This window comes from Mustela putorius, unplaced genomic scaffold (genome assembly GCF_011764305.1).
Source record: "Mustela putorius furo isolate JIRA1106 unplaced genomic scaffold, ASM1176430v1.1 tig00001472_pilon_pilon_pilon, whole genome shotgun sequence".
Classification (NCBI taxonomy): Eukaryota; Metazoa; Chordata; class Mammalia; order Carnivora; family Mustelidae; genus Mustela; species Mustela putorius.
This window is the reverse complement of record NW_025421756.1, coordinates 63,324-135,412: the sequence shown is the minus strand read 5'-3', so window position 1 is coordinate 135,412 and position 72,089 is coordinate 63,324. Positions and strand designations below refer to the sequence as shown.

At 42.0% G+C, this 72,089-nt stretch overlaps 2 protein-coding genes across 4 annotated transcripts; both read right to left on the bottom strand.

Moving 5' to 3' along the window:
• Window positions 1-16,720: 16,720 nt before the first annotated feature.
• AMER1 (APC membrane recruitment protein 1) lies at window positions 16,721-37,300 on the bottom strand. Of its 2 annotated transcripts, none has more exons than XM_004781251.3 (2): window positions 37,069-37,300; window positions 16,721-24,888 (listed from the first exon to the last, which is right to left on the bottom strand). In XM_004781251.3, the coding sequence occupies exon 2, from the start codon at window positions 24,790-24,792 to the stop codon at window positions 21,388-21,390; it is 3,405 nt and encodes a 1,134-aa protein (XP_004781308.2). In that variant the 5' UTR covers window positions 24,793-24,888; window positions 37,069-37,300; the 3' UTR covers window positions 16,721-21,387. The 2 variants fall into 2 exon arrangements, with proteins under 2 accessions (XP_004781308.2, XP_012905817.2); XM_013050363.2 differs by lacking the exon at window positions 37,069-37,300 and adding an exon at window positions 36,910-37,040.
• Window positions 37,301-51,451: 14,151 nt separating this feature from the next.
• On the bottom strand, window positions 51,452-58,124 carry ASB12 (ankyrin repeat and SOCS box containing 12). 2 transcript variants are annotated; one of them, XM_004781248.2, is made up of 3 exons: window positions 57,975-58,124; window positions 52,116-52,965; window positions 51,452-51,710 (listed from the first exon to the last, which is right to left on the bottom strand). In XM_004781248.2, exons 2-3 carry the CDS (start codon window positions 52,939-52,941, stop codon window positions 51,577-51,579), a joined length of 960 nt encoding a protein of 319 aa, XP_004781305.1. In that variant the 5' UTR covers window positions 52,942-52,965; window positions 57,975-58,124; the 3' UTR covers window positions 51,452-51,576. The 2 variants fall into 2 exon arrangements, with proteins under 2 accessions (XP_004781305.1, XP_004781303.1); XM_004781246.2 differs by lacking the exon at window positions 57,975-58,124 and having other exon boundaries at window positions 52,116-54,091.
• Window positions 58,125-72,089: the final 13,965 nt, after the last annotated feature.

Below are 72,089 nucleotides of genomic sequence, written 5' to 3'. Positions count from 1 at the left end.
CTCCACCAGAAAGGATGAATACCCAACTTTTGTAGCAGCATGGATGGGACTGGAAGAGATTATGTTGAGTGAAATAAGTCAAGCAGAGAGAGCCAATTATCATATGGTTTCACTTATTTGTGGAGCATAAGAAATAACATGGAGGACATGGGGAAATGGAGAGGAGAAGGGAGCTGGGGGAAACTGGAGAGGAAGATGAACCATGAGAGAGTATGGACTCTGAAAAACACCCTGAAGGTTTTGAAGGGGCAGGGGGTGAAAGGTTGGGGAAGTCTGGTGGTGGGTATTGTGAAGGGTACGTATTGCATGGAACACTGGGTGTTGTAGATTTAAACAATGAATTCTGGTACACTGAAAAAAAATTTTCTAAAAAGGCAAGACCTATCTATACACTGTGTATAAGAGACTTATTATAAAGACACTTCCAGACTGAAAGAGGGGAGTGGAGAACAATTTATCACCCCTATATACCTCAAAAGAAAGCTGGGGTTGGAATCCTCATATCAGACTAGTCAGATTTTAAGGCAAAGACTGTAGTAAGAGATGTGGACAGACACTCCATCATCTTCAAAGGGTCTATTCAACAAGAAAATCTAACAATGGTAAATATCTATGCCACCAACATGGGAGCAACAATTTACATAAATCAACTAATAAGCAAAATAAAGAATCCTACAGAACACTTGAGGAAGAAATTCAGGAAGACACAAAGAGGTAGAAAAACCGTCCATGTCTGGTTTTGGGATCAAGGTGATGTTGGCTTCATAAAAAGAGTTTGGAAGTTTTCCTTCCATTTCTATTTTTTGGAACAGTTTCAGGAGAATAGGAATTAGTTCTTCTTTAAATGTTTGGTAGAATTCCCCCAGGAAGCCATCTGGCCCTGGGCTTTTGTTTGTTTGGAGATGTTTAATGACTGTTTCAATCTCCTTACTGGTTATGGGTCTGTTCAGGCTTTCTATTTCTTTCTGTTTCAGTTGTGGTAGTTTATATGTTACTAGGAATGCATCCATTTCTTCCAGATTGTCAAATTTGTTGGCGTAGAATTGCTCATAGTATGTTCTTATAATAGTGTGTATTTCTTTGGTGTTAGTTGTGATCTCTCCTCTTTCATTCTTGATTTTATTTATTTGGGTCCTTTCTCTTTTCTTTTTGATAAGTCTGGCCAGGGGTTTATCAATTTTATTAATTCTTTCAAAGAACCAGCTCCTAGTTTCGTTGATGTGTTCTATTGTTTTTTGGTTTCTATTTCATTGATTTCTGCTCTGATCTTTATGATTTCTCTTCTCCTGCTGGGCTTAGGGTTTCTTTCTCGTTCTTTCTCCCGCTCCTTTAGGTGTAGGGTTAGGTTGTGTACCGGAACCTTTCTTCAACAAAGCAGGAAAGAATGTCCAATGGAAAAAAGACAGCCTCTTCAATAAGTGGTGTTGGGAAAATTGGACAGCCACATGCAGAAAAATGAAATTGGACCATTTCCTTACAACACACATGAAAATAGACTCAAAATGGATGAAGGACCTCAATGTGAGAAAGGATTCCATCAAAATCCTTGAGGAGAACACAGGCAGCAACCTGTTCGACCTCAGCTGCAGCAATATCTTCCTAGGAACATCGCCAAAGGTAAGGGAAGCAAGGGCAAAAATGAACTATTGGCATTTCATCAAGATCAAAAGCTTTTGCACAGCAAAGGAAACAGTTAACAAAATCAAAAGACAACTGACAGAATGGGAGAAGATATTAGCAAACGACATATCAGATAAAGGACTAGTGTCCAAAATCTATAAAGAACTTAGCAAACTCAATACCCAAAGAACAAATAATCCAATCAAGAAATGGGCAGAGGACATGAACAGACATTTCTGCAAGGAAGACATCCAGATGGCCAACAGACACATGAAAACGTGCTCCGTATCACTCGGCATCAGGGAAATACAAATCAAAACCACAATGAGATATCACCTCAAACCAGTCAGAATGGCTAAAATAAACAAGTCAGGAAATGACAGATGCTGGCGAGGATGCGGAGAAAGGGGAACCCTCCTACACTGTTGGTGGGAATGCAAGCTGGTGCAAACTCTCTGGAAAACAGCATGGAGGTTCCTCAAAATGTTGAAAATAGAACTGGCCTATGACCCAGCAATTGCACTACTGGGTATTTATCCTAAAGATACAAACGTAGTGATCCAAAGGGGCACGTGCACCTGAATGTTTATAGCAGCAATGTCCACAATAGCCAAACTATGGAAAGAACCTAGATGTCCATCAACAGATGAATGGATAAAGAAGAAGTGGTATATATACACAATGGAATACTATGCAGCCATCAAAAGAAATGAAATCTTGCCATTTGTGACAACATGGATGGAACTAGAGTGTATCATGCTTAGTGAAATAAGTCAAGCAGAGAAAGACAACTACCATATGATCTCCCTGATATGAGGAAGTGGTAATGCAACATGGGGGCTTAAGTGGGTAGTAGAAGAATCAATCAAACAAGATGGGATTGGGAGGGAGACAAACCATAAGTGACTCTTAATCTCACAAAACAAACTGAGGGGTGCTGGGGAGAGGGGGGTTGGGAGAAGGGGGGTGGGGTTATGGACATTGGGGAGGGTATGTGCTTTGGTGAGTGCTGTGAAGTGTAAACCTGGTGATTCACTGACATGTACCCCTGGGGATAAAAAATATATGTTTATAAAAAATTAAAAAAGAAACACTTTATAAATCTAAAAAAAAAAAAGAAAAGAAAAGAAAAACCGCCCATGCTCATGCATTGGAAGAATAAACGTTGTGAAAATATCTATACTTCCCAGAGACAGAAATCCATCAAAATCCTAAAAACGAACGTAGGCATCAAACTCTTCTACCTCAGCCACAGCAACTTCTTGTAAGGCATGACTCTAAAGGCAAGGGAAACAAAAGAAAAAATGAAGTATTGGGACTTCATCAACATAAAAAGCTTTTGCACAGAAAAGGAAACAGTCAACAAAACTAAAAGGTAGCTTTGGAATCAGAGGAGGTATTTTCAAAACATTACAGATAAAAGGATGGATTCCAAGGTCTATAAAAAACTTCTCAAACTCAACACCCAAAACACATAATCCAGTCAAGAAATCTTCAGAAGACATGAACAGACTCTCCTCCAAAGAAGACATACAAATGGCTACAAAAACACATTAAAAAATGTCCCACATCACTTGCTATCAGGGAAATACAAATCAAAGCCACACTGAGATACCACACTCCACTAGTTAGAATGGCAAAAATTAACAAGACAAGGAACAACAACTGCTGGTGAGGATGTGGAGAAAGAGGAGCCCTCTTACACTGTTGGTGGGAATGTAAGCTTATACAATCACTTCGGAAAACAGTATGGAGGTTCCTCAAGATTTTAAAAATAGAGTTACCCTACAGCCCAACAATTGCACTACTAGGTATTTACCCCAAGGTACAGATGTGGACTGAAGGGGCACATGCACTCCAATTTTCATAGCAGCAATGTCCACAATAGCCAAACTGTGGAAGGAGCCAAGACACCCTTCAACAGATAAATGGATAAAGAAGATGTGGTCCATATATACAATGGAATATTATTCAGCCATCAGGAAGGACGAAGACCCACCATTCACACTGACATGGGTGGAAAGGATTATGCTAAGTGAAATAAGTCAGTGAGAGAAAGACAATTATCATATGATTTCACTCATATGTGAAATATCAGGAATGGTGCTAAGGATCATAGGGAATAAGGAGGAAAAACTTCAAAGAAATCATAGAGGGAGAAAATCCATGAGACACTCTTGACTCTGGGAAACAAACTGAGGGTTGTGGAAAGGGATGTACGTGGGTGGAAGGTATAAGTGTGTGATGGGCATTAAGGAAGGTATGTGTTGTTATGAGCAGTGGGTGTTATAAGCAACTACTAAATCATAGTACATTACATGAAACACTAATGATGTATTACATGTTGGCTAATTGAATTTAAAGAAAAAATGAAAAAAGTAAGAGGTTGTGTATATGTACAATGCAATATTATTCAATAATCAAAAAAAAAGAAATATTGCCACTTGCAACAATGTGCATGGAGCTAGAGAGTTTTATGCTACTTGAAATAAGTCCATCAGAGCAAGTCAAATGCCATATTAGTTCATTATCTGTGGAATTTAAGAAACAAAGCAGATGAGCACAGGAGGGAAAAGAGAGAGGTAAACCATCAAACAGACTCTTAACAATAGAGAACCAACTGAGAGTTACTGGAGGGGAAGTACAAGAGGGAATGGGTTAAATAGGTGATGTACATTAAGAAGTACAGTTTTTATGATGAGCATTGAGTGTATGTATGTAGGCAAGTGATGAATCACTAAATTTTATACCTGAAACTAATATTACACTGTAAATTAACTAACTGGAATTTATTTTTATTAACTAACAGGAATTTAAATAAAACTTGAAAAAAACAATTAATTGACAAATAATGTAATGATGTTTCTAGACTCTCAATTGTGCCCCATTCACTTATATGTATATTCTTAAGCCAGTGCCACACAGTCTTGATTAGTGTAACTTTGTAGTAAGATTTGAACATGGGAATACATTTTCTCCAAATTTGTCATTATCTTTCAATATCATCTTGGCTATTCTGAGTCCCTTACATTTTTTAAAATGAATTTTAAGATTACCTTTCAATTTCTTAAAGAATCCAGCTGAGATTTTAATAGAGACTGTATTCAACTTTTAAGTCATCTGAGGAAGTCTGTTTTTTTCCTATATTAGTATACTGACTTCATCTCTCTTTATTACGTGCATGATATATATTTTTCCACCTTTTAACTTAACTAAGTTATGTATTTGAATCTAAATTTTGTCTCTTACACACAACATATGCATCACATTGTGTTTATCAAGTCTGTCAGTATTACTTTTAATTGCAAAGAGTTTAATCCATTTACTTTTAATATAATTATGGAAAAGGTAGACTATCTGCCTGTCTTTCCCTATTTTGTACCATATGTCTCATGCCTTTGTTCTTCCATTGCTGTGTTTTTTTAGTTAAATGATATTTTCTTGTGTACCATTTTAACTTCCTTGTAAATTCTTTTCCTACAAGTTTTATTTTTATTTTCTTAGAGTGTTCCCCAATGATTAGAAATATCATCTTAATATGTAACAATCAAAATATTGTAAATACCAATTGTATTTTAATAGCATATTAGAGTTTTGCTTCTATATCTTCATCTTCCCTCCAAAATTACATTTTTATACATTATGGGACCATCAACATAGGTTTATTCTTATTGTTTTATGCAGTCATATTTTAAATGCAATAGAAATAAACATGAGTTACAAACAAAAATAAATTTATACTGTCTTTAATATTTACCCATGTGAATATAAAACTCCAGAATTTCTATTAGTTTCTTTTTAAAATTTTTATCTGTATTTCTTTAATTTAGGTCTTCAGATAGTTTTCTTTAGCTCTTTGAACACATTTAAAATAATGGATTTACAGTATTTGATGAGTACTGAGTGTTATACGCAAATAACGAATCACTAAACATTATATAAAAATAATGGTGTATGGGGCACCTGCGTGTCTCAGTGGGTTAGGCCCCTACCTTCAGCTCAGGTAATGATCTCAGGGTCCTGGGATCGAGCCCCGCATCCGGCTCTCTGCTCAATGTGGAGCCTGCTTCGTCCTCTCTCTCTCTGCCTGCCTCTCGGCCTACTTGTGATCTCTGTCTGCCAAATAAATTAATAACATCTTTTTAAAAAAAGACAGCTGTTAACCTTGTGATTTGCTTGTATATGATCAGATATTTTTCTTTTGCTTTTTTCAAGAGTCTTTGTCTTTATTTTTGGAGGTTTGATTACAATATGTTTAGCCTTTTTGAAAACTTATTATACATGAGTTTCATTGATCCCTTGGATGTACAGATTAATGTTTTTATCAAAACTGACAATTTCAGCTATTATATTTTTAAAATATTCTTTCATTTAAAAAAAATTTCTTTCCTTTCCTTTCTTTTTGCTTCTGAGACTCCAATTATGTGTACCCTTGATGGTGTCGCACAGACCTCTTTATTCTTCATTCTTTTTTCTTCCTGTTCCTCAGATTGGACAACCCCGATGATCTGTCTCCAAGTTTATTCTCTCTTCTGCCAATTCAAATCTTCCATTGAGCACCACTAATAAATTTTTCATTTCAGTTATGTAACTTTTCAACTCCAGGATTTTTATTTGGTTCTTTATTAAACTTTCATTTTCTTTATCAATACTCTACTTAGTGAAACATTGTTCTAATACATTTTTTTGATTCCTTGAAAATACTTAAAATAGCTTATTTTAACTCTGCCTAATAAACCCAAAGTTCTTCCTCATGGACAATTTCTATTGAACACTTTTTTTCTGCATATAGATCATACTTGGGGTTTTTTTGTTATTTTTTTGTTCTATTTTTTGATTTTTTTGCATGTATAATAATAATTTTTTTGTCCAAAAAGAATGGCCTTTTAACTAATATAATGTGGCAACTCTGGAAATGAGATTTTCCTTCTTTCACAGGGTTTGTTGTTGTTGTTTTTAACTGACTTTCCTCAACTAACTTCTTTGACATACCTGGCCATTGAAGACGCTGCATGGCTTGCTTAATGGTCAGCTAATTATTGGATAGAAAGTTCCTTAAATGCCTGAAACTATTTTGTTTTCCAGCTGTTGCCAAGGATCTCAGTGTATATGGAGGGGGCCATCAACACTAGGCAGGCAGTTTTCAATTCTTCCTTATTTTCATGTTCTTGTGAAAAGCCTTAAAGTCAGCCAAAAGTGAGAGATTAAGGCATTTTAATGTCTTTCCACTCAAATAAAGAATATAGCATAAATAAATGAAACATAAAACAAACAAAATAAAGGAAATCAACAGAACAAAAAGGTTGTTCCTTGAAAATTTCAAAAAAAATTAGCAAAACTTTACCTCAAGTGACTAAGAAAAATAAAAAGAGAAAACTCAAATTACTAAAATTAAGAATAAAAGAAAGGATATGAATGCCAATTTTACAGAAATAAAAAGAATTATAAGTCAATACTATGTACAATTATAAGCCAAAAAATTAGATGACCTAAATGAAATGGACAAATTTCCATGAAGACACACAGTACTGAAAGTTACTCAAGAAAAAATATCCAGTGGAAAAAGACAGTGTCTTCAATAAATGGTGCTGGGAAAATTGGACAACTATGTATAGAAGACTGAAACTTGACCATTCTCTTACACCATACATAAAGATAAGCTCAAAATGGATAAAAGACCTCAATGTGAGGCAGGAATCTATCAAAACCCTAAAGGAGACATAGGCTGTAACCTCTTCGACATTGGCCACAGCAACTTCTTTCAAGACATGTCTCCAAAGGCAAAGGAAACAAAAGTGAAAATGAACTTTTGGGACTTCATCAAGATCAAAAGCTTCTGCACAGCAAAGGAAATAGTCAATAAAACAAAGAGGCAACCCACAGAATGGAAGAAGATATTTCCAGTGACACTACAGACAAAGGGTTGATATTCAAGATCTATAAAGAACTCCTCAAACTCAAACATGGAGGACATTAGGAGAAGGAAAGGAAAAGTGAATTGGGGGAAATTGGAGGGGAGACGAACCATGAGAGACTGTGAACTCTGAGAAACAAACTGAGGGTTTTGGAGGGGAGGGTGCATAGGTTTAGGTGAGCCTGATGGAGAGTTCTAAGGAGGGCACATATAGCATGGAGCATTGGGAGTGTTGCATAAACAATGAATCTTGGAACACTGAAAAAGTAAAATAAAACTTAAAAAATAGAAAATCTTAATAGACATTTAAAGAAATTGAATTAATAACCTAAAATCTTATAACAAAGGAAACCTAGAATGATACAACTTTCTTAGTGAGTTCTACCAAAAGTTTGAAGAAGGATTAACATCAGTCCTTCAAAAACTCTTCCAATATTACTAGGATATAAAACTTAGATAAAGATATCTCAAGAAAATACAAATACAGATGAATTTCTCTTATGAAAATAAACACAAAAATTCTCATCAAAATACTAGCAAGCAAAATCTAGCAGCCCATGAAAAGGTTTAGACATCATGACAAAAGTGGAATTTATTCTAGAAATGAGGTTAGTCTAACATACAAAAATCAGTTGATGCAATACACTATATAATGAAGGACAAAAGCTATCAAATGATTATCTCAATAGACACAGAAAATATTGACAACATCATATTCAATGGCCTGCCAAGGAAACAGTTAAAGCATCTAGTGTATACAGTGGTGAGAACTGGGACTAAGAAAAGGTTGGAGCCATAAGACAGAAGGCTTTGAATGCCAGCCTGAGAAAGTTAGTCTTGATTTTGTAGACAATAGTGACTTCACAGGATGCACAGCCTGAGCAGTTGGGTGATTTTAAAAGACCATTCTGGTGGCTTCAGCAGAGAATGGAGGTGTAGAGCTCAGTGGAGTTTAGGGATGAAGTCCTGATGAAGACCATGACAGCTGAGATGTATAGGAAGGAATGGATTCAAGAGACAATAAAGAGATAGAATCAACAGAATTTGGTAACTGATTAAATGTAGATTCTGAGCAAGAGTAAATAATCAATGACAACTCCATTTAGGAGCCTGGCTGGCTGGTAATGCCATTAGCTAAAAGGCTGATTTCTTCTGGCTTCAGGAAATGGAAAAAGGCAGTATAGAATCCTCTGCATATCAAACTTTTGAGACAGGAATGCTATTATTCTTTTGACAGGCAAATTTATTTTCTCAAGGCAAAATTCCTTCTACCTTTCCTCATTGATTTTATTTCCAACTGTTATAATCATTTTCTTTTGCTCTTTTCTGGATATGCTCTAATTTCTCCCACCTTCAGAATGCAATTCCTGAGGCAGCAAACAAAAAGGTTACCCCAGAAAACTTTGTAGGAAAAAGGAGATGGCATGGGGACCAGACACTCTAGGGTCAAAAAGTCCAAGTTCTGCACCCATTTTCATTGTGAACGTTATCAATACATCAAGGGAATAAGAAAAACAAAAAGGAGTGTGAAGTTTTAATAATCAGGACAGTAGCATAAGGAGTATACACGCGTGCATGTGCGCGCGCACACACACACACACACTCACACACACAACCCCACTGTTAGATTGGGAACTCCTTTATACCTGCTACACACTGGCTGCTCCCAGTACAGGCCTGCCCCAAGCCATTTTTTCAACTTCCAGGTGAGCAGAGTCCCTCTTTAGCCTAGCCTACAACTAAGCCCAGCCCCAGAGATGCTGTTTAAAAAATATCCCAAAAATGCTTGGCTTTAAAGCTCGGCTACCCTGAAAGCATCCCTGAAAATGGGGGCCCCTGAGAAAAGAATTTGATGCGTCCTCTTTTTATACCTTGTATGCAGATAAATCTCACTTACAAACACAAAATGCTGCTGGAAACTCATAAAAGCCCACCCAGGCACCAAGAACCAGCCACTCTTATCTCCTTTCCACTCATTTGTTTGAACCCACTGTTCCTTGCTTTCCTTCTCAGTTTGCATTTGAGCGTCTCATAGCACTTTAAGGCTCCTTACATGGATAATGTGTATTTATTTATTTATTTATTTATTTATTTTCAGTGTAACAGTATTCATTGTTTTTGCGCCACACCCAGTGTTCCATGCAATAGGTGCCCTCCTTAATATCCACCACCTGGCTCCCCCAACCTCCCACCCCCCTCCCCTTCAAAACCCTCAGGGTATTTTTCAGAGTCCATAGTCTCTCATGGTTCACCTCCCCTTCCAATTTCCCTCAACTCCCTTCTCCTCTCCATCTCCCCATGTCCTCCATGGTATTTGTTATGCTCCACAAACAAGTGAAACCATATGAAAATTGACTCTCTCTGCTTGACTTATTTCACTCAGCATAATCTCTTCCAGTCCCGTCCATGTTGCTACAAAAGTTGGGTATTCATCCTTTCTGATGGATAATGGTTTTTCTTCTGATTATGCATCTCAGACCTTAACCTGCTTGTCCAGGTACAGGCTACTACAAGTATCCGGTTTCCAGGTGTTTCCAATTTCTGATAAAAGAAATACCCATTCTCTTAGAAGTTTCCATTCCCACCTCTTCTTGGGGTGAAACATTTGACCACAATCCTGGTTGCTGACAGCTTTGGCTCTTCTGGAATCCTTGTATGCAGTCACTAACAGGCAGTCACATAGCTCAATAGGAAAAGCATGATGGGGCCATATTCTTACTTCCCCAGTTGCTGAGGTGTCTATACAGGGAGACCAAGTTGACTGGATTCTCTCCACTTCAGGGTCTACACCTACTAAGAATACAAAGTGAGATTGCCTATGTACTAGGGATACAAGGCACAATGACAGCTAAGATTGTCCATCATGTGCATGGGCCAGACACTTGACAGAGAGGCTTTATACATATAATTGCTAATTCTTAAAAGGTACAAATTATTTTTCCCCATTTTACAGGAGAAGATACTGAGGATTAGAGACCATCTCACTTATCCAAGGTCACAAGCTGGTAGGTCAGGAGCCAAGAATCGAGCCCAGATCTGTTTGACTTCAAAATTCATTATACCACTCAGCCTCTAACAGATTTCCAAGAGTACTGACAAAAGTCCTGTTAACTTGTCCAAAGTGTTCACATATGACAAGTTAAAATGAATGGAATTACCTGTTATATGGTGATTTTTAAATCTCTGTTAAAGATTTTATTCCTAAAATATTGTCAGTGTTAAGAAGATATTAGAGGACATCAAGGAAGGCAATCAGCTCCTCGCCCCTCTGCCTAGGTTAGGCCACCCTTGAGAGACTGTGTCTTGTCTGGGACCCAAACTTGAAAAGGGCCACAAACACTGGTGTGTATCCAGGAGGGAGTGAGAAGGCTTGGGAGGGGGCTGAGATCCAGAACACATGAGGAAAGTTGGAAGGACCTGGAATTGTTTAGCCTGGAATGAGTGGACTCCAGGTGACATAAGACAGGTCATGTCATTATCTGCTTCCATATAATTCAGGACAAGAGCCAAAGTCTTTATAGTAGTCCACAAGGCCCTTTCCCATCTCCCCAACTCCAGCATTACCTCTGTGACCTCATCTTCCATGATGCTCTAGTCACTAATTCCATTTTATACACACTGGACTCCTGGTTTTTCCTGGTATACGTTATCTGCTCTTGCCTCAGGACTTAATTTATCTCCTCTCTCAAATGTGACCTTCTCAGTGCATCCTCTCTTGACCACTGTTTTAAATTATAACCTCCTGTCTCTCCCCCTCTATTTCTTACCACTGTACCTGTCACCATCTGACATACTATATGTTTTGTTTATTTATTTGGTTTTTTTGTCTGCCCACCCTCATGAAAAATGAGTATGTCCCATGAGGACTGGGGTTTTTATCTTTCTTGTTCACTGCTGCACACTCAACACCTAGAATAGAACCTATAATACAATAGATACTCAATGTTTGTTGAACCAAAAGCACCATCTTTGCCGTCAGATCTGGAATGGTTGTTAAAGAACAAAGAGTGAACAGCAGAAAGGATCCACGTGGTTCCAAGGTACTAAGCAGGTCAATAGCAGCTTAAAGAACACCTTAGTGGATGGCTACAAACTGGACCACTTTCTAACACCATACATAAAAATAAACTCAAAATGGATTAAAAACCTAAACACTTAAACATGAGACCTGAAAACACAAAAATCTTAGATGAGAATATAAGCAGTAATTTCTCTAACATTGACCATAACAACCTTTCTCTAGATACATCTCTTAAGGCAAAGGAAACAAAAGCAAAACTGAACTATTGGGACTATGTCAAAATAAAAAAAAAATCTTTTGCACAGAGAAGGAAATCATCAACAAAACAAAAGGCAGTCTACTGAATGGGACAGGATATTTACAAATGATATATCCAATAAGGGGTTAATACTCTAAAAATATAAAGAACTTTAACAACTCAAAACCAAAAAAAAATCCAATTAAAAAATGGGCAGAGGACATGAGTAGATTTTTTTTTTCCAAAGAAGACACATGATGGCTAACAGAAACATGAAAAGATGCTCAACATCACTCATTATCAGGGAACTGCAAACAAAACCACAATAAGATATTGCCTCAACTGTCATAATGGCTTAAACCAACAACACAAGAAATAAGTGTTGGTGAGGATATGGAGATAAAAGAACTCTCGTGCACTGTTGGTGGGAATATAAATTGGTACAGCTGCTGTTGAAACAGTATAGATGTTCCTCAAAATTTAAAAATAGAAAAACCATATGATCCAGTAATTGCATTACTAGATAGTTACTAAAAGAAAATGAAAACACTAATTTGAAAAGTTTCATGCACCTCCATATTTATTGCAGTATTATTTACAATAGCCAAGATAAGGAAGTAACCTATGTGTCACTGGGAGATAAATGGATAAAGATGCAGTATATATATATACAATGGGATATTATGCAACCTTAAAAAAAGGTGATGAGTTCTTGCCATTTGTGACAACATGGATGGACCTAGAGGGTATTATGTTAAGTGAAATAAGTCAGACTAAGACAAATACCATATGACTTTACTTACATGTGGAATCTAAAAAATAAATAAACAAACCAAAAAAACCCCAAATTAGTTTAAAAATACAAAAACAGAATCAGACCTGTAAATATAGAGAACAATGATGATGTTCCAACAATGATGGTTGCAAGAGGGAAAAGGGGTAAGAGAATGAATGGGTGAAACGGGTGAAGAGTGGGAGATAAGGCTTCCAGTTTGGAATAAATGAGGTATGGGAATAAAAGTTTCAGCATAGGGAATATAGTCAGTGATATTGGGATAGTGTTGTCTGGCAACACTTGTGAACATAGCATAACATACAAAGATGTTGAATTGCTATGTGTGCATGTGAAACTAATATAACATTGTGGGTCAACTATAATCAAATAAAGAAAAAATTGTTTAAAAAAGAAGGCATCTCTTGGGCATTAAAAATGCCCCAGGAATCTATGCTAGTGAAGGTGAGCGGGAAAAGGATAGATGGTATAGGAAGAATTTAAGCATCAAAATGGGAAGGGTAAGAAAAGGACTGTAGCTTAAGATTCTATGTTCTCCAGCCTCCTCATTTACAATAAACTGAGGCTCTGAGAAATCACCATCAGAAATTTCCATCAGTTGCCGACAGAGCAGGGACTAATATCAAAGTGTTCTGAATTTTAGAACAGTGAAATTTTTTTTTTCAATAAAGCTGTATTTTTGTGGCAGGGTGTTTTCTAGAAATATTCACATTTGTTTGTGTCTGTTGTGCTTCTATGTCCTTCCCTATTCCCCTGCACCTTGGAGGTAACCAGGCCCTTGACAGATCTCTTGCAAAAGGATTTCACAGTGCAGAAAGCAGAACCAACCTGAAGTGACCAAATCTATCATTCTCTTACAAAAGCCTGAAAATGCCATTGATTACATACTGTCATAAAGGAAAAGGAAGAGGAACCAGAAAACCCAAAGAGAAAGAAATATGATAGATCCCTATCTCTCTCAGCCTCACCTAAAAAGGAGGAGTACCTGGGCCTGGAGTAGTAGGAACTTAAGCACTGCTTGAGTGCAGATCCTTAAGGATGGGGAGGAGATGGTTCTAAGGAACCTAGAGGGAGGTAGAATTTAAGTCTCTAGGGCTCTCAGCTTTCCCTTTCCCACTGATAGCATGGAAAATGAGGGTGTTAGTGGTGATTGAAATAGGTTAGAGATTAGTTTCCTTTGGCCTAATTTCTGTGTGCCACAAGTGTCCCCTGAATTCCAGTGCCACCCTTGAAGGGGTGACTGACATGAAATTTTTTGCTTCCCCATTAGGATGGGAGAGTTTGAAGTCATAATTAAGCCACAAAACAAAGGACTATTTATTACCTACCCACATCTGAGTTTGTGGACAGAAATAGATGCCCGTTCCATTTTTGTTTTCTTGAAGAACATAACATTAATTTTAATCCAGCATTTGTGGCCAGGCAGAGCATCCACTTCCTGTAAGCAATTGGTGCTGCACAGGAGCCCTTGGGAAACCTCATCAGATGTTCCATGTTCTGGGAGAACAAATGTGCTCAAGCATCCAGAAAGAGAAAGTAGAAAAGCAGGAAAGAAACTGAAAAAGCAGAGGACAGCAGCCTTCAAGAGTCCATCAGACAGCAGTTATTCTCCCAGAGAATGAGACTATTTCCCACTGCGGCTACTAAGTGATTTACAATTAAGTACCTCTTCATGAGGCAGTGGTCCAGTTGATGGTCTGAGTGGTGGGAGGCCCTTTCTCCAGGCATCTAAGTGCTCATGTTTATTGACTCACTCTGCTATTCATCATAATTCTCAGGCCACTTATTAGCAGGATTAAGTGGGCCTACCTGGCTGGGAAAAATTCCCAGAGATCCAAGGCTGGGGGTGGGAGTGGGGGAAGGGAGTCCCTCCCAGGACTAAGGGCCTCTGATCTGGGCTTGGGGTGGGAGAGTGGGCTGGGCCCAGTGGAATAAGGAGGCATCCAGAGTTTCCTTTTAGCTTTAGGATACTCTCCCACTTTGCACAGGCTGCTGGATTCACCCTTAGCATCTCTAATGTGCAACAAACCAGAAGCTTGATTACACGTATGATAGAAAAATGCAGGAGATTTGGAGTCCACTTATCTGTCTGTGTGAACTTTGGTAAGGGTCTTAACCCTTCTGAGGTTCAGTTTTCTCATCTTAAAATGTACATAAAATGTACATAAGGTAAGGATTACACAAGATAATGCGGCTAAAGTGTCTAGTGCCTTCATATACCAAGGATATTATTCATTCAGGCCTTGAGGATTATTAGCAGTAATCCTTCTCTTCCACCACATCTTTCACCCCTACCTGACCATTCTCTTTCTCACTTTGACTTACAATGTTCTGTATGACCATGAGAAAGTCATTTCACTTTTCCATTACTCCTTTTCCACCTCTGTAAAGTGGAAATGAGATCATCTGCTCTACCCACCTGCTTCAGGAACATTGAAAAAATAAAATTAAATTTAATTAAATTTTTTAAATACATGGAAAAAAGAAAAAAAAAGATAATGGGGATGAAAAGAAGTTGCAGACTAGAAAGTGTTACCCTCAGGTCACTTGATTTTATTGGCCAGGTCTGGATTTCAGAAGCCATGCAGCCCAGCTAAAGTGTAAGAATTACCTAGAGAAAGATCATGGCCAGTAAGGCCCATAGCCCAGTAAGGTTGGGGGCAGTGGGGAGCTAGCAGTTTACCCACAACATCCTCCAAAAGATTTGTACAAAGGTATCTTATCTGTCATGTTTACTTCTGCTCTAAACAGATCCTGGGAACAAAGAGAGCCTGTTTACCATGCACACCCCAGTCCTTAAGCAGATCAGAGAACAGGACTGGAGCTGACCAAGATGGTTTCCCTGGTGATCTAAGGAAGGTCTTAGGAGGTTCCCTCCACTAACATCCCCTTTCAATATTGCAGTGGGTCACAATGAAGGCAGCCATCAGTCACAGCAGAACAGGAGGAGCTCTTACCACTTATCTTGTCCAGCAGGTACAAAGCACCAGTCATATGGGATCCACATCGCAGAAAAGATCTTCAACCCAGGCCATCTGAGTCAGAAAAGGGTGGGGAGTGCTGGATTTAGGCAGTTGAAAAAGTTCCCTGGTTTACGCTGCGGTAGACCAGTCTTCTACTTGCATATGGAAACTAGTCTTATGCCCATGCCACCCATACATTATTGATGGGGAAAGTGAAACTCAGAAGAACAGATTTTCCCAAGCCCAATTGGTTAATGAGGGCTGCAAACTGAGGCAGATATTTAGGCATCCCATACCATACAACCCCTTGAATTCCCAATGGATGTAACGACCTTCCTAGAAGGTCTTGCTACAAACACTCTCTGAACAATCTTGACCCTCTTCCTTCCAGGAGCAGTCCCTGGTAGACAATTCAATATCTATGAATTATTAACTCCCCTCCCAGGATCTTCTCTCTTTTCTCTCATTAAATTGCTTTTATTTTGGCTTTGCTTGATTCATGAGGTGCTGGGGTTACCAAACTGCTAATCTCAGAAGGAACCCAGAGTGTTTTCCTATATGTCTGTGGCAGTACTCTCTACAGCCTATAGCAGTTTCAAGCAGCTACTATTTCAGGCTTTCCGGATTGGCCATTGCAATTGGGAAGAACTCAAGGGAGCCCACTGGCAGGTGTTAAGTCCTGGCTTATCAAGAGCCAAGGGTAAAATACATGTTTCCTACTCAACCCCACAGATGAATAGGTGGAGCAGACAGCTACCCAGGAAGCGTCTCCAGCATAAACCTGGGTGAAGAACACCATTCCTGCAGCTTGCCTGAAGAGTACATTAGTACTTTCCTTTAGATGGAGCTGTCTGTAGGAGATCCACACCTCTCCCTCCTGGCTGGTGGGGATGCCAGCACACTTGCATGAACTGAGGCTAATTTTAGAAGTGCTAACCAGCCCCTGGAAGTTCTCAAAATGTGAAAAGTATCAGACAGATGTAGGGCATGACTTGGATGAAGAACTGAAGTTTCCTCTACTTTACTTTCAGCTCTGGGTTCTGTTTCCCCAGTGAGTGACCCCCAGCCCATGCCAACCTCCTTGCTTTCTCCCTTTCGCTTCAAGGGCAAACCCAACAACCATGGGTCACAGGCATGCTGCTGTGGAACAAGCCACAAGAATGCACTTTTGTGAAGATGGAGGAGTCCTTGAACCCAGTTTATTAGCATTCAGCAAAAGAAATATACGTTGTAACAAATAGGCAATGCATCAAGATATCCAGGTGTCAATGAGCTAGGATTTGAGAGATCATAATCCAGACAATTATGTAATGTCTCAGGGAGCAGGAAGGAGAAGCTAGGGCACATCCAGGACCATGCTCCCCATTTTACACTGGGAGAGAAAAAAAAACTCTTACACCTGGGGTGACTATATACTGCAGTTACCAATTTCTTCTGTCTTCCAGCCACTGTATTTAATATGAGCTAAATATGCATTCCTGGTTTCATCTCCACCCCACCCCCATATATAGCAGGGAAAATAAGCACCAATAATAAGAATAATAATTAAAGCCCCGTCTCTCAGCAGGCCCAAGCCTCACACATATACATGCCATGTGGATTTTCTTCTTTGGAGTGACTGTAGGATAGGAAAGTGGGAATCGGGCCAGGAAGACATTAACCCTGATAGTCACTGTTCCCCCTAATACCATTCATATGTGAACTTGAGCAGGACAAGGCAGGAGAAATGGGTAGGGAGAGAGGAACTCCCAAAGCAGCAAAAGGGGTCAAGGAGTTCTCCAACATCTCTTGTGGGCAAATGTCAACTGAGTTCTTAGAAAGTCCCATGAAAGGGTTTCCCCAATGAGATGGCCAATTCATGGTGGTTGAAGCATCACTGCTATCTGCCTCCTCAGCTTCTCAGGGAAAGGGGGCATGATAGAAACTCCACTGGGTGGAGAATGTCCCCAAAATGATCCTTTGGAGAAACTTGGCATGACAAATAGCACATGGGGAATCATTTCAAAATGAAAGCACAAAATATAAAAAGGACACGGGGAGAGAGAGAAGGGAGAGGGGATGGATGGGTACTTTCAGACAGTCTACACATGGGGAAGGGGCAGGGCCCAAAAGAAAAAATAAAGCCATAAACATGTTATCTACCAGGTTCTCCATGCCTGAGACACCTGGCATTTGTCATAGTACCTGGGCATCTTTTGCTGTCCCTATCGTGAAGGGAGGGGATGGACAGTAAGATACATTGGTGTGAGGAGAGGGGAAAGAGTGAGGACCCTAGGCGGTTGAGATGCTAGCCCTCTGCACAAGCAGCAGCAATTTTTGTGTCATCTTTGTTTTGTTTAAAACTGTAAACAGCACCACTTAAAAATAAAATATATCAGAAAAGAACAATTGATAAACATTGTTTTCCATGAATATAAAATTCAAACAATATAAAAATAGATAATTGAATATATATGTGTATATGTATGTGTGTGTGCATATATATATATACATATATATATATAGCTTAGATGTAACATACACATGGGTAAACTTGAAGTCTCCCTGCTAAATCCCCCCATGCCTCCCTCTAGCAACTGGGCCCAGGGGCCGAGGGTGGGTAGGGTGGTGGCACTGGCAAGGGTGGGAAAGTTGCTGGCAACAGGAGAGGAACACATCCTGGGTGTAGGAAGCTACTTCCCTGCTTGGTATAGCATTGAGGAAGAAGAGAAAATAGTGTTTACCAAAGCCTTTAGCCCATGAGGCTTATGAACAGGTGTCCAAGTTGAGTGCCCCAAGGCAGCGCTTCCTTGAAGGTGCTAAAGCACTGAGAAACTGGTAGCCCTGAAAGAAGCCTGCTAGTTGGCCTTCTCTATCCATAGTCACTTGTTCTCCCACGGACTGGTTTCCTCTGAGAATTCTCAAGAACAGAGCTGTCTGGCACTAGATAAGCCTGCTGGGTAGCAAGATAACAGCAGACACCTCCTCTCCAATCATATCTTCCTTTGAAATCACATCCACAAGCATTATCCCAGTACCTTGCAATGCAGATATGGTGTTCATCTGGTCACAGCCTAAGATATGTGGGCTTGACATCAACACCTTTAGTAGTCTGAGGCCTATCTGGTGCTAACCGAGCAAGCCCTGGCTATGTTTGGGGAGAGGACTCGAGATTAGTTGGCTCTCCCAGTGTCAGCCTGTGCTGCCATCAACACATGTCCCCAGCTAGATCTTCCCTTCTCTTTCAGGTTGCAAATAGTATTTGGCCATCAATTGCTTGGATATAGAGTGAGACTCAAAGGAGCCTGCTTCTGCAGCCATGCATCTTGACCATCTCTCTTTTGGTGTCCTTGGGCTGGCAAGGACATTGAAAGAACTTGCAGACAGCAATGTTGTCCAAACCATGAGATGTTGCTCAGTTCTAGGCCCTGCTCTGTATTTGACTTTCCAAAGCCCAGAAAAATGTGTCAGGATGATCAATGACTATTCCGCTCAAGGTCAGCACCTCTCTTATGGCCCTCTTTTCACTGAGAGCAACCCTCTGCCCTTGGCCAAAGTCTGACCATCTACTTTTTCTCTTCTCAGACAGGCTGGAGGCCAGCAGGCTCTGGAGGTTGGTGATGGCTCTCCTACCTGCTGTGGCTGGCACAGTCCACATGCAGATAGGAGTTTGAACTGCCCTGAAGGACAAGCAGAGAGAGAGGAGGCAAGTAGTGGGGTTTCCCCTGTTGTAAAGGCATTTGGTGTTTACTTCCTGCCAAACAGCCAGGCCTATATCAGCCCCACCCTCCCATGGCAGCTTTGATAAGAGGCCAGATGGTTGGAATTTGGGCACTTCTCTCCTGGAATGCTGTGCTTGGGGTAAGGAGGACCTTCCTCATGCTCTCTTTCTCCAACTCCATGACTTATGTATTCTTCACAATGCAGATGGAGTTAGCCTGGAGAGTTAGTTTGGGTCCTTTGAACAGTGTTAGTGCCACAAAAACTCATGTGTTACTTCCAGGGGTGAAGTTTTTATCAAATAGGTTTGCTCTTTGTGGGGAGGAGCACTGACAACCCCAATCTGAGAAATGGTGATAAAAACCAGCACAAATATATTCCCTGGGCAAGAGGATGTTTGCCATAAAATCTGCCCCCTTGACTCAGGGAGTCAACAGCCTCTGTTCCCAAGAGCCCTGCTGACCTCTTCTCATAACAGACATGGAGATAAGTGGGATAAGGGACAGGGGCAGGGAGGCAAGGATTATAATTTGGGTCAATGCATCCAGGCAAAAAAATGTTCCATTTTCTATTTCCAATAAAGAAATTAAAAGGAACCCTCTCTTACTGGTGATTAATGAAAGGCTGAGCCAGGTTAGATTAGCCTGTTGCAATGTCTTCCTGACAGCAACTGTTCTTCACCAGTATTTCCAAGCTAGTTTAACATGAAACCTGTGGATGGAGAAGTGAGTACACTATTCATTCCATAAAGGACTGCAACTGCCATGCAAATCAGAATCTTGCATCTTGGCAGTGAGGGCAGATGCTTCCTCTAAAGAAGGCTGGTCCTTTGAGGATGCTAAGGACTTGGTTAATTAGAAGATGAAAGCTCTTTAGAGAACCAGAACATCAGTCTAGATGCCTTTGGTATCCTGTCTCTTGGGAGTGCTAGCCTGGTGCCTCTGGAGCCTCTTTACAGCATCCAAAGGAAGGGGTGGGCAAGGATTAAGGAACTTTTTGCTTCTGGGGGAGAAACTATTTTCTCTTCTAAAAAACTGGGTTACCTTGAGCTTTGCAATATCTAAAAATCTCTCTTGCCAGCAGGGACAAATGGACCTCCCTTTCCTATCCTTTCCTGCAAACTGCAAAAATCCTGACCCCTATAGCCAAGGCTAATTTAGGCTGCTTCTCTTCCTGTTTCTCAAATAAAAGAATATGTTCCTTGTGATGAGATTATGAACGTTTCCTTTGGAGTAAAAGAAAAATTCAAAAGTGTCCATAACTTAGACATCACAAGCTTAAGAGAGGAAGAAGGGAACAAATTCTATCATTCCACAACTCAAGTTTTATGGCAATATCTACTCTAGAACTCTATTTTGTTTTCTGTTTGCAACTGAATGAATTTGATCATTGATCATTCCATTAAGGGGACAGCATTTTTGTCTTTAACCCAAGTTACGGCAGACCAGATTAAAAGGCCCCCATCTGGTTACAATGCCAAAGTCCACAGAAATAGGCAGTGAGACACATGCTACTTGATCCTCTCTAAGGACAGCTAGCTGGGGTGAATAGATTATAATCATCTGACGTAATGGAACAGCTATGCCAAGACTGAAGGCAGTGGGGGTGGGGAAGATCCGTACCATTACCTCACCTTGTTAACAGCAAACAAGCCCCCTGTCCTCAAGTGGGAAGCAGTACAGACCTGGCTGCTCATCAGTGGCTCATTATTCACTGTATGTAGGGGCATGGCAGGGGTACTAAGGGTTCACCCTGTGTCAAGGATGCGTGAGATAGATATATATATATATATATATATATATATATATATATATATATATTGCACTAACTGGGCAACTGGAATAGGCACAGAAGTACAGCATCCCAAATCCTGCATGAGTAACAAGAAACCCCAAAAGGACAAGCTGAATCAACAGAGCAGCAGCAGCCTTCTGGGGCAGATGTACTCAAGCCAAACGTAACCACAGATTGGCAGAAGAGGGAAGTGGGAAAACAAAGGCAAAAACTCACAGGAGCTTTCCTTGGCCAAAAGGATTTTCAAGTTAAATAGCAACCCCCATCCCCCCCTCCCCTCTGCCCAACCCCTGATCCCCATTCACATGCTCACGCTCCATGCCCCCACTCCAGAACAGATGACGACTACTCATCTAGCTTTCCATTCACAGCAGTGGAGGAGTAACTGGTGGGAAGGGGGAGAGAGGCACCTTGCTCAGCCATCTCCTTTGACAGGTCAAGGCTGGAAGCCCTGTAGTGAATGGTTTGAGGCTGTTGGGGCTCAGGTTGGACCCTGGGCAGCTTAGGGATGCCATAAGTGACGCCCACAGGCTTGGACTGGGACAGAGGACTGGGGCTGAATCCTCCAGAACTAGAGGAGCAACTGGGCTCATCGACAGGCAGCAACATATCTTGAGGCCTGGCCCTCACACTCTGAGAGGCCTGTGGCTGCAGGTTATAACAAGGGACCATGGGCAAGGGTAGGTGTGTAGGCCGAGATAGCTGAGGCTTGAATATCCCAGGTGCCCTTGGCTCTAGCTCTGGTACTGACAGCAACATTGACATGGCCACAGGAGGTATGCAACAGGCTGCCTGTTGGCAGGCATATGGAGACTGGCCAGAAGACCCATCCAACTGATTGGGACTTATCCAGGAAGGGCCTGGTCCCACTGGGAGAGCACAGGAAGCCCAGGCAGGCCAGTCATAGGCCCCTGGTGGTTCAGTATAAAGGGACAAAGGACTGTCTCTGCCCCATTCTTCTTCCTCCTCTTCATTTGAATCTTCCTGCTGAGCATGAAGCTCATCAGACACTGTGTACCCTTGGGCAAGGTGGGAATTGGAGAGCTCCAGTTCCAAGGTTTCCGCAGTGTCCAGGGAGCGACTCCTTCTGTTGAGGGCCATAGCAGCCGGTGGAGGCCGAGGGTGCATGCCAGGCAGTCCCAAGTAGCGAGGGAGACTGCTCACACCCCAGGGCAGACCTTGGTAGAATCGGCTATGGTAGTTACTGAATGTGTGTTTCTGGTAGTAGCCTAGCTCAAAAGCTTCCAAGGAGGCTGCAAGGTCATCATTGTGGAACTCAGGATTCTCTTCACACTTGCCTTCCCCATCCCGTTCCACATCAGCAATATCAAAAGTAACCATAGGGGGAAGTTCAGGGAGGTTTTGAGTGAAGGATGAGTCAGAGTCAGAGCTGCAGGACATGCTAGAGAAGATGTTCCCACTGCTGGTGAACTCCACAAGGGCCTGTGAGAAACTCACAGTGGCATTCCCTTCCTTTTCAACTTCTTCTTCGTCTGGCTCCTCAGGGGGTGAATAAGTAGGGTAGGCCCTCCTGGGAGAGCCTCCAAAGCTTGCTTCTTGCATATCTGGCTCAAACATAGCATCACTTTGGAAGAGCTGCATCAGACAGGTACTTTGATCTTTCTTGGAGCAGATTCCTTCAAAACGCTTCTCCAGAGGACGGAAGTCCCTCCAGTCTGGTTCACTGCTTGCAGTGGCAGGAAAAGCTGAGGTGGTTCTCCGATGGGAAGTCTGAGAGGCCCCTGAAACCCCTGCTACCAGGCCCATCACTGATGGGCCTAAAGGCCTCATCTGATATTCCATGATGGGCTTCTCTTGCCAGGCCTGAACCTCTTGGACTTGAGACTCTTGAGCATGGGCCTCTCGGGCCTGGGCTTCCCTGGCATAGGCCTCTCGGTCTTGGGCCTCTCTGACATGAACTTCTCGGGCATGGGTCTCCCTGGTATGAGTTTCTTGGGTATAGGCCTCCCTGGTGTGAGCCTCTCGGGCACGTGCCTCCTGTGCCTCTCGGGCCTCAAGCTGCTCTCGCCGAAGCTCCCAATACAACAACTGTTTCTGGATGGTCACTAGCCGTTCTTCCTCTGTCTCCATTGCCCCAGGTGGCCGAGAGGAAGAAAAGGGCTCAAAGTTCAAGAAGGGGTCAAATATCTCAGAGCTGTGACCATGAAGGTCATAAAGACAGTCATCTACAGGTGGGGAGATCTCAAGACTATCATCTGGCTCATAGAACTCATACAGGGCATCTCCACTGTAGCTGTCTCGGGGCAGACAATCCCTGCGGACAAGCCCCAAGGCCTCACCTGAATCATCCTCAAATCCAGGTGTTGTGGAGTCATAATAACCTTCATCACTATTTGGGGCAGACTCTTGCTGGTCACTCTGAGGAGTCAAAAGGTCCCCAGGGGCTAAGCCAGGATAAGATCGAATTGAGTCTAGAAGCATGTAGTCATGGTGGCCTGGGGATGTGATGGGATGGTAGCCCAAATTCAGATTGGACCTTGAGTATACCTGGGCACTTGTCCACAGATATTCTAAGTCATAATCTTCTTCCTCCTTGGCACCCTCTTCTTCCTCCTCTAATTCCAGCTCTTCCTCCTCTTCCTCCTCCTCTTCCTCATCATCATCATCTGGCAAGGCCATTTCCTCCCCACCTCCTTGGTAGGTCACCAGGCAGGAACTTCTCTTGGTCCCATCTCGATTTGCCCTCTGGCCTCCAGAGGCCATGCTGTCTGTCATACTGTCCATGTCCTGCTCTGCTATAATGTCACCACAACCTGTCAGTGAGTCAAAACTTTTCAGGGATGTGACATCCCCAAACAAGAGGCTTAGCTGGTCCCCAACATGGCCATTTGGTGGATTTACCTCTTCTGCCTCCACCTTCTCCCCTGTTTCTGAACTGTGGTACTCCTCTAGGCCACTGGATTCAGAGGCAGGCTTGGGCTGCAGAAGTGCTGAGGCATAGGCCTCCTTTGGTTTTTCTGGATCTTTATAGGTTGTATTCTCAGTGACTGCTGGAGAAGGCTCTGGTACTAAAGTAACTTTTGGCCCAGTAGAATTTTGGGGTTTGGCATTTTCCTTTCTGGGGGCTTGGAGGATATCCTCAGTATGGGCCAGAATGGCTGAGTTCACATGTTCCTGAGGCCTGGCTCTGGCCCCTTGAGGCCCTTTGGAACCTAGCTCACTTTGTTCAGCCCCAGAGACCTTGCTTTTCCGGTGACGGCGGATACTGCTGAAAAAACCTTTCAGTCCTTTCTTTGGCTTGGGCACAGAAGGAGCCTTCTCAGCCCCAGCTTTCTCTGTGGCTCCAGATGCAGATGTCTTGCATCTGGAGCCGGTCTCCAAAACCCCATGGGCACTCTGGGAACTAGGAAGTTGGCAGGGTGATTCAGGCAAGGGTAAGACAAAGCTGGTTCCTTCACTGACAATATCTTCAGGGCCACAAGCTGCTTCATTCAGGCCATCGTGGGTCTTGCTCTTGCTAAGATCCTTCTTGGAGAAGCTTCTGCCAGAACCTTTGCTTCGCCCTCCTCCAAAGAAACTAGGTAGGGTACAGATGCCCTTCTTGCCACCAAAAAGTTTCATGGCAGTTTTCCTCAGCCTACTTGGACCAGATGATGGTGGCTCTGATACTGTCCCTTCTGTTATCTCAGCTGCCTTGTTCTTGGCTCCTTTCTCTGCCCTTTGGTCCTGGGGGTCCATAGAGGCTACTGCTTCCTTGGCCTGAGAAGCTTCATCCTTTCCAGTCTCCATGGTGATGGGGACAACTCAGGTATGTTCAGCTGGAAAAGCAGCCTTCTGGCTTCCAAACAGTGTTACATCATCAGTCAGGAAGCATCCCGGTTGGATCTAGAGGAGATAAAATAGAGGGAAAAAAATAGAGTATACTGGTAAGCAAGCAGCCAGGCTGGGTTTGTTTTCACAGGTGTCTGTTATTTCAGACTTGAGAGGAACCAGAACCAGAAAGAAAGTAAAAGAAAATGTAGGAAAAACTTAATGCATTCCATATGGTTGGCTTGCTGGGTCAGCCTCCTCTGGCCCCAAGGCAACAAAACCCTACATTAAAACAACAGATAGCCATCACCCCAGCCCCTCATTGGGTTCATTCCCTTCAGTCCACCCTAGTCCTATAACACTGGCCGGGGGATCTGCAGATGTGGGAAATACTCACTTGTGCTACTGACTGCAGGAGGAATTATCAAAGGGTTAAGGTAGGGGGAGGCTGGAAAGGCAGCAGGGAGGTCAGCTCTGATGACAGAATTTTTTAAGATCATTTGGCAAAATAGCCCATTGAGTCCTCACTGGTCTCTGCAGGACCCAAGCCTCAATTTCACATTAGTCTGGGTTCTCACTGACATTTTTCCTGGGGCTAGAAAGAAAAAGTATACCTGAAGTTTCACCTCTTCTCCATAGGCTCCCTAGATTGCCTACATGCATAGGCTCAGATCTTCAGAAACCCAGAATAGGAACCTCACAGATCCATATTCCAGAGCTGCAATCCAGGATCTGCTTAAAAGCACATGGTGGTTTTGAGACAAGGCACTCTCTAGGCTTCAGTATCTTTGGTCCAAGAGGCCTAGCAATACTTGCTCCTCATAATGGTTACGTGAGGGGTAGGTATAGGTCAGATTCTATTGACTGTTCTGCTGGGAAAAATTTTTAATGTGGCTCTTGGCAACTGTAACCCCATGTTCCACTTTAGAATTGTGAGGAAAACTATTTCTTCTCTACTGCCTTCATTATTTTGGCCCCCATCTAGCTCCCTATTTAGAAACGGAACTCCTTGAAGGCCTAACTCCACATGATTCATGTTCCTAGCCTAGAAGTTAGGCTCTCAACAGCTATTAAATAAATAAACCTGGTATAAGGCACACCCTTCTGGTCTCTCAATTCTCCAAACATCCAAATGCCACAGGGATGGAATAAAAATGACTATTCACCATCCACCCCAACACATGTCCTCCACCCCAAGTCTGATATATTCATTCTAGTGACTCCAGCTGGTTGACAGATGGATCAATGACCAGCCTGCTAAAACCTGATGACCTATCTCTGGAAAGTTCCTCACCACAGTGTCCCTTCTCTGTAGGATAGCCACTATTAGACAGGGAGCTAGGGTAAAGAAAGGAGGCAAAACAACTGCTAGGAACCAGAAAGAGACAGGCAAGCCCTGCTGGTATCCCGGGAGTAGTTTGTCAGCATATCAACCTTATAATTGTTTGCAACAGTGATAAAGACTCACATATTCACCTGCAGTGGAAGATTATGGACCAGCACTGGGGGTAGAGAGACTGGCAGCTTAACTAGCCCCTGACCTAATTGGAGGAACCTTCCTGGAACCCCTGATCCTGTCCTGCAAACATTAATTTTGTGCCTTGCTTGGCTTGACAGTTGAACTATCAGTGTGACCAGCCTTCCATCAAGAGTACTCTGCATAACTGAGTATTAAACTTGGAGCAAGATAATGGCTGGTTATCCAGAAAATAAAAGAGAAAAGATATCACCTGATCCCTTCTCTGTAGAGATAAGTAATGTCATTTGCTCAGGTTAGGGTTTGGTTTTTTTTTTCCTGGATGACATATTTTTACATGATATTGTTCCAGCTCAGCTCCCTCTCCCCCACAAGAGTTATCCCTACAGTAAACACTGCCACCATCACCTCAAAATATACAATCCTGCACACACACACAATAATTCAGAGTCCTCTCCTCAGGGATAGGATGGGAAGCGGGGCCCTATCATCTTATCTGATAGATAATTAATTAATTAATAATAATAAATAAATAAATACAGAGATGTTTTTATTTCAACCCTGAAAATATTGACAGTGTTGTCATTTATGGTGCTAGACATGGGAGAGATGGGACAGCAGTAGTGGAGTTGTTTATGAAATTGTATTCCCCTCTGTGGAATTTATGAAACTCAACCTCTCCTAAACATTTGGTAAGTAATAGACATTGAGCTTAGTTTTGCAAGGTAGGCCAAGAAGGGAGAACCCCTAGCTAGAGCTTTTGTGGGGAGTACCTATATGTAGGATACAACATAATACAGGTCTTAAAGAAGATTCCCCCATCTTAAGATGCATGGTGGAATATTGTTCTTTATACCTAGCTATCATATCCCAGGATAAATCTGAAAAGCAGAAAGATAGCCCCCAGGCTCAGAAAAGCTACCTTGAGGAGAAGGCATTCAATCTAGGCCTTGTCAGACAGGAGTTAGTAGAAATGGCAATAATTTAGGGGAAGGGATGAATGAGACTAGTAAGTATGGCTGGGCATCAGGAAGACCAAGGGCCAAGAGAAAAACCTCACAGGCATAAACATCCTTGTGGACAGAAGGCTGAATTTCCCTGCTGGGTTTGGGGATGGAGTTCCCAGGAATGGAGGGATTAGGCAAACTGAATCTTAAAGAGGGCTGCTTTCCAGAAACTTGATGCCCTGGCTAGAAGGCAGTTCCTATGGGCCTTCTCTTAACCTTGCTCCTGGGCTCCACTGGGGTAAAAGCCAGACCACTACTTTCTACATTGTCCCCCTCCCTGCCACATTAATCTTCAGTGTGTTGTGGAAGGAGCCGCAACACATGTTAGGGTTCCAGGCCATGCTAGGGGACCCTAAACAGGCCAAGGCACCCTTCTTAGGCTTGAGAACTTATGGAGATCACTAGAGTGGTATAAGAATTACATCACATAATGAACACTAAACACACTTTGTAAACAGTAAAGTGCAGTACAAATGAGAAAGATTAACATTACTGTTATTATTATCATCTTCCAAGTCAGATCCCAGTTTCTTAGAAAGTAGTAGACCACATGTAAAAGGCCACTTATTTGGGAAAGGCATTCACTGTGAGGAGCCTGAGGGACCAGCTGCCTTGGCCATTCTGAGGAAGAGCCAGGTGTGGGGAATTTTAAAAACAGGAGCATGGATTTATATAAAGTCCTCTGCTAAGGGTAGTTTTAAAAGTGTGTGTGTGGGGGGTGGTGCCTGGGTGGCTCGGTGGGTTAAAGCCTCTGCCTTCGGCTTGGGTCATGATCCCAGGGTCCTGGGATCGAGCCCTGCATAGGGCTCTCGGCTCAACAGGGAGCCTGCTTCTCCTTCTCTCTCTGCCTGCTTCTTTGGCTACTTGTGACCTCCATCTGTCAAATAAATAAATAAATCTATAAAAAAAAAAAGTCTGTGTGTGGTGAGAGTGGGTGAACTAGGCAGGCATATCTCTGGACTGGGATTGTCTCCCTACAACTTCAGGCCTTCCTCCTAAGTACAACCAGGGTGTCATCTTTGATGGCAAGGACCAGCCTTGAAGTTGCTGTCTCCCATTTCCCTACCTTGTCCTTCCCAGGGCATGTACCTCCCTACAGCCACCCATAATGTCTATTATGTCTCCCCAAGACAGCAGAACAGGAGGTGGCAAGGATCACCCATAGCTGGTATCTCCCTAGCCCAGCCCTATCTAGCTACCTCTGGCCCAGATCCCTTCTCCACTCCTTGCTACCCTACCTGGTCCCATTGCTGTCCTTCCCTAATGGGCTATGTGCCTTTATTTGGGACCACAGAATCAACTGGCCAGTAGAGTGAAGTGGGGCAGAAGGCAAAGAGGACTGCAAGGGACAGACTCTGTAACCCTTTCAGGTTGGAGCTGACTCCTGCCAAGAAAGTGGTCCTGCCAAATGCAGGGCCCCTCAACCCTTGGGTTTCTCAACCTGTGTGGCTAAGTTTCTGGTGGACTGGTGGGTAAGGGAACACTCTAAGGGTACTCTGTGGTCCCTGCTGTTTATTGCAGTTGCTTCTTTCATGGCAGGGAGTGGTATATGGTCATCTCTGCTCCCAGGACCAGCCTCAGGTCATGCTGGGACCAGTGGAAGGCTGACTGCTAGGGCAGAACTTGTTTTTCCTCCCTTCCTCTCAAAACACAAGCAGAAGACCAGACACAAACTTGCCCCAGGAATCCTTCTTAGTGAGGAGGAAACAGCTGCAGCCTGAGACTTACATATTTTGCTCCCAGCACAGCTTCCTGGGGCCAGTTCAGCCAACTTAGAGTTAAAGAAAGAAGTCTGTGGATTCATATAGTAGCTCCAGAGGCATGACCTTAACCAGCATACTTCCCTAGACCTCCACCAAGCAGCTTTCCTGGGGGCAAGACTACTCTGCGCCCATCTTGTGCTTGCATATGGGGGCATGGTAACTAAGGAAGCAGTGCTAAGGATAGGAAGTCCTCCCCACAACAAGAGTCAGCCAGTTCTGCACTATAATCAGCTCTGCCTACATGGGGGAAATCCAGCAAGTTCTTTCAGTTTCCTCAACTGGAAAACGAGGCTATTCAGAGTGTCTCTTAAAACCATTGTAAGGAACAAAACCAATGTGTATATATATATATATATATATATATATACACATTGGTTTTGTTCCTTACAATGGTTTTAAGAGACACTCTGAATATATATATATATATATATATATACCAAATAAAATTCAGTATATAGCAGAGGCTCAAAAACATAGCAACCAATTTTTAAAAATATTTTCTTCAAATTATAGTTGGACAATTTCCAGCAGCAAAACTCCTTGTTTTTTGTTAAGTCACCAAAACTCCTTGGGCCTCAGTTGCCCCAAGTGGTAAATGAGGGTGACTATGTAGTTATCTCACAGGAGGCTTTAGCTGTTCTTTTAGCCAACCTTTGATGTTCAGGGACTTAAAATGTTGCCTCCAGTCAGCTAGTGGTTAACAGCTCTGGATTATTTGGGAATTTCAGCTAGCCAGGTTCTATAGTCTAGGCCAGAAAGGTAAACAATTCAAATTCAGTTAAAGGTACCAACATCAAAAGAAATGCAAATCAAGGGGCACCTGGGTGGCTCAGTGGGTTAAGCCTCTGCCTTCGGCTCGGGTCATGATCCCAGGGTCCTGGGATCGAGCCCACATCGGGCTTTCTGCTCTGCAGGTAGCCTGCTTCCTCCTCTCTCTCTGCCTGCCTCTCTGCCTACTTGTGATCTCTGTCAGATAAATAAAGAAAAAATCTTAAAAAAAAAAAAAAGAAATGCAAATCAACAGACACCCTTCACCCAATAGGGCACTTACCAGGTTACAAAGCACAGCCCACTCCTTCACCTCCCATTTGCCATTCCCATCAATCCACTAATCAGTCCTATTAGGAGATGCAAACTCCTTGTCATCTTGTCACAGAACAGGAAACTATCTAGACTCCGGGAGAAGTCTTGAGTAAATCCACACACTGGGATGTGACAGAGCTACACCAACCCCCAGGCTGCTGGAGTTCCCCTTCCAATACCATTTTGCTTCACAGGGCTAACTCCCAATTGAAGGAGAAAGACTGAAAGCAAGGACTGTACAGGTTCCCCTCCTACCTGAAAGCCATCATCTTCTTCTCCCCTTGCACCCCTGTCCCAGCCAAGCTGAGCTTTCTCTGAAGCACTTCCAGTCCTCACTTGGCTGCCACTGTTTTGGCCCCACCTAGCACATTCCAGAAAGCATGCTGACTTCAGAATACAAGGGCTGCCAACCCAGACTATGGCTGCTCCCCTCATCAGCAATTCTACCACCACCATTCCCAAATTGTGAATCACATTCCTTTACTTCCCTTTTCCTTGGGAGATAATTTTGAGGTGCCAAAAAAGGTTCAAACAGAAACTTGCCACTGGGGACAAAGATGCAGAATATGATGCTATTATTTAAAGGAAATGACTTATGAGATGATCTGGTACTGGAATCAATCATTTCTAAAGCCCACAGCCAAGGTCCACTCTCAAGACCATTTGTTCAGGACCTGAAGGAAGGGCTGCCTGGCTCGGCATCCTTTTGTGAAGCTATACAGACTTCTGGCAGAGGTATACCCAAGCTAACCCTGCAACCACATCTCCCCTAACTTGCAGCCTTACCATTAAGGAGCACCTCCTCTCAAGGCAGTATCCCATAACCTCTAGATGCAGCACGGACCCCAAAATGGGCCTCCTTTCCTTGGATCCCATTCCCCACCACCATCTCCTCAAATGAGTTAACATACTCAGCCTAGGGACTATCTGTTCATTTCTCTCAAATGGGTCCTTTTTCATCTTATAGTCGCTACAGATAGCATGGAGCAGGAGCTTAAACAACACTGGTTCAATTGAATTTCAAATTCAGCTGGAGTTTGTCAGCCCAGAACTAAAATACCAGCTTCATCCCTTACAAGTGGTGGGGTTTGAAAAAAAGGCCTAACCTCTCTGAGACTCAAATACCTTATCTAGAAAATGAAGAAAATGCTACCTATCACGCAGAATCACTAAGAATTAGAGATGATAAATGGAAAGGATAAATTGCTCCCTAGTTATTGAGCAGATGTTCAATAAAAGACACTTGTGATAGGGCCTCTTGCAGTCAACTTCACCACTCTAGCTCCTCAGCTGCCAGTCCATGTCCTCTGAAGAGGACATAAGCCTCTTAGCTGAGCTCCTTTTGGTCCTTCCCTGCCACAACACTCGAATCCCATCTCTTCCCTCCCCTTCTTCCATCTCCTCCCACACCCTTGCCAGATTCATTTTTATTATCTTGATTATAGTGCATCACTCCTCTACTTACCAAATTATTCCACACCACCTACAGAATCAGGGTCAAACCCCTGAGACGTCAAAGGGTCAAACCCCTTTCCCTGGGCTTCAGACTCCCTCTCCCTGCATGTCCCTTACAGGTTTCCTAGCCTCACTTCTCTACCCTTTAGACCCAAATACATAGGGACTTCTCCAGTGTAGGAGGTATGGTGACCCAGGCATCACTTCCTCCTAGAAATTGGCTTTCCTGGTAAGCCTTTTTGATGCCCCACTTTCTCCTGAGGATGCTAAGGTTCCCTGCCCAGCTTACCTGGAATGATGGGGCTTCTGGGAGCTAACCCATCTCTTCCATACTCCCCTTTCAGGCTCCAAAACTTCCTTAGAGAAGAATATATCTTAGGTGGATGTCATACCTGCTTAGTAAGACTTCTACTATGCCAATATTAAACCAGCAAGGGTGACATCAAAGACAGGCACCCCCTCCGCACCCCCCAGTTCAGATGAAGAATAAGAGGATCTAACTCCAGGGAGACAGAGATGACAAGGCAGCTAAGGAAAGCCTGAAGAGGAATAGCTGGGCTAAATGAACAATGGAGTCCCTGAACTTTCCCATGTATCCACTTCCCTATATATACCATACCCTATATAAGAGGCCAGGTAAGGAAAATGAGGCTTGGGAGGGGATCAGAATCAGGGTATCAGTGTACTTGGAGGAAGAAATCTTGAAAGGAAGGGCAAGAGCTTTATGCTCCTGTGTAACCTTGAGCAAATCCTTTCCCTGTTAAGGGCCTCAGATTCCCCATTTAGTTTCCCCATTTAGAAGCTTCCCCATTTAGAAATGGGACACTGAACTAGGGGTCTGCTTGCCCCAGGCTGTGTGAGAAGCTGGGAGAAGAGTAGTCCTGTGCCCAGTTTTCTAGTGGCTGCAGAAAGAGGAGACATGATGGGGCCGTGTGATTTTGGGGGTCCTAGGCTTCAGTGGGAGGCCTGAATGCCTTAATGATTGGGCTCAGTATACCACTGCCCTACAGCCCAGCCTCACTCCTCATGCCTCCATCCACAGAACACTGCCCAACACTTTATTTTTTCAAAATGCACTAGGCCTGGCCTGCAAATATTTCCTATATGTCCAGAGGGGAGGGAGAACAGAACTGGCCCAGCCCTCTCTCCCTTGAGCAGCAGGGAGGGCTGAGGAGTCCTGCCTGCAGAAGCTGGATTAGTATCTGCTTGGGGAAAAAACAAACAAAAACTGTAGGAGATGAAAGCACTGAAGGCTCTGCAATAAGAACTGCAGATCAAAAGGTCCAAAATGCCCCTGCAGCACCAGTATGCCTACCTCTGCTGCCACCAAGGCCTCTCATATTATTTTCTTCATTGTCCATAATTATCCCCTAACCCCAAAAGAGGAGGTATGGAGAAGCAATGCACCCTCACTCAGCGGGCACCTCCTCAGTGGTTTTGGTTTCCTTAACTTTCTTCCTGGAGATACACTTACACATACACAGGTTTGAAAAATAAGACCAAGGAGAGAAGAACAAGACCAAGGCAATTATTTAATTCAGAGAACAGTAGTTGGGAATGGGGAGAGACAGTTTAATGCCCATGAAATCTTCAGGGGTTTGTTAAGCAGGAACAATGATAGCCAGCTGCCCCCAACCTCACCCCCCCCAACAAACACACACACACACACACACACACACACACACTCATGCATGCACACACACATGCAAGCATACAAGGTTTATATACAGCATGAGAGGCTCAGCTTAGCCCTGAGAAAGAACTTCCTGGCAGTGTGAGATGTGTGGCCAAGGAATGAGTGACACAGGGAGGAAATGCCTCCTCTGGAGGCTTTATCTTTATCACCTAGTTTATCTGCCTGGATTGAATTAAGGCAGGGGAACTGATGAAATAACACTGGGCATGCCCTCAAGTAGCCTTCTAGCCTCAAGTAGCCAATCTGAAAGTGAGAGGTCTGGAAGCCCCCTTTCCCTCTTTGTTTCTACAAGCAAGCCAGTGACCTGTCAGGCTTGCTGTTTTTATTTCCTTATTCCCCTGCACCAGCAGAGCCGGGCTGCCCCCACACCTCATACACACACTTTCAGCCACTGTAAATGTAACAGTTTTTGAGGAATTGTTAACCCTTCCACTATATTAAGAGAGAATGTTTGGACTTCCAACTTCTTCCAACTACCTCCCCTCCTTCAAAAACGTTCAGCCTCCAACAGGCTGTAGATTAAGACCAAGAAGCAAAATAGACATGAAAGGGAAAGTAGAGTTCTACAGATGGGGGCCCCAACCTAAACCCAGCACCTCTCTCTTGAGGAATGGAAGAGGTGAGGAAGGTTAGAGATTGGTTAGTAAGATTTATATTGAACAGGGGTCATTGGAGACAGTGGGATACAGTTTAAGAGCTCTTGCACAGGAGGCAGCAGCCCATCCCCAAATGCTGTGTGACTGTAAGGAAGTCCCTGTTGCTTTCCAAGACTGTTTTTCCATCTTGTAAGCACAGGAGCCCAAACTGGTGCTCCCTGAAGGCCTGTCCAGTTGGAAGAATGGGGATCAGCAGAGGCCTGGGGAATACTTAGCCTCCACCACATTGGTATGTAGTCTCTAGGCACCCTCCTTCAATTTCACTCCCACAAAATGCTTAAAAGAAGTAAACATGGTACAACTTCCCTCCACACATAGCTGCCCCTCAGTTCTACGTCCAGATCCAAAGGTGACTTATTACAGTTCCACCTTATAGCATGCTTTCCAATCGTGAAGACCCCTTTCTAAAATCCCATATTATTATGGCATATTTCTACCCACACATGGAAGTATCAAAACCTCCCAGTTTTCCATTCTTCAATGGCTCCTTCTCCCATTCTCCCAAGATCAGATGCCCATTCCACAGTCTAGCATTTGAGAATCCCTACCACTGGGCACCAACCTCCTCTCTACCTTAAATCCAACAATCTCAACCAGAAAAGACTAAGTCATATCTCTCAGCCTGGCTGCCAACAACCCCCTCGCATTCCTAATTTTGCTTATGCCACTACTATGCCTAGCCAAACCCCTCTACTTTCTGGAAGTTTCCAGGGTAATCACCCTGCATATACAGATTTCTCCTCTCTCTCCATAGTAGTTTGTCTCGAGGCTCATGAATTAGCAACGAAAGATATGTGTAGTCTGAGGCCTGGGTAGTACAGATCTTGAGCTTGTTGTTAAAGGGAGACATGATTTATTTATTTTTTTCTTGTGGTTGCAACCCATCACCCTTCTCCATTCTCACTGGGCATACTCAGTAAATATCTGAGCATTGAGTATCATTTCTCTAAGCATTTTTATATGGATCAGGACAAGTACAACTTGGAGAGATAAAGGTCTTCTTGAAAGCTCCACAAAGACAGCAAGTCTTTCCAGAGCATTCATGAACTGCTATGCATTGCTAGGCTTTGAGGGGGTTGTGGCTGAGTTCAAGGTTTCATTTACCCCTTGGAGGGGTTATGAAAGAATCTAGATATCCATGATATCAGGGAGACAAAGTAGAGGCAGGGAAACTTATAGTTTGCCTCCTATTATAATTTAAGCCCCCAAATAGCCAAGGGATGCAGGCAAGCCTGTAGGAGTTCTGAGCAAGAAGAGGTCATTATGGGTTGAAAGAGACAGGCAGAAAAGACACTCAGGAGAAGGTGGGCCCAGAGTTGGGACCTGAGAGCGAAAAAGATTTTGCACAGTGTAGTTAAGTGGATTTGGGTGTGAGGAGGGGAGTTATACAGAAAAGATATAATAGGTGGCTGTTGGTTTGAGGCAGGGCAGAGAGCAGGTCCAGCCCTGTGCTGGAGATACCCAGCTGCAAACAGAGGGTTGGTTTCCTTTGGTGCCTGGTCAGAGTGGCAAGAAGTGACTATAGTGTATTATCTGTAGTCCTGGCTGGTGTCACAAAGGTCCTCTAACAAGTGAGGGATTTACTCCTCTCAAACACCCCGCTTTTGCAGCCCACAGGGTTCTCCACCCTCAGAGGCTGGTCAAAGGTCCAAGAAGAGCTTGCCAGGCCCCTTGGTCACTCCCTCTCTCCTGTTCTTTGGAAAAGCCTAGAGTTTATTGCCAGAAGCAAACTATGGTGCAGTGACTGCAGTGGTGGGTGGAGCTGCACTGGGTAGGGGGGAAAGGGCTCTGCTAAATGTCCTCAGGTAGGGAGTCCAATAGCACAGTGTCCTCCACCTAGCCCATGCCCATGACTATGCGGCAGGCTGGCAGAGCCACAGAGGGAAATGTTTGTGTGTAGAAGGAGGCTCCCCTTGACCCTGTGGGCTGTGACAAGATGAGACTGACCAATCAAGGCCAGCTCTGCAGGGCCAGTCCAGTTGCTACCTGGGCACCTGGACTGTGGATCGCATGGAGGGCACAGCCGCTCTTCACCAGGGAGCTTGAGCAAAGTCCTGCAGTCAGGTGGTCACCAGTGTCAGAGATGTCTGCAGTAGACAATGACAGCGGCTCAGCAAGCTGTGTATTTTAAGTAACTGCGAAGTTGGAGGGTTTGGCTGTCTCTGTAGCTCTCTCACACAGACCCAGAGGGTGCGTTCTCTACTACAATAATTGCTCCCTTGGCCTCTGGCACAGAAATTGCCCCCCCCAACGTGATGCTTATCTCTATTTTTAAACGGGAGGCGGGAGAGAAAAAAGCGGCCAGAGCTCTGCAAGGGGAGATGAGGCGAGGTGAGTGGGGACAAAGCAGCCTTGCAGATCTAACCCAAGTACTAGATTGAGCTGCAGTTCTAAACTAAGGTCCAGCAAGAACTCGGTTGCCAGCCCGCCTATCCGCGGGGGCGGGCGCCAGATGTGCCTGGAGGCCCAGGAGCAGGGGGTGCGGATGGTTGGGGCCCACAAGGCCGAGGATCCTAAGTGGGCAGCCGACAGGCCCAACTCAGCTCCCTGAGAGAGGAGGCAGACAGTGTGGCTAGCCCAATCCATGTCAAAGCCAGTATCCATTGGGCCCAAGCCAGCGCGCGGGCTCCATCCGCAGAGGGGAGAAAGGGGCAGGGGATGCACAGGGGAGGCAAGGGGAGGTAGCTGGGCCGCTGGCGTGAGCAATACCCACGTAACACCGCTGTTCCAGCTAATGTGCTACAACAAAGCTGTGGAGCTCCCGGCCTACAAATACGCCGCTGCGGGTGTTGGCTGGTGGCTTCCCTCCCTGGTCAGTGCGGTAGCACGTGCGGGCCCCATCCCCGCCTCCCCCGAGAGCCTAGAGGCATGGCCCAGGCTAGCCTGCTTGCCTGCCCGCTCTCTGTACCCCCTCTAGCCGCGGTCGCCCGCGCCCAGGGGACTCTGCTTTGCCCCTCACCAGCCGGTCCTCAACGCGGGTTCCCAGGGGGAACGGAGAGCGGCCTGGATGTCCACTGGCCCAGCCCCTGAAGCCCCTCTTCAGGCGGCCAGAGCGGAGCACGCGGGATTGCATGGGACGGCCGGCAGGCGGAGGCTCCCGGCTGCGCACAACGCTTACCCCGCCGGGTCGGGTTTCCAGCCCGGTTATTGTCTGCTACGCCGCCCTGGCCAGGGCTCAAGCCTAGGCTGCTGAGGCTGAGATCGCCGCCACCGATGCTCCCGCCGCCGCCGCCGCCGCCGCCGCCGCCGCCGCCACGGCTCCAGTCACCTCCTGCACTGGGTCCCCTTCCCCAGGCTCGGGGCAGCTCCCCCATATCCCCTCCCCATGGACTCCACGGCCACTGGGTGGGGCGTCGGCGCCCTGATTGGCAGGCGTTTTGTCCAATCGCAACGGTGGGAAGGCGTGTCCCCCTCCGCCCACTGTTTTCCTTGGTGCCTTGCCCTTTAAATGCAAATAAGCGTGGGCGTGGTGTTGCTGGGGGGCGGAGAGGGTGAAGAACCCCTTGCCCGGACTCCCCATTCCTACCCCCACACTGGGCGGTTTGTGGCTCGGCGACCCAGTGAGCTCGCTGGGCCGGTCCCGCCCGGATGGGGCTCGCAGGAGCCCTGGAGTTCGGTTTCGGTTTTACATGCACACTCCATTTCCGTGGACGCTGTGCAATCGTGCTGAGGCGCCCTGGCCGCCACCCGGCAGTTTATTCCAGAGCTACAGGCGGGCAAGGAGAGGCGGGGCGGAGAGGCTGGGGAACCTGGGGGACTGCAAAGCCCCCTGGCGCCTCGCTGGGCCAACCTTAGTTGTAGAGATAGGACTCTCCGGCGCGTGCCGCCAGGTTGTTCAGCCGGATTACTTACCTGCCAGGAAAGCCGATTGCAGCGTACATGCCCCAGCTTTGGCCTCTCAGGCGCACCAGGGCCCTTAGGGACAGTTGAGGTCAGTTTGCACCCATTACCCAAGGGCTTGCTGTTGCTCAGAGAAGGGAAAGCGTTTCCCTGAGGTCACCTAACCTGCCAGCGACGGGGGGTGGATTTGGAATTCAGAACCCCAGGCTACTGCCCTAGGCTGCTCTCATTTTTCTCTGGAGAGACCTGTTCCTGTAGTTTGACACTCACCCAAATTTCACACCTTTCATGGAACAAGAGGGGATCTCCAAGGTCTCTAGAGGACCCCTCAAACTTCTCATGGTAAGCCAAGCTTTGTGCAGTTCCCTGTCCCTGAGAAGTCTAGAAATTGAGAGAAAATTCTTATCTGGGCCCTTACTGGAGGTCAAGGCTGAAGATGGAGTGAGGAGGACTGTACCAGCATTGCTGGCTTCTGTGTTTGGGATGTGGCAGGTGACCAGCCCCAGCTTGGGTCTTAACTAGTCTGAGGACAGTAAGTGACTGCCAAGGACTAACTAGTGAGTTGAGGCAATAAATAATCCAGTTCTACCACTAGCTCAAGAATATCCAGAAGGCGCTACCCCTAAAACTCAGAATATCAAAAAGGGTGGGGGGATTTAAGTTGAGAGGAAAGATTAGAGAACAATGCCTGCTATTTTTGCATTTCAGAAGGAGTATTCACTCTTGCTCTACAGGGTCCTATCTGCCTTTGAAAAGATCCTGCAGCTAGACAGGACAGAGGAGGACTGTTGCTTCTGCTTGTGTGTGGAGCACAGGAACTGACATGGCTTGCCCCTGCTGGGCTCTGGCTCCAGCTCTACCTCAGATTTGCTGTATGACCTTGGCTAATCCATTTTCCTCTCTGGGACAGTCTATCACCTAATCTCTGCAAACAGGGTATAAGGTATAAGCTCCTTGATCTTTTCCAACTCTTATCATTGAGATCAGTTATTTCTCTAATATTCCATGATGTTCTATGACCTTCCATGACATTCTATACATCTCCAACAAAAAAGAGCAACTTGAACATCAGACCTCCTATTCTGGTCCTGGGTCTAGGTAAATGGCAAGTAGTAAGGAGCCACTGGCTCATTGTGTGACTTTGTTGGGCAACTACTTTCTCCTCCCTAGCCTTCATTTCCCCCATCTGGATGGCTGAACCATAATACTTCCTTGGAGCTGTGCTTTCCTGCTTTGCAAATGTAAAGTCCTGATTCTCATTTGTTGGACCTGTTTTGTTGGACCTGATTTGGAAGTGACCTTTTTCAGGTGCCTCTTCCGTATGCTTCTGCAACTGCCTTGTGCCTCTGGTTGCCTGCCATTTGTTCGTGTTTCACCTAGAGCCCTGATTCTCTGAAGTAGGCCAAATATTACAATTTGAAGAAGACAGCTTCCAAATCCCAGAGCCCAGAGAAAAACAGGGCCAGAACAGTCTCCACTACCTCTCTCCATAGGGAGAGAGGAACTGTGCAAAACAGTCAAGTGGTGGAATTGAATAATGGTGAGACAAGGAGATACTCCTGTGCTACTCCTGTCACAGGAGCTAGTTCTCTATGTCGTCTTCCCAGCAGCCAAACATTCCACTGTATCAGTTAGCCTTGGGATGGACAGATATTGAATACTGGCCTGGGTCCAAAAGATACAGGGTTTTAGAAAAACAAAAGTAGTATCTGACATGCTAATGAAGTTCTCCAGCTGTGTGCCCTTCTTGGTCCTGATATTTCTAAGTCTCAGGGTGAGATTGTGTATGTGTACATTAAGGAAGAAAGGGGGTGGGGTCGTACAAACCCTGATTTGTATGGTCTACTCTTCTCCGGGACAGTGTATGGAAACTACAAGTGTGGGCATAAATTTGTACCTCAAAATGCCTTCTCAAAGAGGAAGTCTTCCAGGCCCCCCTTCCACATGCTGACTGACACATGGTCAACTTGTTTGATCACTATAGAGGCTAGTCGTCAGAGAGCAAGAATACTTTCTTAAGTTTCTTCACTAACAAAACGGAGATAATACCTCCACTGCTTGGTGATATGTGGTGGCAGTGAAAAGCTTATGACAACAGATGTGCAGGCTGTATGGAGGCAATTTCATAAACTTAGGTAGACAGCCTAGTCCACATAAATACGGTGCTTCTAAATGCTCCATGGGTACCTCCTCTCTGCCAGGCCTGGTGATAGGCATTGGGAAGAGGAGGTACATTGGTAACATTCTGGGAGAATGGGCACTCAGTGGATGGAGTTCTTGAGGAGCTGAAAGCTAGACAGGAAGTCTGACAAAAGTGATCTGGAGCATTGTAGATAAAGAGCTTCCTTCCCCACAAGGTGGGAAGGGGCATCAGAGAAAAGTTCCCTGGAGGGATGACCTTAATGATTATGTCAAGTCAGAAAAGTAGGGAAAAGATTCTTGCCCAGTCCAAAGCCCATCAGTGTAAGAGGGTATAGTAGGTTGGGCAAGAGCTATGATTCTGGACACCTGGGGGCTGGTGCATATGGATATAGGGGGAGAGAAAGTGTTTGTATGGGGGAGAGAAAAAACTGAAAATTAGGGCTAAAAAAGATAGGTCTGGGGCCAAAGTGTGTAAGACCATGATTGTCTAGCTAAAAGACTGAGGCTCAGCTAGCTAAGTTTGTCATTCTCAGAGAAGCAAGCATAATAATGTAGTGACTTTGCTACCAGACCACCTGAGCTAAGATGCTAGCTCCATCACTTAGGAGTGTGACCTCAGCAAGTTATTCTACTTCTCTGCATCTCAGTTTTCTCTTCTGCAAAATGGGAATAATAATAGTACCCATGTCACAGAACTGGGGTAAGAATTAAGTATTTCATTTAAGTATTTCTCACAGTGCCTGATAAATCCAAAGCCCTAAATAAATGCTAGTTACTGTTGCTGTTATTATTATTGTTAGTCTCCTGATCCAATGTATAGATCTTCATAGTTATAGAACTTATATGACTTTGAAACCATTTTTTGATATAAACACACATAGTCTCTGATCTCTTATACACAAATGTCTTTTATTTTATTTTATTTATTTGAGAGAGAGAGAGAGAGTTTGTGAGCAAGGGAGGGAGGGGCAGAAGGAGAGGGAGAAGCAGACTCTCCGCTGAGCACAGAGCCCAACACAGGGCCTGATCCCATGATCCCTGAGATCATGACCTAAGCCAAAAGCAGATGCCTAACTGACTGAGACATGTAAGTGCCCCCACAAGTTTCTCTTGATTGTACAGAGCCAGACCAAATTTCCCAGGGCAGAGGCTCTCTGGGCATCTTTTTATCTTTAGCACCCAACAGAGAGTTTAGCGCAAACTTAATGCTTACCATAAGTTTGTTGAACATAGTCAAATGAGGCATCTTCAGGTCTAATATTAAACTTAGTTGCCAGCATCCACCAGAATGATGTTACCACTCTCTGAGCACTGCTGTGTCAGGCTCTGTATTTAGTGCCATACCCATAATGGTGAACTAGACACAGATTCTGGCCTTAGGGCAGCCAATGTCATGGAGGAGGTACATAACTCATCAGACCAATGCCCTGCAGTTTCTCATTTAGGCAAGGCACTGGTTGGTGTTGCCATCCACTGAACTGAGAAATACAGAAACAAGATTAAGGAAAATGCAACAACATGAATGGAACTAGACTGTATTATGCTAAGTGAAATAAGTCAGTCGGAAAATGTAATGATTCTATTTAGGACTTTCTATATTTGACTTGTCTTAAATCCCACCTCCAGGGCTTTGTACTTGCTGTTCCCTCTGCCTACAGTGTTTGTCCTATGGATACTAACATAGTTTGGGTCTCATTTCCTTCATATGTCTGCTCAAATGACATCTTATTAGTGAGACCTTCCCTGGACACTTAAATATAAAATAGCAATCCCCATTTCTACCCCTTTACTCTCCAATTCCTTAACTGACCTTTTTCTTACCCATAAATATATCACTTCCTGGCATATGCGTTTTTATTGTTATTTATTTTTGTCAATTTTTATTTTTTATTCTTTCTGAGTAGGAAAAAGGGCTAAGCTCTGAAGCAGGCACTGTATTAATAAGAAATTCATTCTTTTCTTTTTTCTAATTGAAATACAGTTGAAATACAATATCATATTAATCTCAAGTACATAACATAGTAATTTGACATTTATATACACAGCATCACAATAAATGATCATTATAATAAATCTAGTTACTGTCTGTCACCATATGAAGTTATTAAAATATTATTGACTATATCCCTTATGCTGTAAATCATCCCCATGACTTATTTTTTTATAAATGAAAGTTTATACCTCTTAATCCCCTTTACCTATTTCACTCATCCCCTAACCCTCCACCCTTTGGCAACCACCAGTTTTTCTCTATATTTATGAGTCTGTTTCTGTTGTGTTTTGTTTATTCATGTGTTTTGTTTCTTTTTAGATTTTATATATAAGTGAAATCATATGATATTTGTCTTTGTCTGACTTACTTTACTTAGCATAATACTCTATAGGTTCATCCATGTTTTAAGAGTACACTTACTGCATTGAACACTGAGTAATGTATAGAATTGTTGAATCATTATATTGTACACTTGAAACTAATATAGCACTGTATATTAACTATACTTTAATACAAAATCAACTTTAAAAAAGAATAAAAGGAATGGAATTTATTATCAATTTTTAATTGTCTCCTTCTCATTATGATAATTAAGTCTCCATTAAGGCTGACAATGAACAAAATATGTAAGTAAAATATGTAGTATATAATATTATGGAGAAAAATAGAGCAAGAAAGGAGTACAGGAAGTATTGGTGGGATGATGCTATTTTAAAAAGGGCAATTGGGATAGGCCTTACCAAAAAGGTGACATTCAAGCAAAAATCTGAGGAAAATTAGGGAGCAAACTATAAGAATATCTAGAGAAAGAGCATTCCAGGCAAAACAAACAGCAACTAAAAAGACCCTCAGGTGGGAACATACTATAATGTTAGAAGAACAAGGCAACCAGTGCAGTTAGAGCAGAGAAAGTGTGGAGGAAAAGTGGTAGGAGAGGGGTCAGAAAAGACATGAAAAACAAACATATCATAAACAGAAACATCATAAACAGATGGGTTTATGAGTCATTTTAAAGACTTCAGACTTTGCAGAATTTTTTGCTGAGGAGTGGCGTGGTCTTAGTGAAATGTCCAGGGAGCTGTACTAGCAAGGGAGGAAGAAGTGAAGTGAAGAAGGAAGCTCCTACAATGATATAGGTGAGAGGCAATGGTAGCCCCAACCAGGGTGGAGGCAGTGAAATGATAAGAGGTTAAATTTTGGATGTATTTGGAAGATAGAACTGGACTGACTTGGTGATGGCACCTTAGATGAAGGGTGTAAGAGAAAGAGAGGAGTAAGGAACAGGAGCCCATAAAGTCCTGAGAAGGAGGGATTGACAAGTTGAAACCAGAGCCAGAAGTGCTGGGTCTCTCAGAAGCCAAGGAAGACATGGGGATTTTATGGAAAATTGTATTACTTAGAGTGTAAGTCCAGCAATATAGAGGTAGAAAAGATGATCTTGTATGTTTATCTGTGAAGTCACTGATGATGTGAGCAAGGCCATTGTGGAGCAGGGGTGAGGGTGTACACCACACTACAGTGAAGTGTCAAGAGAATGGTCTTTAAGGAAAGGGAGAATTTACACAACATTCTTGTTCCAGAAGTTTGACTTCTATTGAAATGGTGGCTAAAAGGGAGTTCAGATTTGTTTTTTTACAAGATGGAAAGACATGAGTTTACTTATATGATTAGGGGGGAACCAATCAAGTTGAAGAAACAGGAGACAGGATAATCGATGGGTGGGATGGGATCCAGAGCCCCTAGAGATGAGTTGGCCTTGATAGGGAGGAGGGACCAAGATAAGAGGGAAGGATGGGTGGATGTAGTAGAGTCTATTGTAATGGCAAGTCGAAGATGTCATGCCTAATGACCTCTAGGTTCTCCAGGAACTGGGAGATAAAGTCCCCCAAGTGAGAGGAAAAGCAGTAGTTTCAAGGAAGCTTGTTAATATTGGACAAGGTTTGAAATAGTTACAGCAGAGAATGGGCAAGTTGTTAAAGCCTAGCTGGTTTATAATCCAGGAATATACTGTGATCTCACTCAGTTTCATGAGATCCTGCTTCCTATCTGTGTGACCTTGAGCAAGTTACTTTACTATGCCTCAGTTTCTTCATCTATAAAGTGAACATGAGTAAAATAAGGTCATTGAATTAAATGAGTTAATCCATGCTTAGCAATTGCTGAGCACATTGCTTTGCGCATAGTAAGTGTTCAATGTATATTAACTCTCTAAATTTCCATGATGATTACTTAAATTTTATTTCTCTGTGGTGTTCATCAACCTAGGCTTAGAATAGGACACGATGGCTTGACCCAAAGTTAGTCTGGTACTAGGTAAGAGATTGAAGTGATTGAATGAATACAGAATCAAAGATGGACAGGGAATGATATGAAGACAGGGGAGTGGGAAAATGGAAAAAAGCAGGAAATCATGGGGTTAACTGAAACTCAGATACTGGCATATATTAGGTCTGAGTAAATCTTTATTGAGTGAAAAAATGGGAAAGCCTGTAGGGTCAAACCATAGGGTTCCATCAATGTCACTTCTGGAAAAACAGGCAATTCTGACTGGAAATGAGGGTCTGCATTTCAGGTGAGGCCAAAGGAGTAGGGGTAAAATGGAGGTTATATGGTGTTAGAAGAGTCAAGGAGGTGAAGAAACTGCACCACTGGAAAAGACCCTGACATCAGCCCAGTCTCTGCTTTTCTACTGGGAGTTGGCAGCCTGTGCTAGGAGGAAACTGATGAAGTAGGAGCTATCAAATAGACTAGTGTCTGGAAGCTATTGTCTTTTGTAACTATTGACAGACAGAGCTTAGAGGGTGCGAGGATGAAGCAGATGGTCATTTATCTTGAAACCTGGTCAAGAAGATTGCTTGACAGTGCAAGAGCAGGATTTCCCCAGGCAGCTCAGGAACTATTCTAGAAGTAAATGAAGTGAGGTGCACAAATAAATGAAATGAGTGCACAAATAATGTGTAGGCAGTCAAATGTTCTGTGTTTACAAGAGGATGGTTACATTAATGCTGCCAAAGAAATCCAGGATATATGTATGGTCAATTAATTTATGACAAAAAAGCCAGGTTATAAAATGGGGAAAGAACAGTTTCTTTAATAAATGGTGTTGGGTAAACTGGACAGCTACATACAAAAGAGTGAAACTAGACTACTATCTTACACTATACACAAAAATTATCTCAATATGGATTAAGAACTTGAATATAACACCTAAATCCATAAAAACCCTAGAAGAAAATGTCAGCAGTAAACTCCTTGACATGTCTTGGCAATGACGCTTTTGGATTTGACACAAAAGCAAAGTCAACAAAAACAAAAATAAATTAGTGGGACTAAACCAAACTAAAAAGCTTCTGCACATCAAAGGAAGATACCAACAAAATGAAAAGTCAACCTCCTGAATGGGAGAAAATATTTGTAAGTCATATATCTGATAAAGGGGTAATATCCAAAATATATAAAGAACTCATACAACTCTTTATCTGTAATAGCATTTGCAAATATCTTCTCCCATTCCGTGGGTTGTCTCTTAGTTTTGTTGACTGTTTCCTTTGCTGTGCAGAAGGTTTTGATCTTGATGAAGTCCCAAAAGTTCATTTTCGTTTTTGTTTCTTTTGCCTTTGGAGACATATTTTGAAAGAAGTTGGTGTGACCTATGTCAAAAAGGCTATTGCCTATGTTCTCCTCTAGGATTTTAATGGATTCCTATCTCACATTGAGGTCACTCATCCACTTTGAATTTATCTTTGTGTATGGTGTAAGGCAGTGGTCCAGTTTCATTCTTCTGCATGTGGCTGTCAAAATTTTCCAGCATCATTTATTGAAGAGACTGTCTTTTTTCCGCTGGATATTTTTTCCTGCTTTGTCAAAGATTAGTTGACCATAAAGTTGAGGGTGCATTTCTAGAGTCTCTATTATGTTCCATTGGTTCATGAGTCTGTTTTTGTGCCAATACCATGCTGTCTTGGTGATCAGACCCTTGTAATACAGCTTGACATCAGGCAACATGATGCCCCTGCTTTGTTTTCTCTTTTTAATCATTCCGTTGTGGGATTATGGGTCTTTTCTGGTTCCATACAAATTTCAGGATTGTTTGTTCCAACTCTTTGAAAAATGCCAATGGTATTTTAATAGGGATGGTATTGAAAGTGTAAATTACTATGTACAGGATAGACATTTTAACAATGTTTATTCTTCCAATCCATGAGCAAATGATATTACAGATAAAGGGCTGATACCCAAGATCTATAAAGAACTTCTCAAACTCAACACTCAAAAAACAAATAACCCAGTCAAAAATGGGAAGAAGACATGAACAGACATTCTCCAAAGAAAACATACAAATGGCTAATAGACATGAGAAAGTGTTCAACTTCATTAGCTATCAGGAAAATACAACTCAAAAGTACAACATCAGTTAGAATGGCAAAAATTAACAAGAAAGGAAACAACAAATATTTATGAGGATATGGTAAAAGGGGAACACTCTTATAGTGTTGGTGGGAATGCAAGCTGGTATAGTCACTCTGGAAAACAGTATGGAGATTCCTCAAGATGTTAAAAATAGAGCTACCCTATGACCCAGCAATTGCACTAGTAGGTATTTATCCCAAAGATACAGATGTAGTGAAGAGAAGGGACACATGCACTGAAATGTTCATAGCAGCAATGTCCACAACAGCCAAATTGTGGAAGGAGCCAAGATGCTCTTCAACAGATGAATGGATAAAGAAGATGTGGTCCATATATACAATGGAATATTATTCAGCCATCAGAAAGGATGAATATCCACCATTTGCATCTACATGTATGGACCTGGAGCGGATTATGCTAATTGAAGTAAGTCAGACAGAGAAAGACAATTATTATATGGTTTCAATCAAATGTGGAACATAAGCATTAGCACAAAGAACTGCATGGGGAGGAAGGAAATCTGAAGGAGGAGAAATCAGAGAGGGAGATGAACTATGAGAGACTATGTTCCCTGGGAAATGAACTGAGGGTCTCAGAAGAGGGTGTGGTGGGGTGCAGAGGTAACAAGGTGATTGGTATGAAGGAGGGTCTATGTTGTGGTGTGCACTGGGTATTATACATAACTAATGAATCATTGAACACTACGTCAAAAACTAATGATATAGTGTACAGTGACTAAGTGGATAAAATAAAATAAAATAAAAATACTTCTTTCACTTAAAAAAAGAACTCATACAACTCAATAACAAAAACAAAACAATCATTAAAAACTGAGCAGTCTCATATGGTTTGTCTCCCTCTTCTATTTCTTCCCCTTCAGTTTTCCTTCCCTTATCATATGAGACTCTTGACTTTGGGAAACAAAGTGAGGGTTGCAGAAAGGGAGGTGGGTGGGGGATGGGGTAACTTGGTGAGGGCAATCAAGAGGATATGTGATTTGATGAGCACTGGGTGTTATACACAACTAATGAATCATTGAAAACTACTTCAAAAACTAATTATGTACTATATGATGGCTAATTGAATATAATAAAAAAGTCACACAAGGAAAAAAATTTAAAAAGAAAACATGCAGATGGCCAAGAGGTACATGAAAAGGTGCACAACATCATTAATCATCAGGGAAATGAAAATCAAAACAAAACTATACCTTGACTAATTGAATTTAAATTTTTAAAAATGAGCTATCATCTCACACCTAGTTAGAATGGCTATTATCAAAAAGGAAAGAAAGAAAAATTGTTGGCAAAGATGTAGAGAAAACGGACCCCTTGTGCACTGTTGGTGAGTAAATACTGTGGCCACTATGGAAAATGGTATGGAGTTTCCTCAAAAAATTAAAACTACAACTACGTATGATGCAGAAATTGCAGTTCTGAGCATCCAAAGAGAAAGAAATCACCAAAACTGAAAAGATATATGCACCCCCATGTTTACTGCAGCATTATTTACAATAGCCAAAACATGGAAGCAGGCTAAGTGTCCATCGATGAATGAATGAAGAAAATGTGATTCAACTATAAAAAACAATGAAATATTGCTATTTGAAGCAACATGGATGGACTTGAAGGAAATATGCTAAGTAAAATAAGTCAGTCACAAAAAGACAAATATGATCTCCCTTATATGTAGAAACTAATTTTCTTAATGAGCTTATAGGTACAGAGGAAAGATTGGTCATTGCCAGAAGTGGGAGGTAGGAGTTGGTTGAAATGGGTGAAGAGATCAAAAGGTACAAACTTCCAGTTATAAAATAAATAATTCATAGGGGATATAATGTACAGCATAGTGACTATAGTTAATAATACTCTATTTAATATTTGGAAGTTGCTAAGAGAGTAGATCTTAGAAGTTCTCATCACTAGAAAAGATTTTGTAACTATGTATGGTTATGGATGTTAACTAGACATTGTGGTGATCATTTCATAACATATACAAATATTAAAGCAATGTTGTACATCTGAAGCTAATAAAATGTTCTGTGTTGATTATATCTCAATTTAAAAATATAATGATGCCAGATTTTCCCTGGGAAATCAAAAAACATGCTTTCCATACATCATAAATCATTCCTATAATGATTCCATAAATCATTCCTATGACTGTGCATATCTCATTCTAAGAATTGAAATCTTTAAGTCCAAAATACCAGAGTATCCATGGCCCTCTCCAGTCTAGTCCCCAGCCTAACTCTTGTTAGAATACATTGAACTTGAACCAAACTAAACTGGTTAGCCAAACACTGGCCTTTTTCCTGCTTCTGTATCTTTGCTCACAGAGTTCCCTCCACTCATACCTTTTATTTCCCTCTGCTGATTAAAACTCTTTCCACCATTCAAGGTCAAGATCAAATATAACCTCTTCCATCAAACCTTCTTTGTTAGCAACTGAAGGGGATCTCTCTGGTGTCTGAAGTCTGGTGGGCCATTTTGTACTTTGGATCTAGTCTTTGAGGTCCACCTTTCTGAATAAAGCAAAAGAATTTTCACATTGCCAGAGAGAACGCAAACTCTAGGTGAATCGGTGCAAATGCAGAGCTGAGCCAGCCCCAGATTCATGACAATGCCAGGAAGGAAGGGAGGAAAAGAGGGAAATAAGGAGGAAAGGATGGTGAGAGGTAGCCTAAGTCACCTGAAAGGGTTAAGATATGGCTTCCTGGAAACTGGTAGTTGTTGTTAGGGAAGTGGGAGTGTGGTGGTGGTCGGGAGACTGGGTTATATCACTGGGGGCCAATGCCAGTAAGAACTAAAGGCCAAGGGGGAGATTTCACTCCAGGAACAGACATACCACCTCTGCCTTTTCCAACTCTTCATGCCTCCTAGTGAAAGTTGCCTCAGAAGATTTCTCATCAGACTTTGAAATGACCCATTCCAGCCCCTGTCCTATTGTCCAAATGGGAATGGTCAGGCCTGGGGAGGGGAGTAAAATAAGGAACTAGGCCTTGAAGTTGTCTCTCCTCACCAGCAACACAGGCAACTGGAAAAATAACTAGGGGTAGTCTGGAGAGCTGGGACAATTATGGGAACTTGACTTTGTCAGTCTGCTCATCTGAGTTCCAGCCCTTCCTTTCTGCCTAGAATTTGGTGTGTTCTTACATCCTTCTCAAATGTCATTCCTTTTGAAAGGCCCAGAGTATCTACATGCTTTCATGGGTCAGCCAGAGAACCCATGCCCCAGAAGCCACAGGAGAGGTCTCCCTGGCCAGGACCCATTTGAAAGATGTACTTTCCCAGGGGCCTATAGCAGATGGAACTGATGAAAGTGACTCCTAATCCTCAAGAGCCCTAAAGGGATGGGAGACAGAGAAAAGCATGGGAGTCCAGGACAGTTCATTCCTCAGGAGATCAGATTGAAAGAAATGTAGAAAAGAGCTATGTCTGTCTTCCCTGAATTTGCCTGTCTGTGTTTACAGCTAAGTCCTTCAGTTATTTTGCTCCTTGTAGATAAACAGTTGCATACCCTCCAAAGCAAAGATGAAAAATCTGGAAGCTGAGTGGAACAGGACTATGGAGATAGATATCCAATTTTCTTACCTCCCTTCCTAAAGTTTCTCAGGCACTAGGAGCTAGGGAGAGTGGGGGAGGTAAGGAGGCAAGTCAGCTCAAGAACTTATCCACTGCCTCCATTTTCTCATAATAGGAGATCATGATGTAGAGGGACTGTCAAGGCAGCTCCTAGGAAGAGCTCTAAGCATCTAAAGATTATCTGGGGTCTCCTTCTCCACTCTGTCATCTTGTGTCTCTTTCACTATTTGTCCATATCCCCACCCACAGCTGTGCAGAAGAACTACAAGAAGGTACCGTTAGATGCCTAGATCTGAATTTGGGTGGTTATTTATCCTGGTCCAGGATCTTGTCCACATCATGTGGAGACTGACCACTGTAGGAAGCATTTTCCAGGTCCTCTCATCAATAATCAGGCTGGGTTCAATGAGGAACTGGGTGAGATATTAGGAAAATGAAGAAACCCTGGTATTTAGCCTCTGCTTTTGTGCCTCTGGTGGTATCTCTGGAGTGTCTCTTCTGTGGCTCCCAATGCATACACTTCCAATTCTTCTATGTGATCCCGGCTTCTGGCTCAGAACATACCACTTTTTCCCACTGCCCCTCCATTCTTCACCTTCCCTTGCTCAGCCCTATGCAGCAAGTGGGCTGATCCCTGTGAGCTGTTTCCTAGGCTCTCATATTCATTGACTTCTATTTTCCCCTAATGAGAGTGACATTGGAGACAGACTGATGGGCAGCAATGAAGAAAAGGGGAAGGTATTTTTTTTTTGCCTTCTTCTGGTTTGACCAGCATCTTTCTTCTGTGGTTCTAGCACCCAGGGACAAGTCTATGATTCTGCTTTCCATGAGGGGACCCCTGTCCAGGGACTCTGACCATACCTCCTCCATCATCCCTTCAGTGTAGGGATAGTGTTGGCATCCTGCTGTAACTAATTTCTGAGTTACCTTCCTGTCCTGCTTGGATTCTGAACCTATCCTCTATGTAACATATTTCTTACCTGCATTAAATCCTCTGCTATAGATATTTAGTAGTTTGTTTTCCCAGTTATATCTTTCTTTAATTTTTTATTTCTTTTCAGTGTCCCAGAATTCATTGTTTATGCACTACAATTATATCTTGACTATAAACTGGACTAGTGGGTATGCAGTCTATGATTCAAGGCGAAGAATGAAGGATCCTTAGTTACTTGACTCAGAGGAATAGGGGGTTGGGTGACAGCCCCAGAAAGTGTGCCTTGTAGCAGTCAGAGAAGTGAATAGAGGTACAAGGCTGAGCAAGCAGATGCTACACTTGCATCCACTTGAATTCTTTAGTACCTTGCTTCTTAGGACAACACAGCTCTAAATTTTCTTGAGAATCTTGAAGGAGGTGTGAGTCATTGGGTTACTTTTTTTTCCCCTTTCCATAGCCAGGACTACTGTGCATGTCAAATGCCAGATAATATCATCCTTCCCCTTGGCCAAGCAGACTGCTTTCCCCAGTGAACCTCCCTCCCCACCCCATACACATAGCAGTCATAACAGCCACCAGGATTTATTTTGATGAGGATTTTATTGTGGAGGATAATACAGGAGAGCAGCTCTAGGTGAATAGGTGTAGCTGTAGTGTCCTCCAGCTACCTGGATCCCCGGGTGGTTTTTGTAGGCATTGTGGGTTTATGGTAAGGCTGCAAGATTACAGTTGGTGTTTGAGGTAACTAATCAACACAGGGGGAATATCCAACTGGTCAAGGGCTTGTGGTTGGCTGGCCTGGAGCAGAGCTCTGCGGATAACTAAACGGGCTTGTGATAGTAGTGACCGAGGAGTGGCTACAACAAGAAGAAACAAGTCATAAGAAGGAATTCTCAGTGTTATTCTTCCATCTAAGCCTGCATCCACCCTGCTCTGGCTCCTGCAGCTCTAATTGCTTTCTCCCTTCTATGAACCGTACCTCCCCCTCACACCATCCTCAATGCATGGTGCCAATAGGAACACACACGTGTTCAAGGCCACAAAACAGTCATTGGCAGAGCCAGAACCAGAAATTCTGTTAATGCTACTCCCACCTTATCTTAGTGATCCCTTCCTTAATAAAGAATCATCTTCTCCAATGGAGAAGGAGGAAGATGGTAGTTTCTCCAACTCAATCATAGAAGGTTTGGCTTCGGGGGTGATTTGTGGCCCTTGGACCTCAAAGCCAGAAGGTCCATAGACCTGAGATGCTTGAAACTCACCTCGGGCCTGCAACAGCAATGCACTGCCTTTATAATCTTGCAAGTTCAGGTCCAGCGAGAGAGATGGAAGGTACATATTAGCGCCAAAATCGATTAACAGCTGGATGTATTCTGGTTCACAGTTATGGTGGAGACAGATTTCCAGGAGGGTGCGGGGCCGTGGGACACGAGCCAATAGGCTCTGGTCAGTACAGTTGTAATTGGGGTCTGCCCCATGAAGCAAAAGCAGACGAAAACAGTCAAGATGCCCATAGACTGCAGCCAAATAGAGGGGACCAGAACATGAAGCTATGTTTGATGCCCAGACTGGTAGTTTAGCCTTGACATTGACCTCTGCACCATGGCCCAGGAGTTCCTGAAGGATGGCAGCAGCACCATCACGGGCAGCTGTGAGTACAGGAGAACAGTTGTTGTAGATGCTACCACCAGGACAGGCACCAGCTTCCAAAAGCACACGTACACAGTTCAGGTGGCCATGACTCACAGCAGTGAAAAGTGGTGTCTGTGCCTTGACATCCAAACTGTCAACATCAGCACCATGTGCCAGAAGGACCTGCAAACACCTGAGGTGGCCATAAGAAGCAGCCAAGCGCAAGGGTGTCCCAGGAACACCCCAACCACTTCTACTGTTGATGAAACGTTTGTAACGCTCCTGGCACAAAAGCTGGTCCAAGGTATAGGAGTCATTGTCATACACTGCTTGACTGAGAGCCTGCTTCTCCCCCATGTCGGTGTCCTCCTCCTCCTTGTCGGGCTGCAGGAGGGAGAAAATCTTGGTGATGTCCATGAGGTTCATCCTGATTGATTGGAGCAGAACTATTCTCATTATGAGCAGGAGAATATGCCAGGTCTGTGGGTGACAAATATTGGGGGAAGACTGAGGGCCCACATCAAAAAGCCTGGATGCCAGCCCTTTCCCCCAACCATTCATCATCAGGCTCTTCACTCATGGGCCCCTTTCTTCCAATTCCTACTTCATCTTATTTTAGGGCTCAGAGATAGCTTCCAAAACAGATCAGGCCATTTCACAGCTTGGTGCCTTCGTATATGTTGTTCTGCTTGACCTTCATCTCCTACTTCTGGGAAGCTTTCCCTAATCTCCTCTTCTTGCTCAGGGATTCCAAAGGATCACAACTAGACTTTAGCTATGAACTTTCACACTATATTTGCACTTATCTGTGCTTCAGTGCATAAATTCCAAGATAAGGAATGTTGTATCCATCTTGTATTCCTCCACTCCCAGAAGGACTCATGATCGGGGATTTGATAGAGGCATCTTCCTTATTTCAGAATGTGTGGACTAATGAAGTGGCTCTGGTCTGGCTGTTGCTAGGCCAGAAGAATGTTGTTTTGTGTTGTCAAGTTGTCATCCCTAAGCATTCTGACATTAGTCTCATGGGGTGGGCCCTCAATTCCATCTGTCAGCCTTTTAGATGAAGTTCAACCTCCTCACAGTCCTTTATATGTGACCTCCCCTCAGACTCAGGCCTCATGCTTAGGCAACAGAGTTACACAGGAAATGGATGCTGAATGACATTTACTGATTAAGTAAAGATGACATTACAAAGAACACTTCAAGTAAAATGAAATCAAAGAGATGGCAGGAAATAGTCATTTCCAGGGCAAGTCCTCTTTGGTGGACCTGGGGGTTTATCAATACAAAAGTTGCTTCGATTCCTAGCACTTCCTTGGATCCCATGGAGTCCCCATCCCTTTGAGTCAAACCTTTTCCCATCATCTCTGCCCAATACAGCTTAGAGTCTTTGCCTCAACCCTAAATTCTTCTCTCACCATTATTCCTAGGCTTTATAAAATTATCCATGGCCCAATAACTGACTTAACCCTTTGACCTTACCTGGCCTATTCCTAGTGCTCCAAAGACAAAGTAACCACCTCAGTTTGTAATGTCATCAGGGTAAGCTGGTAGGTTTTTCAGAGCTCAAGTCTCCCTACTCTCCCATACCCTGCAGCCATGGTCTCAGGGCCACATATCTTTTTTTATTCACCATCTACCTCCACCCCCCTTTGTTAGCCTGGTACTTTAGGTACATACCTCATAGAAAAAAACTGTGAGGTGGGTGGGTGGGGACTCCCTCAACTTTAGGCCCCTTCTCACCCACTAGCATCAACTCCATATATGGTCTTATTATTTGAGGTATGCAATAATAAGTAGAGGACTTTAAAAATCATACAGACCTAAGTTTGCAACTCAACAACCCCAGTTCCTAGCTCAGAAGACTTGGGCAAATCTCCTCCCTTCTTCAGGACCCAGTTTCCTCATCTACAAGACAGAAATGATTGTCCCTGCTTCATGGTGCTGTTCAGAGGAAAAGAGCTACCTTAAAGGTAAGTTTCCTCTATCTACCCCATCAGCCTCCTCAATGGCTCCTTCCCCTCAACCATCTTAAGAAACAAAACACTTCTACAGTCCTTTCTCTTACTCTAGTTACCTTTCTCTTCATCTCTCTCTTTTTCACTGAACGTATCCAAAAAGTTGTCTACCATCTACTTTCTTATCTCCTATTCATTTCTTCACCCTCTGCAGTCTGGCTCCACCTTTCCTCCATCACACTGAGACAGTTCTTTAAAAATTCGTCCTTGTGGTTAAATCTGCTGGCTTCTTCTCAGATCTTTCTTTCTGTGACCTTCCTGGTACATCTGTCCTCACTAACCACTTTCTTCTACATACTCCTCCTTTGGTTTCCTGACCAGCACACTCTCCTGATTTTTCTCCTCTATGTTCTACCCTGAAATAGTTATGCTCCCCTTTGTTCTCTCCTTGATCCTATTCTTTCCAGTCCAGAGCTCCAGCTGTCATGTTAATTCTGATGATTTCAAGTTTATCACTCCAAGCCCCCCAGCTCTCTTTTCAGCAAAATGTATTCACTGAGTTTCTTCAGATACTTCAAAGTCAGTAGTATCACATCACCATTACCATCACCATTCATCACCAAATTTGATCCGTACCTGTTTCTCACTATTCATCCGGTCAACCAAACCAGAAACCCAAGACTCATCTCAGTCCTTTTATATCTTTGTCCCATGTTCATCCAATTGCTCATCAAGTCTTAAGGATTTTACTTTCTAAGACCTCTATAGACCACGCCCTTTAGACTTATCCCCATTGCCAGTGCTTTACCCAAGTACCTATCATTCTTTGTGTCAACTATTATAGTAGTCTCTTAGCTGTTTTTCCATCTCAATATTTTCTCCATATTATAACCAAAACAATCATTTAAAAATACAAATCTTGTCTGTATCAATCCCCTGTTTTAAATCCCTTAATGGTTCCATTTTCTCTCAGAGTATAGCCCAAATACTTTGACCTGGCTCACAGGTCCTTTATGAGCATATCTTGGCCAATAACATCTCCAAGCTCATTTCCTGCTACTCCTCTACTTATACCCCATGATCCAGCAATAAGGGAAAATAAATGCCAGCTCTCCATATACATCATGCTTCTTTATGTCACATGCAATTTCTTCTGATGGGTTAGTTTCTCCAGAGTTTGTACTCTTATATAACCATAGCAGTCATGAAACTGCTTTGTAACTCCTTTATATGGGTCTGTTTTATACCCACTGCATAATGAGAGGACATATAAAGTTGTGGTAAGACATTGTCTGGAATTCTGCTTCAAACCCAGCTCCACTACTTAGTAATTGTGTAACCTAGAGAAGATCACTTAATCTCTCTGTGCCTACTTCTTCATTTCTAAAGAGAGGATGATAGTAGTACCTGCTTCAGGGAGTTATTGTTAGGATTAAATGAGTTAACACTTAAATTAATAATTAAGTGAGTTAAGCATTTAAAATAGTACCTGAATGTAGTAGTCAGTAGCTCAGTAATTGTAGAAACAAGTGATTATTATTACCTAGGTCTCCAATTTCTACTATTGTTCCCTTACTTAAAGTTCTATAAATTCAGAGAAATGCTTCAATTCATTTAATTCCCTTAGTTTAGAGATTAAAAACCCAAGGCTCAGAGGAGAGCAGGGACTTCTTTCTAAAGTCTCATGGCTGTTATTGTCAATTGTCTCATTAGCAAGAACCCAGAATACATCTATAATCTTGTGCTTTTCAAACATTTTTCACACAGTGGGACAGGTAGCATCATCCCTATTTTGTGGGTGTAGAAAACTGAAGTCTGAGAAGGAAGGGATTTTCCAGGTGCCTTCCATCAAGGAAATAGCAGAGCCAGGAATAGATACATGTTTCCCTACTGCTCATCCTGTTCTTTCTACTGCAACATTAAAAGCAAACACATGGGCGCCTGGGTGGCTCAGTGGTTTAAGCTGCAGCCTTCGGCTCAGGTCATGATCTCAGGGTCCTGGGATCGAGTCCTGCATTGGGCTCTCTGCTCAGCAGGGGGCCTGCTTCCTTCTGTCTCTCTCTGCCTGCCTCTCTGCCTACTTGTGATCTCTCTCTGTCAAATAAATAAATAAAATCTTTAAAAAAAATAAAATAAAAAATAAAAGCAAACACGTCCTCCTTTCCCTTGCTTTAAGTAGAGTTACATTGCAGTTCCCAGAATCCTTAGTTTTAAGGATCATGCTGAATTCCAGGGATTTTGGTCATGGAATATTTCTTTACAGATCATTTCTTCTGACAGCCAGTGGGGATTCCCTTGCTATTTGGTGGAAGAGGAGGCTGGTTCCAGGGACATGAAGAAGGCAGGGAGTATGGAAGGAAATGCTGAAGCTCTCACAAAGGTCATACCAGAAGTCCACAGCAGGGCCCATTTAATGAGCCTCCAAAGAAAGATCAAGTCATGGACCCCAGCTGACTTGGACACTTGAGTGAACTGTGCCTTACCAGATAGGGTAAAAAAATTTAATTAGTCTATTGTCTAACTTCACCTTGCTGTGGTTATTAAGCTAAGAGATATTATGTGACCATTCTATGCAAGGATCCCCTTCCTGATCCCCAAAAGGCAAAGGTTTTAAAACTTTTGTTGTGACATTGACCTTTATGGCAATTTGTTTAAGTTTTTTGTCTCCTTTCAGATTGTTTTTTAATATATAAAATAAGATACATGAGATTAAAGGAAACCAATTATATTGAAATACAGCTATTTTTTAAACTGCATGAGGTAGTAATAAATGTTATTTATTAACACACTAAATGCCAAGATCTATTAATAATTTAAGTCATGATAAGTATAAATGACATTTCCAGATCTCATCTGCAAGTGTAATATGATATGAAATATGATTTTTTCTGATGACCAAGTTATAGGAACTGGTAATACTATAGCCCTTTGCAGTCTGCTCGTCCTCGAAAGGAAATGGTAAATTTCAGTTAGAGATCAGAGGTTAAAAAAAGGTAGTTGTTTACTTCATCCATGTTTTTGTACCCTTTAAATTCTATCTAAGGCCCTCTTCTAGCTTTATGAATACATTTTAAGAACTGAAGGGAAGAGACTGGGCTTAGTGGGCCCTGGAAAAGTTCTTGAGGCATTAGTAAACTATTCTTAAGCTTTACCTTCTTCCCCACAACCTGAGGAGCTCTGCCCTTCTGCCCTTGGGTCCAGCCAGATGCACCCCACAACAGAGACATATAACACACAGGGATGCAAAGACAAATCTGTACCTTCCTTATATTGTATAAACACAATTTCGCTCAAGAACTAGAGCCTAGGCACACACACCTTCTTAGGACAGACATAGCAGGAATCCATTATCATAATCCTCCTTCCTTATATGGGCAGATTTCCCTACCAATCTCCCAAGTGTTCCCAGAAACCAGATCCAGTAAGAAAAACCTATGAAGCATGGTGGTTACAGGTCCATGGGCCTGCAACCCTAAGTGTTCGTTCCTGCCTAGAAACATCATTTTGTTTTAGGCTCCAGATACTCACTGGGCTTCAGCCTGAGGCCAGGCTGCCTGGAGTCGCTGCCAGCTGCTGCCCTTCTATGAAGCACTGGGTCCTGGTAGCCCCTCCACAGGGAACCCCTATTTGCCCTGAGGCTTAAGCAGACAGGGTCCTTGCTTTCCACTGTTAACAACACCGCCTAAAAGCTAGGCATCAGGTCCAGAGGTTAATTTTAGGCTATCCTTCACCCCCCCTTCCAAGGGCAGTCTTATCTTACTAATGTCTTTCTGGGAGCCATCCCAGAAAAAGGAGGGGAAGGCATTTGCAGGGAAGTCCTGAAAGCTCTGACTGACAGATAGACAGGTGCTTGGTGAGGCAAGGCCTCAGGCTTCTAGTCTGTCCCTGCTTAGGCATCTCCACCATTGAAACAGGCCAAGCTCCAGCACTGTGGGTGTTCCTAACTATCCACAAAAGGGCTTGAAAAGGCCCAGCCTCCTCTATTACATCTCCCTCTGGATCAGTTACTCTTTTCTTTCCCTCTCTAACTCAGCCTCTCTGAATTTCCTTTTTCCATTCTTGAAAGTCCAGCAACACATTATTCTCCCCTCACACCACCCTACCTCCATTCCCAAGAGTGAGGAGAACAGTGAGAAGCAGAGACTCCCACACTGGAACATGTGTCAGTAAAGTTGAAGAAGTTTTTAAAGCAAAGTTTGAGAAGGCCCTGCTCATTTATAAAGGCTTCCCCAATATAGTAACCTCAGTTCTACCGCAGGGGGCAGGGATCAGGAGATAAAACATGAGAGACTGTGGACTCTGACAAACAAACAGAGGATTTTAGTGGGGATGGGGTGAGGGAATGGGTGAGCCTGGTGCCAGGTATTAAGGAGGGCACGTATTGCATGGAGCACTGGGTATTATATGTAAACAATGAATCTTGGAACAATACATCAAAAACTAATGATGTATTGTGTGGTGACTAACATAGCACAATAAAAAGAAAAGAAAAGAAAATGCCCACAGCCTCTCCCACTCCTCTCATACCTAAAGCATCAAACCAAATACTTCCAGAACTGGAAACTTTGTCAAAAGCTCAGTTCTTAAAAGTATCATCTTATCTTCTTGGTTTCTTTACATGAAGGTGGTCATACGGCGATACTTTGAGAAATAGTCACATTATCTGTTTTAGGTGTCACCCAAAAGGAATGTAGGAGGCAGCTCCCTGTTACCTCTGGGAAAAAATGCCAGCCTAGTGTTTGGTATACAAGCTATGCCACGATCTGATCATGTCCAAGAAACATTTTATGGAGAAACTATCAAGTAGCCACTAGGTGTAAAGTTCTAGAAGCAGGAAGAACACACAGAAAAGACAGACATGGTATCCCTGAAGACATGGTATCCTTGAAGGATCTCATGGTTTATTAGGAAAACCAAATATTGAAACAACTATATTTCATATAATGCAAAAATGCCAGAACTAAAGGCTGGTTAAGTTTATTCTGCATCCATGCCAATCTCCCAAATTACTGAAGGGCTCTATGTTACTACATGTTCCCACAAACAATGGTAACTTGAATTTTCCTGCAAAGCTATTCCACTCTGATCCCAAGACATCAGAGTTCTTCTATTTCCTTTCCAATCACAAGGAAGGGAGGGTTTCAATTAGAAAAAGAAAAAGAAAGAAAAAAAGAAAACAACAAGTCAGTGAGGGCACCAGAGATGTGTTGAGATAAAGCACTAGCAACCCAGCTTCACATGATTACCTTGGTGTAAGAATCTGCACACTGAAAAGAAATTTCCACATTTCTGAGACGTGTTCAATTATTTCTGCTTAAATGCTTTACATACAAAATATATGTTTTATATACAAGCAGCAAATCTCATCACCGGGCAATTCAGCTAGTCTTTCTGCTAAACCTAGATCTGCACCTATAAATCACCTCTGAGGTTGACTGCTGATCATAGCTTTGCTCAACCTTAGAAAAGCAGAGAACATGGTCACTTCCTTTGCCTCCAAACAGCCTTTTAGAGTTCTGAACACAGGTATCCTATCCTTTATGTCACCTTATCTTAGTGAGAATAGTCCAACTCTTTGAACTATTTCTTTCAGGCTGATATTTACCCAATTCCTTCTTCAGCCTTGTCTACCACACTTATGAAGTGGTCATGCAGCCTGCTTACACATTAACAACAGCAGGGAATTCATAGGATGTCAGATGACTTCTTAGGAAAGTGCAAGAGTGTCCCAGTATGATCAATGAATCTGAAGATCAGAAACATTAAAAAGCATATCTGTTTCAGCTTAGTTCGAGCCAGTGGCCCATAACTATTCATTATCTGAGGCTTTGTGCAAACCTTATTAACAGCCAATAAATAAGCTATTATGATGCTAAAGATGAAAGAAGGGAAAATATTAGTAAGAACTTTTTGTAGTAGTAATTTTTATTGAGGTAATTGTATATTCACATGCAGTTGTAAAAAGTATACAAAGTGCACTTTACTGTACTCCCTAATGGTAATATTTTGCAAGACTATACTATAATATCACAAATAGGATATTGACATTGAAACAATTCACCTATCTTATTCAGATTTTACTTGTAGTAATTTGTGTACATGTGTATATTTACTGCTATATAATTTTATCACAAGTGCAAATTCTTATGTATACTACCCCAGACAATATACAGAATAGTTCTGTCACAATAAGGATACCTTATATTGCCTATTTTTTTCATGTTGCCTTTTTTTAGCCATATCCATGTCCTTCCCAGTCTACTCACCCTGGTTTCTAACCATTGGCAACCCCAAACTGTTCTAAATTTCTATAATTTTGTCATTTAAAAATTATATAAATGAAACCAAGCCTTTTGGAATTCACTCTTTTCATCTAGCATGCCCTTGAGATTCATCCTAGTTGCTGCATGTATCACTTTTTTTTTTTTATTACTTAGTGAGATTCTGTGGTATGTATGTTTGTTTAACTACTGACCCAGTGAAAGACATCTAGGTTGTATGTAATATTTAACTATTAAGAATAAAGCTTCTTGAGGCACCTGGGTGGCTCAGTGGGTTAAAGCCTCTGCCTTCAGCTCAGGTCATGATCCCAGAGTCCTGGGATTGAGCCCCACATCGGGCTCTCTGCTCAGCGGGGAGCCTGCCTCCTCTTCTCTCTGCCTACCTCTCTGCCTGCTTGTGATCTCTCTGTCAAATAAATAAACAAAATCTTTTTTTTAAAAAAAGAATAAAGCTTCTATGAACATCTGTGTACAGGTCTTCATCACAGTAGTTATACTGTAGGCTTCATTATTGGGAAGAGTAATTACTCCTATTTTACTCTTCCATGACAAGATTGTTTTAGCTATGCTAGGGCCTGTGACTTTTTATATACATTTTAGAATAAGCTTGTCTAGGTCTACAAAAAAACCTTGCTGAGATTTTACTAGGAACTGTGTTAATCTGTATATCAATTTGGGGAGAATTGACTGCTTTACTGTGTTGTCTTCTAACTCATGCACATAGCATGTTTTTACATTTATTTAAATTCTTTATTTCTTTCATCAACATTTTGTAGTTTTCAGTATATAAATCACATACATACTTTAAGTGTGTACCAAAGTACTTCAATTTCTTCAGAGCAATTGTCAAAGTCATCAGGATTTGATTTTGGTTTCCATGTGTTCATTGTTAGTATGTAGAATGTGATTTTTTCTTATATGTTGGTCTTATATCCTGTCACAGTGCTGAACTCACTAGTTCCAGGACTTTTTTTGCTTTTTGTAAGTTATTTGGGAATTTTCTGCATAGTCAATCATGTTCTCTGCAAATAGGTGCAAGTTTATTTCTTCCCTTCTGATCTGTATGCCTTATTTCCCTTCCTTGAGTTACTGTAATCGATAGAACTCCCAGAACTATGTTGAATAAGAGTGGTGAGAATGGATGTCTTTGCCTTTTCCCAGTCTTGGGGGAAAACATTGAGTTTTTCGCCACACAGTTCACCATGATGTTAACTGTAGGTTTTTCATAGATGTCCTTTGTCTGGGTTCACAAAGTTCCCCTCTATTCATAGTTTGCTTAGAGTCATTATAAGGAATGGATGCAGGATTTGGTTCAATGATTTTTCCACATTAAATGATGTGGTCATATGATTTTTCTTCTTTAACCTGTTCATATTGTGGATTATGTTCATAGATTTTCAAATGTTGAACCAGCCTTTCATCCTTGGAATAAACTTGACTTGGTAATGGTATATAATTATTTTTATGCATTGTGGGATCAGGTTTGTTAACATTTTGTGAGGAATTTTTCATGTAGTTGAGGAAAAATATTGGTTTGTAGATTTCCTTTATTTTTCTAACTTTTTAAAAAATTATTTATTTTTTTATTTCTTTTCAGCATTCCAGAATTCATTGTTTATACACCACAACCAGTGCTCCATGCAATACGTGCCCTCTATAATACCCATTCCAGGCTCACCCAACCTCCCACCTCCCTCCCCTACAAAACCCTCAGTTACTTCCTCAGAGTCCATAGTCTTTCATGGTTCATTTCCCCCTCCAATTTCCCCCAACTCCCTTCTCCTCTCCATCTCCCCATGTCCTCTGTATTATTCCTTATGCTCCACAAATAAGTGAAACCATATGAAAATTGACTCTCTCTGCTTGACTTATTTCACTCAGCATAATCTCTTCCAGTCCCTTCCATGTTGATACAAAAATTGGGTATTCGTTCTTTCTGATGGAGGCATAATACTCCATAGTATATATGGGCCACATCTTCTTTATTCATTCATCTGTTGAAGGGCATCTTGGTTCTTTCCATAGTTTGGCGACTGTGGCCATTGCTGCTATGAACACTGGGGTACAGATGGCCCTTCTTTTCACTACATCTGTATCTTTGGGGTAAATACCCCGTAGTGCAATTGCAGGGTCATAGGGAAGCTCTATTTTTAATTTCGTAAGGAATCTCCACACTGTTTTCCAAAATGGCTGCACCAATTTGCATTCCCACTAACAGTGTAAGAGGGTTCTCCTTTCTCCACAACCTCTCCAACACATATTGTTTACTGTCTTATTAATTTTGGCCATTCTAATTGGTGTAAGGTAGTACGAGGATGATACTGGCCTCATAAAATAAGTTGGGAAGTATTCTCACCTGTCCTATTTCTGGATGAGACTGTATAAATTCATAAGGTTGGTGTTATGTATATAAATGTTTGGTAGAATTCTCCAGTGAAACCATTTAGGCCAGAATATTTATTTTGTGGAAGCGTTTACATAATGAAGAGCATTTCTTTAATGGATGTGGAACTGTTCATATCTATTTCATCTTTTTGAAATATTTTTTATTATGTTACGTTAGTCACCATAGAGTACATTATTAGTTTTTGATGTAGTCCATGATTCATTGTTTGCATGTAACAGCCAGTGTTCCGTGCAATACGTGCCCTCCTTAAAACACAGCACTGGGCTCACACATACCCCCCCCACCCGCCCATCCCCTCTAAAAGCCTCAGTTTGCTTCTTGGAGTCGATAGGTCTTTCATTCCTCATCTCTCTCTCTCAGATTTTCCCCCCACCTTTCATTATTCCCTTCCTTCTCCTAATGTCCTCCATACTCTTCCTTATGTTCTACAAATGAATGAAACTATGTGATAATTGCTCTTCTCTGCTTGACTTATTTCACTTAGCATAATCTCCTCCAGTTCTATCCATGTTGATGCAAAAGTTGGGTACTTATCCTTTCTGATGGCTGAGTATAATCTGTTGTATATATGGACCACATTTTCTTTATCCATTCATCTGTTGAAGGGCATCTAGGCTCTTTCCACAGTTTGACTATTGTGGACATTGCTGATATAATCATTGTGGGGTGCATATGACTTTTCTTTTCACTACTTCTGTATCATTGGGGCAAATACTCAGTGGAGTTGCTGGGTCATAAGGTAGTTCTATTTTTAACTTCTTGAGGAACATCCACACTGTTTTCCAAAGTGGCTGCACCAACTTTCATTCCCACCAACAGTTTAAGAGGGTTCCCCTTTCTCCACATCCTTTCCAACACTTGTTGTCTACTGTCTTGTTAATCTTTGCCATTCTAACTGGTGTAAGGTGGTATCTCAATGTGGTTTTGATTTGACTTTCCCTGATGGCTAATGTTGTTGAACATTTTCTCATGTGTCTTTTACCCACTTGTATGTCTTCTTTGGAGAAGTGTCTGTTTATTTCTTCTGCCCATTTTTTTACCCAATTATTTGTTATTTGGGTGTTGAGTTTGAACAGTTCTTTATAAACCTTGGATACCAGTCTTTTACCCATAGTGTCACTTGCAAATATCTTCTTCCCCAGAGGACAGGGTGGAAGAATAAGAGGCCAACAACCCTAAGGTCCCTATAGAACAGGTATGTCTTGCTTGGGTTGTGGTCAATAATTTGGACTCTGTATATTCCCTCAACCACCTCTCAAAAAAAATGACTAAGAGGAGGACCCTTAACAAAGGAAAGATTCAGAGACTATGGCCTCTTCCACAAAACTAATGGATATGGATATAAGCAAATATCAGAAATTGACTTCAGAGTAACAATTATCGAGGTGATACCTAGGCTTGAGAAAAATATTAATGGCAATATAGAATCTCTAAGAGCAGAAATGAGAACTAATCAGCCAAACTTAAAAATGCTATAAATGAAATGCAGTCTAAACTGGATACTCTGACTGCCAGGGTAAATGAGGTAGAAGAACGAATTACTGAGATAGAGGACAAGATGACAGAAAAGAAGGAAATTGAGGCGGCATGGGAAAAACAAGTTAAAACCCAAGGAATAAGCATTGAATTCTGGAACACTGAAGAGAAATTTAAAAAAATAAATAAATAAAAATAAAAACTCAAGTAATGAACAGAGAGATTAGTGACTGAATGAAACATCCCAATATCAGAATTATCAGGGTCCTGGAGGGGATGGAGAGAGACAGAGAGGTGCAGAAGATAAATTTGAGCAAATTGTAGTGAGCACTTCCCTAATCTGGGGAAGGAAATAAGCATTAGTGTCCAAGATGCAGAAAGGAGGATCAATGAGAACAGACCAATGCCACAACATATAATAGTACAATTTGCAAGTCTTAGATCTGAGGAAATAACCTTGAAAGTGGCAAGGGGGAAGACATTTCTTACATACAGAGTGAGGAACATCCAAATAATTTCAGACCTGTCCACAGAAACCTGGCAAGACAGAAAGGGCTGGCAAGACATATTCAGTATACTAAACCAAAAGAACATGCAGCCAAGGATACTGTATCCAGCAAGGCTGTCTTTCAGAATGGATGGAGAGACAAGCAGATTCCAAGACCCAGATAAATTGAAAGAATATGTGACCATGAAGCCTGCTCTGCAAAAAATATTAAGGGGGTGTTCTATAAATGAAGACCTCAAGAGTGATATAGAACAGAAAATTACAGAAAAAGTCTATAGAAAAAAGGACTTCACAGGCAACATGATGGCAATAAAATTGCATCTTTCAATAATCATTCTCAATGTGAATGGCCTAAATGCTCCCATTAGGTGGCACAGGGTTGCAGATTGGATAAAACAACAGGACCTGCTCACATGCTGTCTACAAGAGACTAATTTTTAACCCAAACACACTTCCAGACTGGAAGTGAAGGAGTGGATAACCATTTATCACCCCAGTGGACCTTAAAAGAAAGCTGGGGAAGCAATCCTTATATCAGACAAGTTAGATTTTAAGTTAAAGACCATTGTCAGAGATACCAAAGGCCACCATATCATGCTTAAGGGGTCTATCCAACAAAGGATCTAACAGTTGTAAATATCTATGCCCCCATCATGGGAGTAACCAACTACATAAGCCAAATGCTAACCAAAATAAAGAGACATATTTATAATAATACATTAATAATGAAAAACATCAAGACCCCACTCTCACAAATTGACAGATAATCTAAACAGAATATCAACAAAGAAACAGAGCTTTGAATGACACCCTGGTCCAGATGGACCTCATAGATATATATAGAACATTCTACCCTAAAACAGCAGTATACTCTTTCTTCTCGAGTGCACATGGAACTTTCTCCAGAATAGAACACATACTGGATCACAAACCAGGTCTTAACTGATGCCAAAAGTTTGAGATTATTCCCTGTATTTCTTAGACTACAGTGCTTTGAAACTGAAACCTAACCACAAGAAAAAGTTCAGAAGAAATTCAAACACTTAGAAGTTAAAGACCATCCTGCTGAAGAATGTTTGGGTCATCCAGGAAATCAAAGAAGAACTTAAACAATTTATGGAAACCAGTGAGAACAAAAACACATCAATCCAAAATCTAAGGGATATGGCAAAGGCAGTCTTAAAGGGGAAATATATAGTCATCCAAGCCTTACTCAAAAAAAAAAAAAAAAAAAAAAAAAAAAAAGAAAGAAAGAAAGAAAAGAAAAGAAAAAGAAAAAGAAAAAGAAAAATCCCAAATACACAAATTATCTTTATACCTTAAAGAATAACAAATAAAGCTTAAGCCAAGCAGGAGAAGAGAAATAATTAAGATTAGAGCAGAGATCAATGACTTAGAAACCAGAAATACAGTAGAGCAGATCAACAAAACAAAAAGCAGGTTCTTTGAAGGAATTTATAAGATTGATCAAGTCCTGTCCAGACTTATGCAAATAAAAAGAGAAAGGACCTAAATGAATAAAATTATGAATGAAAGGGGAGAGATTGTGAGTAACACCAAGGAAATAGAAATAATTATTAGAAGTTATTATCAAGAACTATATGTAAATAAATTAAGCAACCTGGAAGAAATGGATGCATTCTTGGAAACCTATAAACTACAAAAACTGAAACGGGAGGAAACTGACAACTTGAACAAAGTAATAACCAGTGTTAAGATTAAAGCAATGTTCAAAAACATCCCAAAAAACAATAGTCCAGGGCTTGATGGATTACCTAGGAAATTCTACTAAACCCTCAAAGAAGAAATATGTCATCTTTATTAAAGCTTTAATCATTTTCTTTTTAAGAATTGGTCAATTTCTTCTAAACTGTTGTACTTGAGTGTAAAGTTGTTCATGGAATTATCTTTTTTTAAAAAGATTTTACTTATTTATTTGACAGAGAGAGAGATCAAAAGCTGAGGGAGGGGCAAAGAGAAAGGGAACCCTATGTGGGGCTTGATCTCAGGACCCCAGGATCATGAATTGAGAAGAAGGCAGACACTTAACCAAGTGAGCCACCTAGGTGCCCCAATGAGTTTATTTTTGTGTATGGTATAAGAAAGCAGTGTAGTTTCATTCCTCTGCATGTTACTGTCCAGTTTTTCCAACATCATCATTGAAAATACTCTTTTTTCCCCCATTGGATATTCTTTCTTTCTGTGTTGAGTATTAGTTGTCTGTATAGTGGTGGGGCTATTTCTTGGTTCTCCATTTTGTTCTTTTTCTTTTTCTCTATTGTGTTCCTCTTCATTTTGTTCCATTTTTTTCTATTTTGTTCCATTGTGTCTATTTTTGTGCCAGTACTATACTATATTGATGACTCAACCTTTGTGATATAGCTTAAAGTCCATAACTCTGATGTCCCCAGTTTTGTTTTTCTTTTTCAGGATTGCTTTGTCTATTTGGAGTCTTCTGGGGTTCCATAGAATTTTTAGGATTGTTTGCTCTACCTCTTTGAAAATGCTACTGGTATATTGATGGGGATTGCAGTTAATGTATAGATTGCTTTGGGTAGGCTAGACATTTTAATAATGCTTATTCTTCCAATTCATGAGCATGGAATGTTTTCCCATTTCTTTGTTTCCTTTTCAGTTTCTCTCAGAACTGTTCCATAGTTTTAAGAGTACAGATCCCTTACTCCTTTGGCTAGGTTTATTCCTAGGTATCTCTTGTTTTTGGTTCATTTGTAAATGGGATTGATACGTTGATTTCTTTTTCTGCTGTTTTGTTTTTGGTGTATAGAAATGTTACATTTCAGGGTACCTGGGTTGCTCAGTTGTCTAAGAATTCGACTCTGATCTGAGCTGATTTCAGCTCAGGCCATGATATCAAGGACATGAGCATAAGGCCTGCATCAGGCTCTGTGTGCAATGGGGAGTCTGTATGGGAATCTTTCCCTCTGCCCTGTCCATGCTCTCTTAGTCTCACTCCAAAATAAATAATTAAATAAATCCTTTTTAAAAAGAAATAAAACAGATTTCTGCACATTGATTTTGAATTCTTCAACTTTGATGAATTCATGTATGAATTCTAGCAATATTTTAGTGAAGTCTTTTGGGTTTTCTACATAGAGTATCATGTCATCTGCAAGTAGTGAAAGTTGGATTTCTTCCTTGCCAATTTGGACGCCTTTTATTTGTTTTTGTTGTCTGATTGCTGAGGCTAAAACTTGCAGTATTATGTTAAATAGTAATTGTGAGAGTAGACATTCCTGTCTCAGGATTTCCCCATTGAGGATGATATTGGTTGTGGCCCTTTCATATACTGCCTTTAGGATGTTGAGGTATGTTCCACTATCCTTACTTCATTGAGGATTTTTATCAAGAAAGGATGCTGTATTTGTCAAATGCTTTTTTCTGCATCTATTAAGAGGATCATATAGTTGTGATCCTCTCTTTTATTAATGTGGTGTATCACATTGACTGATTTGAGGATGTAGAACCATCTGTGCAGTCCCATTTGTTTGTGGTGAATAATGGTACTAATGTACTGTTGAATTTGATTTCTTGTTTGAGATATTTTGCATTTATGTCATCAGGGATATGGGGTTTTAATTCCCCTCTTTTTTAAATTTAAACTTTATTTTATTTGTTCAGTGTTCCAAGACTCATGGTTTATAAATCACACTTAGTGCTCCAAGCAATACATGCCCTCCCTAATACCCATCACCAGGCTCACCCAAGGCCTCACCCCACCGCCCCTCCAAAATGCTCAGTTTGTTTCTCAGAGTCCACTGTCTATCATAGTTTGTCTCCCCCTCCAATTTCCCCCAACTCATTTCTCCTCTACTTCTCCCAATGTCCTCCATGCTATTACTTATGCTCCACAAATTAGTGAAACCATATGATAATTGACTCTCTCTGCTTCACTTATTGCACTCAGCATAATCTCCTCTAGTCCCATCCATGACGATACAAAAGTTGGGCATTCATCCTTTCTGATGGAGGCATAATATTCCATTGTATACATGGACCATATCTTCTTCATCCATGTGTCTGTTGAAGGCCATCTTGGCTCTTCCCACATTTTGGCAATTGTGGCCATTGCTGGTATGAACATTGGAGTACAGACAGCTCTTCCTTTCACTACACTTTTCACTACATCTGTATCTTTGGGGTAAATAACCAGTAGTGCAATTGCAGGGTCATAGGGTACCTCTATTTTTGATTTCTTAAGGACTCTCCACACTGTTTTCCAAAGGGGCTGCAACAACTTGTATCCCACCAACAGTGTAAGAAAGTTGTCCTGTCTCCACATCCTCTCTAACACTTGTTTCCTGTCTTATTAATTCTGGCCATTCTAATTGGTGTAATGAAGTATCTCAATGTAGTTTTGATTTGAATTTCCCTGATAGCTAATGATGATGAACTTTTTTTCATGTGTCTGTTGGCCATTGGTATGTCTTCATTGGAGAAGTGTCTGTTCATGTCTTCTGCCCATTTTTTGAGTGTTGATTTTGAGGAGTTGATTCTAGATCTTGGATATCAGCCCTTTGTCTGTACTGTCATTAGCAAATATCTTCTCCCATTCTGTGGGTTGCATGTTTGTTTTGATTATTGTTTCCTTTTTTGTGCAGAAGCTTTTGATCTTGATGAAGTCCCAAAATTTCTTTCTTTCTTTTTTTTTTTTTTGTATCCTTTACCATTGGAGACATGCCTTGAAAGACTTTGCTGTGGCTGATATCAAAGAGGTTACTGCCTATGCTCTCCTCTAGGATTTTGATAGATTCCTGCCTCACATTGAGGTCTTTTGTCCATTTTGAGTTTATCATTTTGTATGGTGTAATAGAATTGGTCAAGCTTCATTCTTCCATACATAGCTGTCCAATTTTCCCAGCACATTTTATTGAAGGGACTGTCTGTTTTCCACTGTATATTTTTTCTTGTTTTGTCGAATAATACTTGACCACAGAGTTGCAGATCAATATCTGGGCTCTCTACTCTGTTCCCCTGGCCTATGTGTCTGTTTGTGCCTGTACCAAGCTGTCTTAGTGATCACAGCATTGCAGCAAAGCTTGAAATCAAGCAATGTGATGCCCCCAGTTTTGTTTTTCTTTTCAAACATTTCCTTAGCAATTCAGGGTCTCTTCTGGTTCCATACAAATTTTAGGATTGTTTCTTCCAGCATTTTGAAAAATGCCAGTGGAATTTTGATTGGGATGACACTGAAGGTATAGATTTCTCTAGGCACTACAGACATTTTAACAATGTTTATTCTTCTTATCCATGAGCATTGAATGTTTTTCCATCTTTTTGTGTCTTCTTCCATTTCTTTCATGAGTGTTCTGTAGGTCCGTGACTACAGATCCTTTACCTCTTTGGTTAGGTTATGATTTTTTGTGCTGTAGTGAATGGAATCGATTCTCTCATTCCCATTTTCTGTATTTCATTCTTAGTGTATAAGAAAGAAACTGATTTCCGTGCATTGATTTTGTATCCTGCTACATTACTGAATTGCTGTATGAGTTCTAGTAGTTTAGAAGTGGAGTCTTTTGGGTTTTCCCAAAAGTATGATAAAGTATCATGTCATCTGTGAGGAGAGAGAGTTTGATCTCTTCATTGCCAATTCAAATACCTTTTATTTCTCTTTGTTTTCTGATTGCTGTTGCTAGGACTTATAATACTATGTTGAACAAGAGTGGTGAGAGTGGGCATACTTGTCATGTTCCTGATCTCAAAGGGAAGCCTGTCAGCTTTTCTGCATTGAAGATGATATTCCTCTGGGTTTTTCATACATAGATTTTTTGAAGTTAGGAATGTTTCTTCTATCCCTATACTTTGAAGTGTTTAAAGCAGGAACGGATGCTGTATCTTCTCAAATGCTTTTTTCTGAATCAATTGAGGGGACAATGTGGTTCTTTTCTCTTCTCTTGTTGATTTGTTCTATCACATTGATTGATTTGCAAATGTTGCACCACACTTGCAACCCATGCATAAATCCCACCTGGTCATTGTGGATAATCTTTTTAATGTACTATTGGATCTTATTACCTAGGATCTTGTTGAGAACCTTCTCATCCATATTTATCAGAGCTATTGGTCTGAAATTCTCCTTTTGGATGGGCTCTTTCTCTGGTTTGGGGATCAGGGTAATGCTGGATTCTTGGGAAGAGTTTTGAGATTTCCTTCTGTTTCAGTTTTGGTATTTTTTGTTTGTTTGTTTTGTTTTTAAACAGCTTCAGGAGAATAGGTATTATTTCCTCCTTGAATGTTTGGTAGAATTCCCCAGGGAATCCGTCAAGTCCTGGGATCTAGTTTTTTTGGAAGGTTTTTGATCAATACTTCACTCTCGCTACTAGATATTGGTCTATTTAGGTTGTCAATTTCTTCCTGATTCAGTTTTGGACGTATCAGTTTCCAGGAATGCATGGATTTCTTCTACATTGCTTCACTTATTGGCATATAACTGTTGATAATAATTTCTGATGATGGTTTCTATTTCCTTGGTGTTAGTCGTGATCTCTCCTTTTTCATTCAAAATTTTATTAATTTGGGTTCTCTCTCTTTTCTTTTGGATTACTTTGGCCAATGGTTTATTGATCTTATCGATTCTTTCAAAGAACCAGCTTCTAGGTTCGTTGATGTGTTCTACTGTATCTCTAGTTTCTAACTCATTCATCTCTGCTCTAATCTTAATTAGTTCCCTTCTTGTGCATGGGGCTGGCTTAATTTGTTGTTGATTTTCTAGTTCTTTTTGGTGTAAAGAGAACTGGTGTGTTCTGGATTTTTCTTTTTCTTTTTCTTTCTTTTTTTTTTTTTTTTTTGAGGGAGGCTTTGATGGCTATGTATTTCCCCCCTTAGGACTGCCTTTGCCATATCCCATATGCTCTTGACCAAATTGTCTTCATTCTCATTGATTTCCATGAATTGTTTAAGTTCTTCTTTGATTTTCTGGTTTATCCAAACATTCTTAAGCAAGGTGGTGTTTA

Excerpts from the sequence above, each read along its gene's own strand:
- ASB12 (XM_004781246.2), bottom strand. The coding sequence starts at position 53,049 with ATGATGAATGGTTGGGGGAAAGGGCTGGCATCCAGGCTTTTTGATGTG. Across the intron at positions 51,711-52,115 it reads ATTGCTGTTGCAGGCCCGAG|CCACTCCTCGGTCACTACTA; the intron begins GTGAGTTTCAAG and ends TTCTTGTTGTAG.
- AMER1 (XM_004781251.3), bottom strand. The coding sequence starts at position 24,792 with ATGGAGACTGGAAAGGATGAAGCTTCTCAGGCCAAGGAAGCAGTAGCC.